The sequence below is a fragment of the Melospiza melodia genome, chromosome 1 (assembly GCF_035770615.1).
Source record: "Melospiza melodia melodia isolate bMelMel2 chromosome 1, bMelMel2.pri, whole genome shotgun sequence".
In the NCBI taxonomy this organism is placed as follows: Eukaryota; Metazoa; Chordata; class Aves; order Passeriformes; family Passerellidae; genus Melospiza; species Melospiza melodia.
This window is the reverse complement of record NC_086194.1, coordinates 69267835-69339375: the sequence shown is the minus strand read 5'-3', so window position 1 is coordinate 69339375 and position 71541 is coordinate 69267835.

Below are 71541 nucleotides of genomic sequence, written 5' to 3'. Positions count from 1 at the left end.
CTCGCCTGCCAAATTTTGATGGCAGATTGCAGGAGCCACTTGGTACTATCAAACCAGCCCAACTTGGCACTGCTGACACCATGGGTCTGGTCACCATCCTGCCTATCGTAGCTTTTCAGGAGCCAGCCGGTCACTCCCAGCCATAGGCCCCCAGACACAAAGCTCGGCCCGTTTCCCTGGCAAACAAAAGTAAGCTACCCCGCTTCTGGATGGCAGATTTCAGGATCCACTTGTTATTATCAAACCAGCCCGACTTGGTACTGGTGCCACCTCTGGTCTGGGAACCATCCTGCGTATCTTGGATTCTAAGGAGCCAGCCGGCCACTCCCAGCCACAGGCCCCCAAACAAAAACATCGGCGCTTTTCCCTGGAAAACAAAACTCGCCTGCCAACATTTTGATTGCAGATTGCAGGAGCCACTTGGTACTATCAAACCAGCCCAACTTGGCACTGGTGCCAACTTGGGTCTGGGAACCATCCGGCGTATCGTGTGTTTAAAGGAGCCAGCCGGCCACTCCAGCCACAGGCCCGCAGACACAAACAACGGCGCTTTTCCCTGGAAAACAATACTCGCCTGCCAACTTTTGATGGCAGATTGCAGGAGCCACTTGGTACTATCAAACCAGCCCAACTTGGCACTGGTGCCACCATGGGTCTGGTCACCATCCTGCCTATCGTAGCTTTTCAGGAGCCAGCCGGTCACTCCCAGCCATAGGCCCCCAGACACAAACCTCGGCCCGTTTCCCTGGCAAACAAAAGTAAGCTGCCCCGCTTCTGGATGGCAGATTGCAGGACGCACTTGGTACTATCAAACCAGCCCGACTTGGCACTGGTGCTACCTCAGGTCTGGGAACCATCCTGCGTATCGTGGATTCTAAGGAGCCAGCCGGCCACTCCCAGCCACAGGCCCCCAAACACAAACATCGGCGCTTTTCCCTGGAAAACAAAACTCGCCTGCCAACTTTTTGATGGCAGATTGCCGGAGCCACTTGGTACTATCAAACCAGCCCAACTTGGCACTGGTGCCACCATGGGTCTGGTCACCATCCTGCCTATCGTAGCTTTTCAGGAGCCAGCCGGTCACTCCCAGCCATAGACCCCAGACACAAACCTCGGCCCGTTTCCCTGGCAAAAAAAAGTAAGCTGCCCCGCTTCTGGATGGCAGATTGCAGGAGCCACTTTGCACCATCAAACTAGCCCGACTTGGCACTGGTGCCACCTCAGGTCTGGGAACCATCCTGCGTATCGTGGATTCTAAGGAGCCAGCCGCACACTCCCAGCCACAGGCCCTCAAACACAAACAGCGGCGCTTTTCCCTGGAAAACAAAACTCGCCTGCCAAATTTTGATGGCAGATTGCAGGAGCCACTTGGTACTATCAAACCAGCCCAACTTGGCACTGGTGCCACCATGGGTCTGGTCACCATCCTGCCTATCGTAGATTTTCAGGACCTAGCCGGTCACTCCCAGCCATAGGCCCCCAGACACAAACCTCGGCCCGTTTCCGTGGCAAACAAAACTAAGCGGCGCCGCTTGTGGATGGCAGATTGCAGGACGCACTTGGTACTATCAAACCAGCCCGACTTGGCACTGGTGCCACCTCTGGTCTGGGAACCATCCTGCGTATCGTGGATTCCAATTAGCAAGCTGGCCACTCCCAGCCACAGGCCCCCAAACACAAACAACGGCGCTTTTCCCTGGAAAACAAAACTCGCCTGCCAACATTTTGATGGCAGATTGCAGGAGCCACTTGGTACTATCAAATCAGCCCAACATGGCACTGGTGCCACCATGGGTCTTGGAACCATCCTGCCTATCGTAGCTGTTCAGGCGCCAGCCGGTCACTCCCAGCCATAGGCCCCCAGAGAAAAACCTCGGCCCTTTTCCCTGAAAAACAAAAGTAAGCTGCCCCGCTTCTGGATGGCAGATTGCAGGAGCCACTTTGCACCATCAAACTGGCCCGACTTGTCACTGGTGCCACCTCAGCTCTGGGAACCATCCGGCGTATCGTGGATTCCAATTAGAAGCTGGCCACTCCCAGCCACAGGCCCCCAAACACAAACAACGGCGCTTTTCCCTGGAAAACAAAACTCGCCTGCCAACATTTTGATGGCAGATTGCAGGAGCCACTTGGTACTATCAAACCAGCCCAACTTGGCACTGGTGCCACCATGGGTCTGGTCACCATCCTGCCTATCGTAGATTTTCAGGACCTAGACGGTCACTCCCAGCCATAGGCCCCCAGACACAAAGCTCTGCCCGTTTCCCTGGCAAACAAAAGTAAGCTGTCCCGCTTCTGGATGGCAGATTGCAGGATCCACTTGGTAGTATCAAACCAGCCCGACTTGGCACTGGTGCCACCTCTGGTCTGGGAACCATCCTGCGTATCGTGGATTCTAAGCAGCCAGCCGGCCACTCCCAGCCACAGGCCCCCAAACACAAACAACGGCGCTTTTCCCTGGAAAACAAAACTCGCCTGCCAACTTTTTGATGGCAGATTGCAGGAGCCACTTGGTACTATCAAACCAGCCCAACTTGGCACTGGTGCCACCATGGGTCTGGTCACCATCCTGCCTATCGTAGCTTTTCAGGAGCCAGCCGGTCACTCCCAGCCATAGGCCCCCAGACACAAACCTCGGCCCGTTTCCCTGGCAAACAAAAGTAAGCTGCCCCGCTTCTGGATGGCAGATTGCAGGAGCCACTTTGCACCATCAAACTAGCCCGACTTGGCACTGGTGCCACCTCAGGTCTGGGAACCATCCTGCGTATCGTGGATTCTAATTAGCCAGCCGGTCACTCCCTGCCATAGGCCCCCAAACACAAACAAGGGCGCTATTCGCTGGAAAACAAAACTCGCCTGCCAACATTTTGATGGCAGATTGCCGGAGCCACTTGGTACTATCAAACCAGCCCAACTTGGCACTGGTGCCACCATGGGTCTGGTCACCATCCTGCCTATCGTAGCTTTTCAGGAGCCAGCCGGTCACTCCCAGCCATAGGCCCCCAGACACAAACCTCGGCCCGTTTCCCTGGCAAACAAAAGTAAGCTGCCCCGCTTCTGGATGGCAGATTGCAGTACGCACTTGGTACTATCAAACCAGCCCGACTTGGCACTGGTGCCACCTCTGGTCTGGGAAACATCCTGCGTATCGTGGATTCTAAGGAGCCAGCCGGCCACTCCCAGCCACAGGCCCCCAAACAAAATCAACGGCGCTTTTCCCTGGAAAACAAAACTCGCCTGCCAACTTTTTGATGGCAGATTGCAGGAGCCACTTGGTACTATCAAACCAGCCCAACTTGGCACTGGTGCCACCATGGGTCTGGTCACCATCCTGCCTATCGTAGCTTTTCAGGACCTAGACGGTCACTCCCAGTCATAGGCCCCCAGACACAAAGCTCTGCCCGTTTCCCTGGCAAACAAAAGTAAGCTGTCCCGCTTCTGGATGGCAGATTGCAGGATCCACTTGGTAGTATCAAACCAGCCCGACTTGGCACTGGTGCCACCTCTGGTCTGGGAACCATCCTGCGTATCGTGGATTCTAAGCAGCCAGCCGGCCACTCCCAGCCACAGGCCCCCAAACAAAAACAACGGCGCTTTTCCCTGGAAAACAAAACTCGCCTGCCAACTTTTTGATGGCAGATTGCAGGAGCCACTTGGTACTATCAAACCAGCCCAACTTGGCACTGGTGCCACCATGGGTCTGGTCACCATCCTGCCTATCGTAGCTTTTCAGGAGCCAGCCGGTCACTCCCAGCCATAGGCCCCCAGACACAAACCTCGGCCCGTTTCCCTGGCAAACAAAAGTAAGCTGCCCCGCTTCTGGATGGCAGATTGCAGGAGCCACTTTGCACCATCAAACTAGCCCGACTTGGCACTGGTGCCACCTCAGGTCTGGGAACCATGCTGCGTATCGTGGATTCTAATTAGCCAGCCGGTCACTCCCTGCCATAGGCCCCCAAACACAAACAAGGGCGCTATTCGCTGGAAAACAAAACTCGCCTGCCAACATTTTGATGGCAGATTGCCGGAGCCACTTGGTACTATCAAACCAGCCCAACTTGGCACTGGTGCCACCATGGGTCTGGTCACCATCCTGCCTATCGTAGCTTTTCAGGAGCCAGCCGGTCACTCCCAGCCATAGGCCCCCAGACACAAAGCTCGGCCCGTTTCCCTGGCAAACAAAAGTAAGCTGCCCCGCTTCTGGATGGCAGATTGCAGTACGCACTTGGTACTATCAAACCAGCCCGACTTGGCACTGGTGCCACCTCTGGTCTGGGAACCATCCTGCGTATCGTGGATTCTAAGGAGCCAGCCGGCCACTCCCAGCCACAGGCCCCCAAACAAAAACAACGGCGCTTTTCCCTGGAAAACAAAACTCGCCTGCCAACTTTTTGATGGCAGATTGCAGGAGCCACTTGGTACTATCAAACCAGCCCAACTTGGCACTGGTGCCGCCATGGGTCTGGTCACCATCCTGCCTATCGTAGCTTTTCAGGAGCCAGCCGGTCACTCCCAGCCATAGGCCCCCAGACACAAACCTCGGCCCGTTTCCCTGGCAAACAAAAGTAAGCTGCCCCGCTTCTGGATGGCAGATTGCAGGAGCCACTTTGCACCATCAAACTAGCCCGACTTGGCACTGGTGCCACCTCTGGTCTGGGAACCATCCTGCGTATCGTGGATTCTAAGGAGCCAGCCGGCCACTCCCAGCCACAGGCCCCCAAACAAAAACAACGGCGCTTTTCCCTGGAAAACAAAACTCGCCTGCCAACTTTTTGATGGCAGATTGCAGGAGCCACTTGGTACTATCAAACCAGCCCAACTTGGCACTGGTGCCACCATGGGTCTGGTCACCATCCTGCCTATCGTAGCTTTTCAGGAGCCAGCCGGTCACTCCCAGCCATAGGCCCCCAGACACAAACCTCGGCCCGTTTCCCTGGCAAACAAAAGTAAGCTGCCCCGCTTCTGGATGGCAGATTGCAGGAGCCACTTTGCACCATCAAACTAGCCCGACTTGGCACTGGTGCCACCTCAGGTCTGGGAACCATCCTCCCGATCGTGGATTCTAAGGAGCCAGCCGGCCACTCCCAGCCACAGGCCCCCAAACACAAACAACGGCGCTTTTCCCTGGATAACAAACTCGCCTGCCAACTTTTTGATGGCAGATTGCAGGAGCCACTTGGTACTATCAAACCAGCCCAACTTGGCACTGGTGCCACCATGGGTCTGGTCACCATCCTGCCTATCGTAGCTTTTCAGGATCTAGACGGTCACTCCCAGCAATAGGCCCCGTGACACAAAGCTCAGCCAGTTTCCCTGACAAAAAAAAGTAAGCTGTCCCGCTTCTGGATGGCAGATTGCAGGATCCACTAGGTAGTATCAAACCAGCCCGACTTGGCACTGGTGCGACCTCTGGTCTGGGAACCATCCTGCGTATCGTGGATTCTAAGCATCCAGCCGGCCACTCCCAGCCACAGGCCCCCAAACAAAAACAACGGCGCTTTTCCCTGGAAAACAAAACTCGCCTGCCAACATTTTGATGGCAGATTGCAGGAACCACTTGTTACAATCAAACCAGCCCAACTTGGCACTGGTGCCACCATGGGTCTGGTCACCATCCTGCCTATCGTAGCTTTTCAGGAGCCAGCCGGTCACTCCCTGCCATAGGCCCCGAGACACAAACCTCGGCCCGTTTCCCTGGCAAACAAAAGTAAGCTGCCCCGCTTCTGGATGGCAGATTGCAGCAGCCACTTGGTAGTATCAAACCAGCCCAACTTGGCACTGGTGTCACCTCTTGTCTGGGAACCATGCTGCGTATCGTGGTTTCTAAGGAGCCAGCCGGCCACTCCCAACCATAGACCCCCAGACACAAACCTCGGCCCGTTTCCCTGGAAAACAAAAGTAAGCTACTCCGATTCTGGATGGCAGATTGCAGGAGCCACTTGGTACTATCAAATCAGCCCAACTTGGCACTGGTGCCACCATGGGTCTGGTAAACATCCTGCCTATCGTAGCTTTTCAGGAGCCAGCGGGCCACTCTCAGCCATATGCCCCCAAAAACAAACCACGGCCCTTTTCTCTGGCAAACAAAACTCAACTGCCCCTCTTCTGGATGGCAAATTTTAGGACGCACTTTGTACTACGAAAACCGCCCGACGTGGCACTGGTGCCACCTTGTGTCAGGGAACCATCCTGCATATCGAGCTTTTTAAGGAGCCAGCCGGCCACGCCCAGCCATAAACCCCCAAAAACAAACCACGGACCATTTCTCTTGGAAACAAAAATCCGCTGCCCCGCGTCTGGATGGCAGATTGCCGGAGCCACTTTGCACCATCAAACCAGCCCGACTTGGCACTGGTGCCACCTTGGGTCTGGGAACAATCCTGCATATCGTGGATTCTAAGGAGCCAGCCGGCCACTCCCAGCCACAGGCCCCCAAACACAAACAACGGCGCTTTTCCCTGGAAAACAAAATTCGCCTGCCAACTTTTTGATGGCAGATTGCAGGAGCCACTTGGTACTATCAAATCCTCCCAACTTGGCACTGGTGCCACTATGGGTCTGGGAACCATCCTGCCTATTGTAGCATTTCAGGAGCCAGCCGGTCACTCCCAGCCATAGGCTCCCAGACACAAACCTCGGACCGTTTCCCTGGCAAACAAAATTAAGCTGCCCCGATTCTGGATGGCAGATTGCAGGAGCCACTTGGTTGTGTCAAACCAGCCCGACTTGGCACTGGTGCCACCTTGGGTCTAGGAACCATCCTGCGTATCGTGGATTCTAAGAAGCCACCCGGCCACTCTGAGCCACAGGCCCCCAAACAAAAACTACGGCGCTTGTCCCTGGAAAACAAAACTCGCCTGCCAACTTTTTGATGGCAGATTGCAGGAGCCACTTGGTACTATCAAACCAGCCCAACTTGGCACTGGTGGCACCTCTTGTCTGGGAACCATCCTGCCTATCGTAGCTTTTCAGGAGCCAGCCGGTCACTCCCAGCCATAGATCCCCAGACACAAACCTCGGCCCGTTTCCCTGGCAAACAAAAGTAAGCTGCCCCGCTTTTGGATGGCAGATTGCAGGAGCCACGTTGCACCATCAAACCAGCCCCACTTGGCACTGGTGCCACCTTGGGTCTGGGAACAAGTTGGGCTGGTTTGATAGTACCAAGTGGCTCCTGCAATCTGCCATCCAGAAGCGGGACAGCTTACTTTTGTTTCCCAGGGAAACGGGCCGAGGTATTTGTCTGGGGGCCTATGGCTGGGAGTGACCGGCTGACTACTGAAAAGCTACGATAGGCAGGATGGTTACCAGACTCATGGTGCCACCAGTGCCAAGTCGGGCTGGTTTGATAATACTAAATAGCTCCTGCAATCTGCCATCCAGACGCGGGGCAGCGGATTTTTGTTTGCTGGAGAAAAGTTCCGTGGTTTTTTTTTGGGGGTATATGACTGGACGTGGCCGGCTGGCTCCTTAAAAAGCTCTATACGCAGGATTGTTCCCTGACCCAAGGTGGCATCAGTGCCAAGTCGGGCTGTTTTCGTAGTACCAAGTGCGTCCTGCAATTTGCCATCCAGAAGCGGGGCAGCCTACTTTTGTTTGCCAGGGAAACGTGCCGAGGTATTTGTCTGGGGGCCTATGGCTGGGAGTGAGCGGCTGGCTCCTGAAAAGCTACGATAGGCAGGATGGTGACCAGACCCATGGTGGCACCAGTGCCAAGTTGGGCTGGTTTGATAGTACCAAGTGGCTCCTGCAATCTGCCATCAAGAAGTTGGCAGGCGAGTTTTGTTTTCCAGGGAAAAGCGCCGTTGTTTTTATTTAGAGGCCTGTGGCTGGGAGTGGCCGCCTGTCCTCGTAGAATCTACGTTACCCAGCATGGTTCCCAGAGCCAAGGTGGCACCAGGGCCAAGTCGGGCTGGTTTGTAAGTACCAAGTGCATCCTGCAATCTGCCATCCAAAAGCGGGGCAGCTTACTTTTGTTTGCCAGGGAAACGGGCAGAGGTTTGTGTCCGGAGGCCTATGGCAGGGAGTGACCGGCTGGCTCCTGAAAAGCTACGATAGGCAGGATGTTTACCAGTCCCATGGTGGCACCAGTGCCAAGTTGGGCTGATTTGATAGTACCAAGTGGCTCCTGCAATCTGCCATCCAGAATCGGGGTAACTTACTTTTGTTTTCCAGGGAAACGGGCCGAGGTTTGTGTCTGGGGGTCTATGGCTGGGAGTGACCGGCTGGCTCCTGAAAAGCTACGATAGGCAGGATGGTTCCCAGACCAGAGGTGGCACCAGTGCCAAGTTGGGCTGGTTTGATAGTACCAAGTGGCTCCTGCAATCTGCCATCAAAAAGTTGGCAGGCGAGTTTTGTTTTCCAGGGAAAAGCGCCGTTGTTTGTGTTTGGGGGCCTGTGGCTCAGAGAGGCCGGGTGGCTGCTTAGAATCCACGTTACGCAGGATGGTTCCCAGACCTGAGTTGGCACCAGTGCCAAGTTGGGCTGGTTTGATGGTGCAAAGTGGCTCCTGCAATCTGCCATCCAGAAGCGGGGCAGCTTACTTTTGTTTGCCAGGGAAACGGGCCGAAATATTTGTCTGGGGGCCTCTGGCTGGGGGTGGCTGGCTGGCTCCTGAAAAGCTACGATAGGCAGGATGGTGACCAGACCCATGGTGGCACCAGTGCCAAGTTGGGCTGGTTTGATAATACCAAGTGGCTCCTGCAATCTGCCATCAAAAGTTTGGCAGGCGAGTTTTGTTTTCCAGGGAAAAGCACCGTTGTGTGTGTTTTGGGGCCTGTGGCTGGGAGTGGCCAGCTTGCTAATTGGAATCCACGATACGCCGGATGGTTCCCAGACCTGAGGTGGCACCAGTGCCAAGTCGGGCTGGTTTGTTAGTACCAAGTGGTTCCTGCAATCTGCCATCCAGAAGCGGGGCAGCTGAATTTTGTTTGCCAGAGAAAAAGGCTGTTGTTTGTGTTTCGGGGCCTGTGGCTGGCAGTGCCCGGCTGGCTTCTGAAAATCCATGATACGCAGCATGGTTCCCAGACCTGAGGTGGCATCAGTGCCAAGTTGGGCTGGTTTGATAGTACCAAGTGGTTCCTGCAATCTGCCATCCAGAAGCGGGGCAGCTTACTTTTGTTTGCCAGGGAAACGGGCCGAGGTTTGTGTCTGGGGGCCTAAGCCTGGAAGTGACCGGCTGGCTCGTGAAAAGCTACGATAGGCAGGATGGTGACCAGACCCATGACGGCACCAGTGCCAAGTTGGGCTGGTTTGATAGTACCAAGTGGCTCCTGCAATCTGCCATCAAAAACTTGGCAGGCGAGTTTTGTTTTCCAGGGAAAAGCGCCGTTGTTTGTGTTTGGGGGCCTGTGGCTGGGAGTGGCCGGCTGGCTCCTTAGAATCCACGATACTCAGCATGGTTCCCAGACCAGAGGTGGCACCAGTGCCAAGTTGGGCTGGTTTGATAGTACCAAGTGGCTCCTGCAATCTGCCATCAAAAAGTTGGCAGGCAAGTTTTGTTTTCCAGGGAAAAGTGCCGTTGTTTTTGTTTGGGGGCCTATGGCTGGGAGTGGCCGGCTGGCTCCTTAGAATCCACGATACGCAGGATGGTTCCCAGACCTGAGGTGGCACCAGTGCCAAGTTGGGCTGGTTTGATAGTACCAAGTGCGTCCTGCAATCTGCCATCCAGAAGCGGGGTAGCTTACTTTTGTTTACCAGGGAAACGGGCCGAGGTTTGTGTCTCGGGGCCTATGGCTGGGAGTGACCGGCTGCCTCCTGAAAAGCTACGATAGGCAGGATGGTGACCAGACCCATGGTGGCACCAGTGCCAAGTTGGGCTGGTTTGATAGTACCAAGTGGCTCCTGCAATCTGCCATCAAAAAGTTGGCAGGCGAGTTTGTTATCCAGGGAAAAGCGCCGTTGTTTGTGTTTGGGGGCCTGTGGCTGGGAGTGGCCGGCTGGCTCCTTAGAATCCATGATACGCAGGATGGTTCCCAGACCAGAGGTGGCACCAGTGCCAAGTCTGGCTGGTTTGATGGTGAAAAGTGGCTCCTGCAATCTGCCATCCAGAAGCGGGATAACTTACTTTTGTTTGCCAGGGAAACGGGCCGAGCTTTGTGTCTGGGGGCCTATGGCTGGGAGTGACCGGCTGGCTCCTGAAAAGCTACGATAGGCAGGATGGTGACCAGACCCATGGTGGCACCAGTGTCAAGTTGGGCTGGTTTGATAGTACCAAGTGGCTCCGGCAATCTGCCATCAAAATTTTGCAGCCGACTTTTGTTTTCCAGGGAAAAGCGCCGTTGTTTGTGTTTGGGGGCCTGTGGTTGGGAGTGGCCGGATGGCTAATTAGAATCCACGATACGCAGGATGGTTCCCAGACCTGAGGTGGCACCAGTGCCAAGTCGGGCTAGTTTGATGGTGCAAAGTGGCTCCTGCAATCTGCCATCCAGAAGCGGGGCAGCTTACTTTTGTTTGCCAGGGAAACGGGCCGAGGTTTGTGTCTGGGGGCCTATGGCTGGGAGTGACCGGCTGGCTCCTGAAAAGCTACGATAGGCCCGATGGTGACCAGACCCATGGTGGCACCAGTGCCAAGTTGGGCTGGTTTGATAGTACCAAGTGGCTCCTGCAATCTGCCATCAAAAAGTTGGCAGGCGAGTTTTGTTTTCCAGGGAAAAGCGCCGTTGTTTGTGTTTGGGGGCCTGTGGCTGGGAGTGGCCGGCTAGCTGCTTAGAATCCACGACACGCAGGATGGTTCCCTGACGTGAGGTGGCGCCAGTGCCAAGTCGGGCTGGTTTGATACTACCAAGTGCGTCCTGCAATCTGCCATCCAGAAGCGGGACAGCTTACTTTTTTTTTTCAGGGAAACGGGCTGAGCTTTGTGTCACGGGGCCTATGGCTGGGAGTGACCCTCTAGGTCCTGAAAAGCTACGATAGGCAGGATGGTGACCAGACCCATGGTGGCACCAGTGCCAAGTTGGGCTGGTTTGATAGTACCAAGTGGCTCCTGCAATCTTCCATCAAAAATTTGGCAGGCGACTTTTGTTTTCCAGGGAAAAGCGCCGTTGTTTGTGTTTGTGGGCTTTGGGTGGGAGTGGCCAGCTTGCTAATTGGAATCCACGATACGCAGGATGGTTCCCAGACTTGAGGTGGCACCAGTGACAAGTCGGGCCAGTTTGATGGTGCAAAGTGGCTCCTGCAATCTGCCATCCAGAAGCGGGGTAGCTTACTTTTCTTTGCCAGGGAAAAGGGCCGAGGTTTTTCTCTGGGGGCCTATGGCTGGGAGTGACCATGTGGCTCCTGAAAAGCTACGATAGGCAGGATGGTGACCAGACCCAAGGTGGCAGCAGTGCCAAGTTGGGCTGATTTGATAGTACCAAGTGGCTCCTGCAATCTGCCATCAAAATGTTGGCAGGCGAGTTTTGTTTTCCAGGGAAAAGCGCTGTTATTTGTGTTTGGGGGCCTGTGGCTGGGAGTTACCAGCTGGCTCCTTAGAATCCACGATACGCAGGATGGTTCCCAGACCAGAGGTGGCACCAGTGCCAAGTCGGGCTGGTTTTATAGTACCAAGTGGTTCGTGCAATATGCCATCCAGAAGCGGGGCAGCTTAATTTTGTTTGCCAGGGAAACGGGCCGAGCTTTGTGTCTGGGGGCCTATGGCTGGGAGTGACCTGCTAGGTACTGAAAAGCTACGATAGGCAGGATGGTGATCACATCCATGGTGGCACCAGTGCCAAGTTGGGCTGGTTTGATAGTACCAAGTGGCTCCTGCAATCCGCCATCAAAAAGTTGGCAGGCGAGTTTTGTTTTCCAGGGAAAAGCGCCGTTGTTTGTGTTTGAGGGCCTGTGGCAGGGAGTGGCCGGCTGGCTCCTTAGAATCCACGATACGCAGGATGGTTCCCAGACCCAAGGTGGCACCAGTGCCAAGTTGGGCTGGTTTGATACTCCCAAGTGCGTCCTGCAATCTGCCATCCAGAAGCGGGGTAGCTTACTTTTTTTTGCCAGGGAAACGGGCCGAGCTTTTTGTCTCGGGGTATATGGCTGGGGGTGACCGGCTGGCTCCTGAAAAGCTACGATAGGCAGGATGGTGACCAGACCCATGGTGGCACCAGTGCCAAGTTGGGCTCGTTTGATAGTACCAAGTGGCTCCTGCAATCTGCCATCAAAAATTTGGCAGGTGAGTTTTGTTTTCCAGGGAAAAGCGCCGTTGTTTGTGTTTGGGGGCCTGTGGCTGGGAGTGGCCGGCTGGCTGCTTAGAATCCACGATACGCAGGATGGTTCCCAGACCAGAGGTGACACCAGTGACAAGTCGGGCTGGTTTGATACTACCAAGTGCGTCCTGCAATCTGCCATCCAGAAGCGGGGTAGCTTACTTTTGTTTGCCAGGGAAACGGGCCGAGGTTTGTGTCTGGGGGCCTATGGCTGGGAGTGACCGGCTGGCTCCTGAAAAGCTACGATAGGCAGGATGGTGACCAGACCCATGGTGGCACCAGTGCCAAGTTGGGCTGGTTTGATAGTACCAAGTGGCTCCTGCAATCTGCCCTCAAAATTTGGCAGGCGAGTTTTGTTTTCCAGGGAAAAGCGCCGTTGTTTGTGTTTGGGTGCCTGTGGCAGGGAGTGGCCGGCTGGCTCCTTAGAATCCACGATACGCAGGATGGTTCCCAGACCTGACGTGGCACCAGTGCCAAGTCGGGCTGGTTTTATAGTACCAAGTGGTTCCTGCAATCTGCCATCCAGAAGCGGGGCAGCTTACTATTGTTTGCCAGGGAAACGGGCCGAGCTTTGTGTCTGGGCGCCTATTGCTGGGAGTGACCTGCTAGGTCCTGAAAAGCTACGATAGGCAGGATGGTGACCATATCCATGGTGGCACCAGTGCCAAGTTGGGCTGGTTTGATAGTACCAAGTGGCTCCTGCAATCCGCCATCAAAAAGTTTGCAGGCGAGTTTTGTTTTCCAGGGAAAAGCGCCGTTGTTTGTGTTTGGGTGCCTGTGGCACGGAGTGGCCGGCTGGCTGCTTAGAATCCACGATACGCAGGATGGTTCCCAGACGTGAGGTGGCACCAGTGCCAAGTTGGGCTGGTTTGATACTACCAAGTGCGTCCTGCAATCTGCCATCCAGAAGCGGGGTAGCTTACTTTTTTTTGCCAGGGAAACGGGCCGAGGTTTTTGTCTCGGGGCCTGTGGCTGGGGGTGACCGGCTGGCTCCTGAAAAGCTACGATAGGCAGGATGGTGACCAGACCCATGGTGGCACCAGTGCCAAGTTGGGCTGATTTGATAGTACCAAGTGGCTCCTGCAATCTGCCATCAAAAATTTGGCAGGTGAGTTTTGTTTTCCAGGGAAAAGCGCCCTTGTTTGTGTTTGGGGGCCTGTGGATGGGAGTGGCCGGCTGGCTAATTAGAATCAACGATACGCAGGATGGTTCCCAGACCAGAGGTGGCACCAGTGACAAGTCGGTCTGGTTTGATACTACCAAGTGCGTCCTGCAATCTGCCATCCAGAAGCGGGGCAGCTTACTTTTGTTTGCTAGGGAAACGGGCCGAGGTTTGTGTCTGGGGGCCTATGGCTGGGAGTGACCGGCAGGCTCCTGAAAATCTACGATAGGCAGGATGGTGACCAGACCCATGGTGGCACCAGTGCCAAGTTGGGCTGGTTTGATAGTACCAAGTGGCTCCTGTAATCTGCCATCAAAAAGTTGGCAGGCGAGTTTTGTTTTCCAGGGAAAAGCGCCGTTGTTTTTGTTTGGGGGCCTGTGGCTGGGAGTGGCCGGCTGGCTCCTTAGAATCCACGATACGCAGGATGGTTCCCAGACCAGACGTTGCACCAGTGCCAAGTCGGGCTAGTTTGATGGTGCAAAGTGACTCCTGCAATCTGCCATCCAGAAGCGGGGTAGCTTAATTTTGTTTGCCAGGGAAACGGGCCGAGCTTTGTGTCTGGGGGCCTATGGCTGGGAGTGACCGGCTGGCTCCTGAAAAGCTACGATAGGCAGGATGGTGACCAGACCCATGGTGGCACCAGTGCCAAGTTGGGCTGGTTTGATAGTACCAAGTGACTCCTGCAATCTGCCATCAAAAAGTTGGCAGGCGAGTTTGTTATCCAGGGAAAAGCGCCGTTGTTTTTGTTTGGGGGCCTGTGGCTGGGAGTGGCCGGCTGGCTCCTTAGAATCCACGATACGGAGGATGGTTCCCAGACCAGAGGTGGCACCAGTGCCAAGTTTTGCTGGTTTGATGGTGCAAAGTGGCTCCTGCAATCTGCCATCCACATGCGGGATAACTTAGTTTTGTTTGCCAGGGAAACGGGCCGTAGTTTGTGTCTGGGGGCCTATGGCTGGGAGTGACCGGCTGGCTCCTGAAAAGCTACGATAGGCAGGATGGTGACCAGACCCATGGTGGCACCAGTGCCAAGTTGGGCTGGTTTGATAGTACCAAGTGGCTCCTGCAATCTGCCATCAAAAAGCTTGCAGGCGAGTTTTGTTTTCCAGGGAAAAGCGCCGTTGTTTGTGTTTGGGGGCCTGTGGCTGGGAGTGGCCGCCTGGCGCCTTAGAATCTACGTTACGCAGCATGGTTCCCAGACCCAAAGTGGCACCAGTGTCAAGTTGGGCTGGTTTGATAGTACCAAGTGGCTCCTGCAATCTGCCATCCAGAAGCGGGCTAGCTTACTTTTGTTTGCCAGGGAAACGGGCAGAGCTTTCTGTCTGGGGGCCTATGGTTGGGAGTAACCGGCTGGCTCCTGAAAAGCTACGATAGGCAGGATGGTTCCCAGATCCAAGATGGCACCAGTGCCAAGTCGGGGTGGTTTGATGGTGCAAAGTGGCTCCTGCAATCTGCCATCCTGACGCGGGGCAGCGGATTTTTGTTTCCAAGAGAAATGGTCCGTGGTTTCTTTTTGGGGGTATATGGCTGGACGTGGCCTGCTGGCTCCTTAAAAAGCTACGATAGGCAGGATGGTTCCCTGACCCAAGGTGGCACCAGTGCCAAGTCGGGCGGTTTTCGTAGTACAAAGTGCGTCCTAAAATTTGCCATCCAGAAGAGGGGCAGTTGAGTTTTGTTTACCAGAGAAAAGGGCCGTGGTTTGTTTTTGGGGGCATATGGCTGATAGTGGCCGTCTGGCCCCTGAAAATCCACGATGGGCAGGATGGTTCCCAGACCTGAGGTGGCACCAGTGCCAGGTCGGGCTGGTTTGATAGTACTAAATAGCACCTGCAATCTGCCATGAAGAAGTGGGGCAGCTTACTTTTGTTTGCCAGGGAAACGGGCCGAGGTTTGTGTCTGGGGGCCTATGGCTGGGAGTGACCGCCTGGCTCCTGAAAAGCTACGATAGGCAGGATGGTGACCAGACCCATGGTGGCACCAGTGCCAAGTTGGGCTGGTTTGATAGTACCAAGTGGCTCCTGCAATCTGCCATCAAAAAGTTGACAGGCGAGTTTTGTTTTCCAGGGAAAAGCGCCGTTGTTTGTGTTTGGGGGACTGTGGGTGGGAGTGGCCGGCTCGCTCCTTAGAACACACGATACGCAGGATGGTTCCCAGACCCAAGGTGGCACCAGTGCCACGTCGGGCTGGTTTGATGGTGCCAAGTGGTTCCTGCAATCTGCCATCCTGAAGCGGGGTAGCTTAATTTTGTTTGCCAGGGAAACGGGCCGAGGTTTATGACTGGGGGCCTAGGGCTAGGAGTGACCGGCTGGCTCCTGAAAAGCTACGATAGGCAGGATGGTGACCAGACCCATGGTGGCACCAGTGCCAAGTTGGGCTGGTTTGATAGTACCAAGTGGCTCCTGCAATCTGCCATCAAAAAGTTGGCAGGCGAGTTTTGTTTTCCAGGGAAAAGCGCCGTTGTTTGTGTTTGGGGGACTGTGGCTGGGAGTGGCCGGCTGGCTCCTTAGAACACACGATACGCAGGATGGTTCCCAGACCCAAGGTGGCACTAGTGCCAAGTCGGGCTGGTTTGATAGCACCAAGTGGCTCCTGCAATCTGCCATCCAGAAGCGGGGAAGCTTACTTTTGTTTGCCAGGGAAACGGACCGAGGTTTTTTTCTGGGGCCTATGGCTGGGAGTGACCGGCTGGCTCCTTAAAAAGCTACGATAGGCAGGATGGTTCCCTGACCCAAGGTGGCACCAGTGCCAAGTCGGGCGGTTTTCGTAGTACAAAGTGCGTCCTAAAATTTGCCATCCAGAAGAGGGGCAGTTGAGTTTTGTTTACCAGAGATAAGGGCCGTGGTTTGTTTTTGGGGGCATATGGCTGATAGTGGCCGTCTGGCCCCTGAAAATCCACGATGGGCAGGATGGTTCCCAGACCTGAGGTGGCACCAGTGCCAGGTCGGGCTGGTTTGATAGTACTAAATAGCACCTGCAATCTGCCATGCAGAAGCGGGGCAGCTTACTTTTGTTTGCCAGGGAAACGGGCCGAGGTTTGTGTCTGGGGGCCTATGGCTGGGAGTGACCGCCTGGCTCCTGAAAAGCTACGATAGGCAGGATGGTGACCAGACCCATGGTGGCACCAGTGCCAAGTTGGGCTGGTTTGATAGTACCAAGTGGCTCCTGCAATCTGCCATCAAAAAGTTGGCAGGCGAGTTTTGTTTTCCAGGGAAAAGCGCCGTTGTTTGTGTTTGGGGGACTGTGGGTGGGAGTGGCCGGCTGGCTCCTTAGAACACACGATACGCAGGATGGTTCCCAGACCCAAGGTGGCACCAGTGCCACGTCGGGCTGGTTTGATGGTGCCAAGTGGTTCCTGCAATCTGCCATCCTGAAGCGGGGTAGCTTACCTTTGTGTGCCAGGGAAACGGGCCGAGGTTTATGACTGGGGGCCTAGGGCTAGGAGTGACCGGCTGGCTCCTGAAAAGCTACGATAGGCAGGATGGTGACCAGACCCATGGTGGCACCAGTGCCAAGTTGGGCTGGTTTGATAGTACCAAGTGGCTCCTGCAATCTGCCATCAAAAAGTTGGCAGGCGAGTTTTGTTTTCCAGGGAAAAGCGCCGTTGTTTGTGTTTGGGGGACTGTGGGTGGGAGTGGCCGGCTGGCTCCTTAGAACACACGATACGCAGGATGGTTCCCAGACCCAAGGTGGCACTAGTGCCAAGTCGGGCTGGTTTGATAGCACCAAGTGGCTCCTGCAATCTGCCATCCAGAAGCGGGGAAGCTTACTTTTGTTTGCCAGGGAAACGGACCGAGGTTTTTTTCTGGGGGCCTATGGCTGGGAGTGACCGGCTGGCTCCTTAGAATCCACGATACGCAGCATGGTTCCCAGACCAGAGGTGGCACCAGTGCCAAGTCGGGCTGGTTTGATGGTGCAAAGTGGCTCCTGCAATCTGCCATCCAGAAGTGCGGTAGCTTACTTTTGTGTGCCAGGGAAACAGGCCGAGGTTTGTGTCTGGGGGCCTATGGCTGGGAGTGACCGGCTGGCTCCTGAAAAGCTACGATAGGCAGGATGGTGACCAGACCCATGGTGGCACCAGTGCCAAGTTGGGCTGGTTTGATAGTACCAAGTGGCTCCTGCAATCTGCCATCAAAATGTTGGCAGGCGAGTTTTGTTTTCCAGGGAAAAGCGCCGTTGTGTGTGTTTTGGGGCCTGTGGCTGGGAGTGGCCAGCTGGCTCCTTAGAATCCACGATACGCAGGATGGTTCCCAGACCCAAGGTGGCACCAGTGCCAAGTCGGGCTGGTTTGTTAGTACCAAGTGGTTCCTGCAATCTGCCATCCAGAAGCGGGGCAGCTGAATTTTGTTTGCCAGACAAAAAGGCTGTTGTTTGTGTTTCGGGGCCTGTGGCTGGCAGTGGCCGGCTGGCTCCTGAAAATCCATGATACGCAGCTTGGTTCCCAGACCCAAGGTGGCATCAGTGCCAAGTAGGGCTGGTTTTATAGTACCCAGTGGCTCCTGCAATCTCCCATCCAGAAGCGGGGCAGCTGAGTTTTGTTTGCCTGTGAAACGGGCCGTTGTTTTTAATTGGGGTCTGTGGCCGAGAGTGTTCGGCTGGCTCCTGACAACCTACAATACGCAGGATGGTTCCCAGACCCAAGGTGGCACCAGTGCCAAGTCGGGCTGGTTTGATAGTACCAAGTGGCTCCTGCAATCTGCCATCCAGAAGCGGTGCAGTTGAGTTTTGTTTGCCAGAGAAAAGGGCCGTGGGTTGTGTTTGGGGGCATATGACTGGGAGTGGCCGGCTGTCTCATTAAAAAGATCGATACGCAGGATGGTTCCCAGACCCAAGGGGGCACCAGTGCCAAGTCGGGCTGTTTTTATAGTACCAAGTGCGTCCTGCAATTTGCCATCCAGAAGAGGGGCAGTTGAGTTTTGTTTGCCAGAGAATAGCGCCGTTGTTTGTGTTTGGGGGCTTGTGGCTCGTAGTGGCCGACTGGCGCCTTAGAATCTGTGTTACGCAGCATGGTTCCCAGACCCAAGGTGGCACCAGTGCCAAGTTGGGCTGGTTTGATAGTACCAAGTGGCTCCTGCAATCTGCCATCCAGAAGCGGGGTAGCTTACTTTTGTTTGCCAGGGAAACGGGCCGAGGTTTGTGACTGGGGACCTATGGCTGGGAGTGACCGGCTGGCTCCTGGAAAGCTACGATAGGCAGGATGGTTACCAGACCCATGGTGGCACCAGTGCCAAGTTGGGCTGGTTTGATAGTACCAAGTGGCTCCTGCAATCTGCCATCAAAAAGTTGGCAGGCGAGTTTTGTTTTCCAGGGAAAAGCGACATTGTTTGTATTTGGGGGCCTGTGGCTGGGAGTGACCGGCTGGCTCCTTTGAACCCACGATACGCAGGATGGTTCCCAGACCCAAGGTGGCACCAGTGCCAAGTTTTGCTGGTTTGATACTACCAAGTGCGTCCTGCAATCTGCCATCCAGAAGCGGGGCAGCTTAATTTTGTTTGCCAGGGAAACGGGCCGTGGGTTTTGTTTGGGGGCATATAGCTGAGAGTGGCCGGCTGGCTCCTGAAAATCCACGCTAGGCAGCATGGTTCCCAGATGCAATGTGGCACCAGTGCCAAGTCGGGCTGGTTTGATGGTGCAAAGTGGCTCCTGCAATCTGCCATCCAGAAGCGAGGCAGCTGATTTTTGTTTGCCAGAGGAAAATTCCGTGGATTGTTTTTGGGGGCATATTGCTGGGAGTGGCCGGCTGGCTCCTTAAAATGCTCGATACGCATGATGGTTCCCAGGCCCAAGGTGTCACCACTACCAAGTCGGCCTGCGGTTTTAGTATCAAGTTCATCCTGCAATTTGCCATCCAGAAGAGGGGCAGTTGAGTTTTGTTTGCCAGAGAAACGGGCCGAGGTTTCTGTTTGGGGACATATGGCTGAGAGTGGCCGGCTGGCCCCTGAATATCCACGATACAGAGCATGGTTCCCAGATCCAAGGTGGCACCAGTGCCAAGTTGGGCTGGTTTGATAGTACCAAGTGTCTCCTGCAATCTGCCATCCAGAAGCAGGGCAGCTTACTTTTGTTTGCCAGAGAAATAGGCCTAGGTTTTTGTTTGGGGGCCTGTGGCTAGGAGTGGCCGGCTGGCTCCTTAGAATCCACGATACGCAGGATGGTTCCCAGACCCAAGGTGGCACCAGTGCCAAGTCGGGCTGGTTTGATAGTACCAAGTGGCTCCTGCAAACTCCATCAAAAAGTTGGCAGGCGTGTTTTGTTTTCCAGGGAACAGCGCCGTTGATTTTGTTTGGGGGCCTGTGGCTAGGAGTGGCCGGCTGGCTCCTTAGAATCCACGATACGCAGGATGGTTCCCAGACCCAAGGTGGCACCAGTGCCAAGTCGGGCTGGTTTGATTACACCAAGTGGCTCCTGCAATCTGCCATCCAGAAGTGAGGCAGCTAAGTTTTGTTTGCGAGAAAAAAGGGCCGTGGTTTTTGTTGGGGGCCTGTGGCTGGGAGTAGCCGGCTGGCTCCTTAAAATCCACGATAGGCAGGATGGTTCCCAGACCCAAGGTGGCACCAGTGCCAAGTCGGGCTGGTTTGATAGTACCAAGTGGCTCCTGCAATCTGCCATCCAGAAGCGGGGCAGCTGAGTTTTGTTTGCCAGAGAAAAAGGCTGTGGTTTGTGTTTGGGGGCCTGTGGCTGGCAGTGGCCGGCTGGCTCCTGAAAATCCACGATACGCAGCATGGTTCCCAGACCCAAGGTGGCACCAGTGCCAAGTGGGGCTCGTTTGACAGTGTCAAGTGCCTCCTGCAATCTCCCATCCAGAAGCGGGGCAGCTGAGTTTTTTTTGCCAGGGAAACGGACCTTTGTTTTTGATTGGGCTCTGTGGCCGAGAGTGGTTGGCTGTCTCCTGACAATCCACAATACGCAGGATGGTTCCCAGACCCAAGGTGGCACCAGTGCCAAGTCGGGCTGGTTTGATAGTACCAAGTGTCTCCTGCAATCTGCCATCCAGAAGCGGGGCAGCTGAGTTTTGTTTGCCAGAGAAAAGGGCCGTGGGTTGTGTTTGGGGGCATATGGCTGGGAGTGGCCACCTGGCTCCTTAAAATGCACGATACGCCGCATGGTAACCAGACGCAAGGTGGCACCAGTGCCAAGTCAGGCTGTTTTTGTAGTACCCAGTGGCTCCTGCAATTTGCCATCCAGAAGCGGGGCAGTTGAATTTTGTTTGCTAGAGAAAAGGGCTGTGGTTTGTGTTTGGGGGCCTATGGCTGAGAGTGGCCGGCTGGCCCCTGAAAATCAACGATAGGCAGGATGGTTCCCAGATCCAAGGTGGCACCAGTGCCAAGTAAGGCTGGTTGTATGGTTCAAAGTAACTCCTGCAATCTGCCATCCAGAAGCGGGACAGCTGAGTTTTTTTTGCCAGAGAAAAGGTCCATGGTTTCTTTTTGGGGCATACGGCTGGGAATTGCCGGCTGGCTCCTTAAAATGCTCGATACGCAGGATGGTTCCCAGAGCCAAGGTGGCACCACTGCCAAGTCGGGCTCTTTTTGTAGTACCAAGTGCGTCCTGCAATTTGCCATCCAGAAGAGGGGCAGTTGAGTTTTGTTTGCCAGAGAAAAGGGCCGTTGTTTGTGTTTGGGGGCCTGTGGCTGGGAGTGTTCGGCTGGTTCCTGAATATGTACGATACGCAGGATTGTTCCCAGATCCAAGGTGGCAGCAGTGCCATGTTGTGCTGGTGTGATAGTCCCAAGTGGCTCCTGCAATCTGCCATCCAGAAGTGGGGCAGCTGATTTTTGTTTGCCAGAGAAAAGGTCCGTGGTTTGTTTTTGGGGGCATATGGCTGAGAGTGGCCGGCTGGCCCCTGAAAATCCACGATACACAGGATGGTTCCCAGATCCAAGGTGGCACCTGTGCCAAGTCGGGCTGATTTGATAGTACTAAGTAGCTCCTGCAATCTGCCATGCAGAAGCGGGGCAGCTTACTTTTGTTTGCCAGGGAAACGGGCCGAGGTTTGTGTTTGGGGGCCTATGGCTGAGAGTGACCGGCTGGCTCCTGAAAAGCTACAATAGGCAGGATGGTGACCAGACCCATGGTGGCACCAGTGCCAAGTTGGGCTGGTTTGATAGTACCAAGTGGCTCCTGCAATCTTCCATGATCACGTGGAGAAATACTTTCTGGTTTCAGCCTCATGCTCTTTCTTCTCTCCCTCAACTTCTCTATCACCTCTCATCTGGTTCACATGCGCTGTCTTCAAGGTCCACAGGCTACTTTTCACAGAATCTTCTGGCCTGATGAAGTAAGGATGATGAATAGAACAGAGCTGGGATCTATTTTCCAGTTTGGATAAAATGCATTCTGCACACAAATCCAAGGAGAACGGGCTGCCCCGATGCCCAGAAAATCTTTCACTCCTGCTAGTGTTCTACGTCAACCGCAACTTAGTCTGAAAGAAAAGCTTTTTCTCTGAGAGCATCTGAGAGGTTTGCATGAAGCACTGATATCTGACATATGCAATTTTGAATAGGAGAGGAAAAAGAAAATGGCAAGGAGTTTTTAATTTTAGTGGTTTCAATTTTAATTTCCGTGCACTTTTTCAAAACTTGTCAGCTCAAATGCCCATCAACATCTTTTAGTCATCTGTAAGTCAGTATTCATATAAAATGTGCTTCAAATCCAAAGAATTTCAAATTTGCACTCCAAGCTTCTATGCCTAGATTTATGATTTCCTACACATATTAGATGAAAGGAAGGCCTTTTTTACTGTGGGAGTGCTGGAACACTGGAACAGGTTGCCCAGAGAAGTTGTGGGTGTCCCATCCCTGAAAGTATTCAAGGTCACCCTGGACGGGGCTTGGAGCAGCAACAAAGGAGAAGCTTGATGGTAGAGAAACAAAGTTGGACTATAGAAGAAACTCGGATTGAAGTATAGGATCAAGTTTTCTCTCAGCTCTTGGGGTAAATTCAAAGTTGTACAAAATGACATTTATCTGTGCTATTCACTACTGTAACAGAAAGTTTCATGAAAACTGTACAGAAGATAGTAAATTTTAAAAGAGATAAGAATTACAGCATAAAATCCATGGGATAGGTTACAACATGAGACACTCTCTAAGAGAAAATCTCTGTGTTTCAGCACTTCATCGGGGTAAGATTTCATGAAGTGCCAAAGAAGGCGGCAAAATATCATTCGGGACATTATTTACTGGAATTCAGCCTGGCCATTAGTAGGAACTGCCTTTGAACATATCATGTAGATATACCACACACACTTTCCCTTCACTGAAAAATTACTGTTTACAACAAATAAGCAATTGACAATCAAAATTGATTGAAAGCATCTTAAACATGTCAAGTATTTCATTGTAGATGATCTGTGATCCAAATGCTTCTTCCACCTTCGAGAGGGACAGAAGAATTCTTCCATATCATGATGGTTTAAAATTGTATCAACCAATGTTTTCTGCTGAAAAGATATCATCTATTTTTTTCTATTTTTGGAAGAAAATATTCCTAGACATACAACAGGTGAGAACTAAGTAATTTTAAAGAAACAAATGAAATGAAAATATTCTGTAAATAGAATGAAATGAAAAGCTGTGTTTTAAATAGGAGCTAAATATTAAACAGAATTTTTGTACCAGGCATTTGAATTACTGCACCAGCTCTTTTGCCCATCAAGAGAGGCATTTAGCATTTCAGTCTTTTCCAAGGTGTTCATGATCTGCTATGCTGATCTCTGTGTGTGCCTAGGTGTGTGTGGAGGGGGGGGCATATGAAGGGGAGTGTGTATGTTTGCTTTACAATTGTTGTGGCAGATTCATGCCTCAGCTCCACATTTTGTTTTAAAAAGGTCACACCGAGTGGATATGAAGTTTACTATCAACAAGAGATCGATTCCCAAATCATCCATTTGACTCTCCCTTATAAATCATGTGCTTTGTTGCATATTTTATCAAATATACTTTCAAGCCAGATGGAGGAAGGAGGATGTGGGAATCCCTCCACCATCTTGCAACTTTTATGTAAGTAGGTTTTCAAGAAAATCATCATTTCTCTTTTAAATATGTCTGGAACAGGCATGATGGTAGTGTCAACCTGTTGGAGTTTTTGTTGCTGGAAGAAGTTGTACAAAAGGATTGGTTTTTACATTGACCAGTTACTGAATCAAGCGCAGGAATACATTGGAAATTTAGCTGGGGGTTCCTTTTCCCAGCAGACTACTTCTAGAACGAGCTTGTACACTGAAGCTGACTCTTTTGCTCTCTTTTTGTTTCTTTCCTATTTTCTTGGCTTCTTTGCCACTATCTAGACAATTTTGGAACTTTGTTCCCAACTAAAATGGTTTCAATAGTCTGATTGTGATCATACATTTTTACAAGGAATTTTTAAAATCTTTCCTCGAGTCCAGAAAGTCAAGGACTTAGATCTTTTTCTTCCCTTATCAATATTGCCATGAAATTGATAAATAAAGACCAACTCTTTATTTTTGTTTTTAACCCACGTAGATAATTCCCATCCATTAATCCATTTTGTGGACCAATAGCTGCCATTCTGATGGAAGCTGTCACTTCTTAACAATAGGCATTCTGTGACTATGTTGACAGCACTTTGGGTGAAGATCCTAACTGGTCTTAGATATACATAGGGAGAAATTTGCTCAGCCAGTGTCAGTCTTAAGCATGCGTATCAGAAGATCTTTCTAGAGCTGGGAATTTTCCCATGAAAGGGATTCAGTTAGGGAAGAGACACTTGTGCCAGAGTTTTACATTCTTCTTGAACACTGCTTAAGGAACTTAGATGCCATGTCCATTTGGATCTCTGTCTGCACAGAACTTTGTCATGCCAGTGCTTTGAAATGCATCTTGAAGAGAATTCACTAGCACAGAATGAAAGAGAGTGGAAGGGGTTGGTGGGGCTAACCAGGCCCAACCCCCCTGCCTAAACCAGGATACCTAGAGCCTCTTGCCCAGGATTCTATCTGGGTGTACTTTTAATGTCTTCAAAGATCCAGGCTCCACAATCTTTCTGGGCAGTCTGTGCCGTGGTTCAGTCACCCTGACAGTAAAGAAACATTTACTGATGTTCAAAGGCAATCTCCTGTATTTCAGTGTGTGCCCACTGCCTCTTGTCTTTTCCCTCAGCATCACTGAAAAGACACTGATTCCCTCCCCTTTGCACTATTGCTTCCATATGTATGTGTGATGCCATGTAGAGGTATGTCAAAAACCTCCCTGAAGCCCAGGCAGATAATATTCCCTTCATCTACCAGTCAAGTTGATTCATCAGAGGAGTTTAAAGTGATGTTCAGCATGAAATTCCCCTGAAAAATCATGCTAACTACATTATTTGGTCATCTGTCATGTGCCTGGCAAGGATTTCCAGGAAGAGCTGCTTCATCAACTTCCTGGGGATAAAAAAGAGGCTGGCTGGTTTGTACTATGGCGAGTCCTCTTAATTGCCTTTTTTGAAGATGGGTGTCATTTGCTAACATCCACTCTTTAGCCTCTCTTGTCGTCTACATCTTAGCAAAACGCTTTTCCACTATGTCTGGCTAGGAAAAACTGTGCCAGCACAGAAAACATCTCCCATCGTGTTCTAGAAGTTGCACGGATGTCTGCCAAGTGTTTGGCAGGAAGAAAAGAAAAGTTGTCCAAAACAGCTTCCAATCGAATGTTCCTGTGATTGGAAAAGTCAGGAGAGTGCAAAGGTACTGTTTTCTATCAGTTGGCAAGGTGCGCACACAATCCCAGTGTTGTACAGCTTGCTTCTTCACCTTCCCGAAGCTGCCGCTCTCGCCGGCTGCCGGAGCCCAAGAAGCGGCTTCTTCGCGCAAAGACGATTGTGCCGCTCACAGGGCTCTCCTTAGCGCGGCTTCTGCCGAAAGACGCCCGGCAGCGGCTCTTACCTCCGGAGAGCATCCTACCTTCGTCTTTAGCTCCTCTTCTCATCTACACCTCGGCAAAAAGCTTTTCCACTATGTCTGGCTAGGAAAAACTGTGCCAGCACAGAAAACATCTCCCATCGTGTTCTAGAAGTTGCACGGATGTCTGCCAAGTGTTTGGCAGGAAGAAAAGAAAAGTTGTCCAAAACAGCTTCCAATCGAATGTTCCTGTGATTGGAAAAGTCAGGAGAGTGCAAAGGTACTGTTTTCTATCAGTTGGCAAGGTGCGCACACAATCCCAGTGTTGTACAGCTTGCTTCTTCACCTTCCCGAAGCTGCCGCTCTCGCCGGCTGCCGGAGCCCAAGAAGCGGCTTCTTCGCGCAAAGACGATTGTGCCGCTCACAGTGCTCACCTTAGCGCGGCTTCTGCCGAAAGACGCCCGGCAGCGGCTCTTACCTCCGGAGAGCATCCTACCTTCGTCTTTCGCGTCTTTTGTAGTCTACATCTTAGCAAAACGCTTTTCCACTATGTCTGGCTAGGAAAAACTGTGCCAGCACAGAAAACATCTCCCATCGTGTTCTAGAAGTTGCACGGATGTCTGCCAAGTGTTTGGCAGGAAGAAAAGAAAAGTTGTCCAAAACAGCTTCCAATCGAATGTTCCTGTGATTGGAAAAGTCAGGAGAGTGCAAAGGTACTGTTTTCTATCAGTTGGCAAGGTGCGCACACAATCCCAGTGTTGTACAGCTTGCTTCTTCACCTTCCCGAAGCTGCCGCTCTCGCCGGCTGCCGGAGCCCAAGAAGCGGCTTCTTCGCGCAAAGACGATTGTGCCGCTCACAGGGCTCTCCTTAGCGCGGCTTCTGCCGAAAGACGCCCGGCAGCGGCTCTTACCTCCGGAGAGCATCCTACCTTCGTCTTTCGCGTCTTTTGTAGTCTACATCTTAGCAAAACGCTTTTCCACTATGTCTGGCTAGGAAAAACTGTGCCAGCACAGAAAACATCTCCCATCGTGTTCTAGAAGTTGCACGGATGTCTGCCAAGTGTTTGGCAGGAAGAAAAGAAAAGTTGTCCAAAACAGCTTCCAATCGAATGTTCCTGTGATTGGAAAAGTCAGGAGAGTGCAAAGGTACTGTTTTCTATCAGTTGGCAAGGTGCGCACACAATCCCAGTGTTGTACAGCTTGCTTCTTCACCTTCCCGAAGCTGCCGCTCTCGCCGGCTGCCGGAGCCCAAGAAGCGGCTTCTTCGCGCAAAGACGATTGTGCCGCTCACAGGGCTCTCCTTAGCGCGGCTTCTGCCGAAAGACGCCCGGCAGCGGCTCTTACCTCCGGAGAGCATCCTACCTTCGTCTTTCGCGTCTTTTGTAGTCTACATCTTAGCAAAACGCTTTTCCACTATGTCTGGCTAGGAAAAACTGTGCCAGCACAGAAAACATCTCCCATCGTGTTCTAGAAGTTGCACGGATGTCTGCCAAGTGTTTGGCAGGAAGAAAAGAAAAGTTGTCCAAAACAGCTTCCAATCGAATGTTCCTGTGATTGGAAAAGTCAGGAGAGTGCAAAGGTACTATTTTCTATCAGTTGGCAAGGTGCGCACACAATCCCAGTGTTGTACAGCTTGCTTCTTCACCTTCCCGAAGCTGCCGCTCTCGCCGGCTGCCGGAGCCCAAGAAGCGGCTTCTTCGCGCAAAGACGATTGTGCCGCTCACAGGGCTCTCCTTAGCGCGGCTTCTGCCGAAAGACGCCCGGCAGCGGCTCTTACCTCCGGAGAGCATCCTACCTTCGTCTTTCGCGTCTTTTGTAGTCTACATCTTAGCAAAACGCTTTTCCACTATGTCTGGCTAGGAAAAACTGTGCCAGCACAGAAAACATCTCCCATCGTGTTCTAGAAGTTGCACGGATGTCTGCCAAGTGTTTGGCAGGAAGAAAAGAAAAGTTGTCCAAAACAGCTTCCAATCGAATGTTCCTGTGATTGGAAAAGTCAGGAGAGTGCAAAGGTACTGTTTTCTATCAGTTGGCAAGGTGCGCACACAATCCCAGTGTTGTACAGCTTGCTTCTTCACCTTCCCGAAGCTGCCGCTCTCGCCGGCTGCCGGAGCCCAAGAAGCGGCTTCTTCGCGCAAAGACGATTGTGCCGCTCACAGTGCTCTCCTTAGCGCGGCTTCTGCCGAAAGACGCCCGGCAGCGGCTCTTACCTCCGGAGAGCATCCTACCTTCGTCTTTCGCGTCTTTTGTAGTCTACATCTTAGCAAAACGCTTTTCCACTATGTCTGGCTAGGAAAAACTGTGCCAGCACAGAAAACATCTCCCATCGTGTTCTAGAAGTTGCACGGATGTCTGCCAAGTGTTTGGCAGGAAGAAAAGAAAAGTTGTCCAAAACAGCTTCCAATCGAATGTTCCTGTGATTGGAAAAGTCAGGAGAGTGCAAAGGTACTGTTTTCTATCAGTTGGCAAGGTGCGCACACAATCCCAGTGTTGTACAGCTTGCTTCTTCACCTTCCCGAAGCTGCCGCTCTCGCCGGCTGCCGGAGCCCAAGAAGCGGCTTCTTCGCGCAAAGACGATTGTGCCGCTCACAGTGCTCTCCTTAGCGCGGCTTCTGCCGAAAGACGCCCGGCAGCGGCTCTTACCTCCGGAGAGCATCCTACCTTCGTCTTTCGCGTCTTTTGTAGTCTACATCTTAGCAAAACGCTTTTCCACTATGTCTGGCTAGGAAAAACTGTGCCAGCACAGAAAACATCTCCCATCGTGTTCTAGAAGTTGCACGGATGTCTGCCAAGTGTTTGGCAGGAAGAAAAGAAAAGTTGTCCAAAACAGCTTCCAATCGAATGTTCCTGTGATTGGAAAAGTCAGGAGAGTGCAAAGGTACTGTTTTCTATCAATTGGCAAGGTGCGCACACAATCCCAGTGTTGTACAGCTTGCTTCTTCACCTTCCCGAAGCTGCCGCTCTCGCCGGCTGCCGGAGCCCAAGAAGCGGCTTCTTCGCGCAAAGACGATTGTGCCGCTCACAGTGCTCTCCTTAGCGCAGCTTCTGCCGAAAGACGCCCGGCAGCGGCTCTTACCTCCTGAGAGTGGCAGCTTCGGGAAGGTGAAGAAGCAAGCTGTACAACACTGGGATTGTGTGCGCACCTTGCCAACTGATAGAAAACAGTACCTTTGCACTCTCCTGACTTTTCCAATCACAGGAACATTCGATTGGAAGCTGTTTTGGACAACTTTTCTTTTCTTCCTGCCAAACACTTGGCAGACATCCGTGCAACTTCTAGAAAACGATGGGAGATGTTTTCTGTGCTGGCACGGGTTTTCCTAGCCAGACATAGTGGAAAAGCGTTTTGCTAAGATGTAGACTACAAAAGACGCGAAAGACGAAGGTAGGATGCTCTCCAGAGGTAAGAGCCGCTGCCGGGCGTCTTTCGGCAGAAGCCGCGCTAAGGAGAGCACTGTGAGCGGCACAATCGTCTTTGCGCGAAGAAGCCGCTTCTTGGGCTCCGGCAGCCGGCGAGAGCGGCAGCTTCGGGAAGGTGAAGAAGCAAGCTGTACAACACTGGGATTGTGTGCGCACCTTGCCAACTGATAGAAAACAGTACCTTTGCACTCTCCTGACTTTTCCAATCACAGGAACATTCGATTGGAAGCTGTTTTGGACAACTTTTCTTTTCTTCCTGCCAAACACTTGGCAGACATCCGTGCAACTTCTAGAACACGATGGGAGATGTTTTCTGTGCTGGCACAGTTTTTCCTAGCCAGACATAGTGGAAAAGCGTTTTGCTAAGATGTAGACTACAAAAGACGCGAAAGACGAAGGTAGGATGCTCTCCGGAGGTAAGAGCCGCTGCCGGGCGTCTTTCGGCAGAAGCCGCGCTAAGGAGAGCACTGTGAGCGGCACAATCGTCTTTGCGCGAAGAAGCCGCTTCTTGGGCTCCGGCAGCCGGCGAGAGCGGCAGCTTCGGGAAGGTGAAGAAGCAAGCTGTACAACACTGGGATTGTGTGCGCACCTTGCCAACTGATAGAAAACAGTACCTTTGCACTCTCCTGACTTTTCCAATCACAGGAACATTCGATTGGAAGCTGTTTTGGACAACTTTGCTTTTCTTCCTGCCAAACACTTGGCAGACATCCGTGCAACTTCTAGAACACGATGGGAGATGTTTTCTGTGCTGGCACAGTTTTTCCTAGCCAGACATAGTGGAAAAGCGTTTTGCTAAGATGTAGACTACAAAAGACGCGAAAGACGAAGGTAGGATGCTCTCCGGAGGTAAGAGCCGCTGCCGGGCGTCTTTCGGCAGAAGCCGCGCTAAGGAGAGCACTGTGAGCGGCACAATCGTCTTTGCGCGAAGAAGCCGCTTCTTGGGCTCCGGCAGCCGGCGAGAGCGGCAGCTTCGGGAAGGTGAAGAAGCAAGCTGTACAACACTGGGATTGTGTGCGCACCTTGCCAACTGATAGAAAACAGTACCTTTGCACTCTCCTGACTTTTCCAATCACAGGAACATTCGATTGGAAGCTGTTTTGGACAACTTTTCTTTTCTTCCTGCCAAACACTTGGCAGACATCCGTGCAACTTCTAGAACACGATGGGAGATGTTTTCTGTGCTGGCACAGTTTTTCCTAGCCAGACATAGTGGAAAAGCGTTTTGCTAAGATGTAGACTACAAAAGACGCGAAAGACGAAGGTAGGATGCTCTCCGGAGGTAAGAGCCGCTGCCGGGCGTCTTTCGGCAGAAGCCGCGCTAAGGAGAGCACTGTGAGCGGCACAATCGTCTTTGCGCGAAGAAGCCGCTTCTTGGGCTCCGGCAGCCGGCGAGAGCGGCAGCTTCGGGAAGGTGAAGAAGCAAGCTGTACAACACTGGGATTGTGTGCGCACCTTGCCAACTGATAGAAAATAGTACCTTTGCACTCTCCTGACTTTTCCAATCACAGGAACATTCGATTGGAAGCTGTTTTGGACAACTTTTCTTTTCTTCCTGCCAAACACTTGGCAGACATCCGTGCAACTTCTAGAACACGATGGGAGATGTTTTCTGTGCTGGCACAGTTTTTCCTAGCCAGACATAGTGGAAAAGCGTTTTGCTAAGATGTAGACTACAAAAGACGCGAAAGACGAAGGTAGGATGCTCTCCGGAGGTAAGAGCCGCTGCCGGGCGTCTTTCGGCAGAAGCCGCGCTAAGGAGAGCCCTGTGAGCGGCACAATCGTCTTTGCGCGAAGAAGCCGCTTCTTGGGCTCCGGCAGCCGGCGAGAGCGGCAGCTTCGGGAAGGTGAAGAAGCAAGCTGTACAACACTGGGATTGTGTGCGCACCTTGCCAACTGATAGAAAACAGTACCTTTGCACTCTCCTGACTTTTCCAATCACAGGAACATTCGATTGGAAGCTGTTTTGGACAACTTTTCTTTTCTTCCTGCCAAACACTTGGCAGACATCCGTGCAACTTCTAGAACACGATGGGAGATGTTTTCTGTGCTGGCACAGTTTTTCCTAGCCAGACATAGTGGAAAAGCTTTTTGCCGAGGTGTAGATGAGAAGAGGAGCTAAAGACGAAGGTAGGATGCTCTCCGGAGGTAAGAGCCGCTGCCGGGCGTCTTTCGGCAGAAGCCGCGCTAAGGAGAGCCCTGTGAGCGGCACAATCGTCTTTGCGCGAAGAAGCCGCTTCTTGGGCTCCGGCAGCCGGCGAGAGCGGCAGCTTCGGGAAGGTGAAGAAGCAAGCTGTACAACACTGGGATTGTGTGCGCACCTTGCCAACTGATAGAAAACAATACCTTTGCACTCTCCTGACTTTTCCAATCACAGGAACATTCGATTGGAAGCTGTTTTGGACAACTTTTCTTTTCTTCCTGCCAAACACTTGGCAGACATCCGTGCAACTTCTAGAACACGATGGGAGATGTTTTCTGTGCTGGCACAGTTTTTCCTAGCCAGACATAGTGGAAAAGCGTTTTGCTAAGATGTAGACGACAAGAGAGGCTAAAGAGTGGATGTTAGCAAATGACACCCATCTTCAAAAAAGGCAATTAAGAGGACTCGCCATAGTACAAACCAGCCAGCCTCTTTTTTATCCCCAGGAAGTTGATGAAGCAGCTCTTCCTGGAAATCCTTGCCAGGCACATGACAGATGACCAAATAATGTAGTTAGCATGATTTTTCAGGGGAATTTCATGCTGAACATCACTTTAAACTCCTCTGATGAATCAACTTGACTGGTAGATGAAGGGAATATTATCTGCCTGGGCTTCAGGGAGGTTTTTGACATACCTCTACATGGCATCACACATACATATGGAAGCAATAGTGCAAAGGGGAGGGAATCAGTGTCTTTTCAGTGATGCTGAGGGAAAAGACAAGAGGCAGTGGGCACACACTGAAATACAGGAGATTGCCTTTGAACATCAGTAAATGTTTCTTTACTGTCAGGGTGACTGAACCACGGCACAGACTGCCCAGAAAGATTGTGGAGCCTGGATCTTTGAAGACATTAAAAGTACACCCAGATAGAATCCTGGGCAAGAGGCTCTAGGTATCCTGGTTTAGGCAGGGGGGTTGGGCCTGGTTAGCCCCACCAACCCCTTCCACTCTCTTTCATTCTGTGCTAGTGAATTCTCTTCAAGATGCATTTCAAAGCACTGGCATGACAAAGTTCTGTGCAGACAGAGATCCAAATGGCCATGGCATCTAAGTTCCTTAAGCAGTGTTCAAGAAGAATGTAAAACTCTGGCACAAGTGTCTCTTCCCTAACTGAATCCCTTTCATGGGAAAATTCCCAGCTCTAGAAAGATCTTCTGATACGCATGCTTAAGACTGACACTGGCTGAGCAAATTTCTCCCTATGTATATCTAAGACCAGTTAGGATCTTCACCCAAAGTGCTGTCAACATAGTCACAGAATGCCTATTGTTAAGAAGTGACAGCTTCCATCAGAATGGCAGCTATTGGTCCACAAAATGGATTAATGGATGGGAATTATCTACGTGGGTTAAAAACAAAAATAAAGAGTTGGTCTTTATTTATCAATTTCATGGCAATATTGATAAGGGAAGAAAAAGATCTAAGTCCTTGACTTTCTGGACTCGAGGAAAGATTTTAAAAATTCCTTGTAAAAATGTATGATCACAATCAGACTATTGAAACCATTTTAGTTGGGAACAAAGTTCCAAAATTGTCTAGATAGTGGCAAAGAAGCCAAGAAAATAGGAAAGAAACAAAAAGAGAGCAAAAGAGTCAGCTTCAGTGTACAAGCTCGTTCTAGAAGTAGTCTGCTGGGAAAAGGAACCCCCAGCTAAATTTCCAATGTATTCCTGCGCTTGATTCAGTAACTGGTCAATGTAAAAACCAATCCTTTTGTACAACTTCTTCCAGCAACAAAAACTCCAACAGGTTGACACTACCATCATGCCTGTTCCAGACATATTTAAAAGAGAAATGATGATTTTCTTGAAAACCTACTTACATAAAAGTTGCAAGATGGTGGAGGGATTCCCACATCCTCCTTCCTCCATCTGGCTTGAAAGTATATTTGATAAAATATGCAACAAAGCACATGATTTATAAGGGAGAGTCAAATGGATGATTTGGGAATCGATCTCTTGTTGATAGTAAACTTCATATCCACTCGGTGTGACCTTTTTAAAACAAAATGTGGAGCTGAGGCATGAATCTGCCACAACAATTGTAAAGCAAACATACACACTCCCCTTCATATGCCCCCCCCTCCACACACACCTAAGCACACACAGAGATCAGCATAGCAGATCATGAACACCTTGGAAAAGACTGAAATGCTAAATGCCTCTCTTGATGGGCAAAAGAGCTGGTGCAGTAATTCAAATGCCTGGTACAAAAATTCTGTTTAATATTTAGCTCCTATTTAAAACACAGCTTTTCATTTCATTCTATTTACAGAATATTTTCATTTCATTTGTTTCTTTAAAATTACTTAGTTCTCACCTGTTGTATGTCTAGGAATATTTTCTTCCAAAAATAGAAAAAAATAGATGATATCTTTTCAGCAGAAAACATTGGTTGATACAATTTTAAACCATCATGATATGGAAGAATTCTTCTGTCCCTCTCGAAGGTGGAAGAAGCATTTGGATCACAGATCATCTACAATGAAATACTTGACATGTTTAAGATGCTTTCAATCAATTTTGATTGTCAATTGCTTATTTGTTGTAAACAGTAATTTTTCAGTGAAGGGAAAGTGTGTGTGGTATATCTACATGATATGTTCAAAGGCAGTTCCTACTAATGGCCAGGCTGAATTCCAGTAAATAATGTCCCGAATGATATTTTGCCGCCTTCTTTGGCACTTCATGAAATCTTACCCCGATGAAGTGCTGAAACACAGAGATTTTCTCTTAGAGAGTGTCTCATGTTGTAACCTATCCCATGGATTTTATGCTGTAATTCTTATCTCTTTTAAAATTTACTATCTTCTGTACAGTTTTCATGAAACTTTCTGTTACAGTAGTGAATAGCACAGATAAATGTCATTTTGTACAACTTTGAATTTACCCCAAGAGCTGAGAGAAAACTTGATCCTATACTTCAATCCGAGTTTCTTCTATAGTCCAACTTTGTTTCTCTACCATCAAGCTTCTCCTTTGTTGCTGCTCCAAGCCCCGTCCAGGGTGACCTTGAATACTTTCAGGGATGGGACACCCACAACTTCTCTGGGCAACCTGTTCCAGTGTTCCAGCACTCCCACAGTAAAAAAGGCCTTCCTTTCATCTAATATGTGTAGGAAATCATAAATCTAGGCATAGAAGCTTGGAGTGCAAATTTGAAATTCTTTGGATTTGAAGCACATTTTATATGAATACTGACTTACAGATGACTAAAAGATGTTGATGGGCATTTGAGCTGACAAGTTTTGAAAAAGTGCACGGAAATTAAAATTGAAACCACTAAAATTAAAAACTCCTTGCCATTTTCTTTTTCCTCTCCTATTCAAAATTGCATATGTCAGATATCAGTGCTTCATGCAAACCTCTCAGATGCTCTCAGAGAAAAAGCTTTTCTTTCAGACTAAGTTGCGGTTGACATAGAACACTAGCAGGAGTGAAAGATTTTCTGGGCATCGGGGCAGCCCGTTCTCCTTGGATTTGTGTGCAGAATGCATTTTATCCAAACTGGAAAATAGATCCCAGCTCTGTTCTATTCATCATCCTTACTTCATCAGGCCAGAAGATTCTGTGAAAAGTAGCCTGTGGACCTTGAAGACAGCGCATGTGAACCAGATGAGAGGTGATAGAGAAGTTGAGGGAGAGAAGAAAGAGCATGAGGCTGAAACCAGAAAGTATTTCTCCACGTGATCATGGAAGATTGCAGGAGCCACTTGGTACTATCAAACCAGCCCAACTTGGAACTTGTGCCACCTTGGGTCTGGGAGCCATGTTGCATATCGTGCATTTTAAGGAGCCAGCTGGCCACACCCAGCCATATGCCCCCAAACACAAACCAAGGCCCTTTTCTCTGGCAAACAAAACTCAGCTGCCCTGCTTCTGGATGGCAGATTGCAGGAACCACTTGGTACTATCAAACCAGCCCAACTTGGCACTGGTGCCACCATGGGTCTGGTCACCATCCTGCCTATCGTAGCTTTTCAGGAGCCAGCCGGTCACTCTCAGCCATAGGCCCCCAAACACAAACCTCGGCCCGTTTCCCTGGCAAACAAAAGTAAGCTGCCCCGCTTCTGGATGGCAGATTGCAGGAGCTACTTAGTACTATCAAATCAGCCCGACTTGGCACAGGTGCCACCTTGGATCTGGGAACCATCCTGTGTATCGTGGATTTTCAGGGGCCAGCCGGCCACTCTCAGCCATATGCCCCCAAAAACAAACCACGGACCTTTTCTCTGGCAAACAAAAATCAGCTGCCCCACTTCTGGATGGCAGATTGCAGGAGCCACTTGGGACTATCACACCAGCACAACATGGCACTGCTGCCACCTTGGATCTGGGAACAATCCTGCGTATCGTACATATTCAGGAACCAGCCGAACACTCCCAGCCACAGGCCCCCAAACACAAACAACGGCCCTTTTCTCTGGCAAACAAAACTCAACTGCCCCTCTTCTGGATGGCAAATTGCAGGACGCACTTGGTACTACAAAAAGAGCCCGACTTGGCAGTGGTGCCACCTTGGCTCTGGGAACCATCCTGCGTATCGAGCATTTTAAGGAGCCAGCCGGCAATTCCCAGCCGTATGCCCCAAAAAGAAACCATGGACCTTTTCTCTGGCAAAAAAAACTCAGCTGTCCCGCTTCTGGATGGCAGATTGCAGGAGTTACTTTGAACCATACAACCAGCCTTACTTGGCACTGGTGCCACCTTGGATCTGGGCACCATCCTGCCTATCGTTGATTTTCAGGGGCCAGCCGGCCACTCTCAGCCATAGGCCCCCAAACACAAACCACAGCCCTTTTCTCTAGCAAACAAAATTCAACTGCCCCGCTTCTGGATGGCAAATTGCAGGAGCCACTGGGTACTACAAAAACAGCCTGACTTGGCACTGGTGCCACCTTGCGTCTGGTTACCATGCGGCGTATCGTGCATTTTAAGGAGCCAGCCGGCTACTCCCAGCCACAGGCCCCCAACAAACACCACGGCCCTTTTTTCTCGCAAACAAAACTCAGCTGCCCCGCTTCTGGATGGCAGATTGCAGGAGACACTTGGTACTATCAAACCAGCCCGACTTGGCACTGGTGCCACCTTGGGTCTGGGAACCATCCTGCGTATCGTGGATTCTAAGGAGCCACCCGGCCACTCTGAGCCACAGGCCCCCAAACAAAATCAACGGCGCTGTTCCCTGGAAAACAAAACACGCCTGCCAACTTTTTGATGGAGTTTGCAGGAGCCACTTGGTACTATCAAACCAGCCCGACTTGGCACTGGTGCCACCTTGGGTCTGGGAAACATCCTGCGTATCGTGGATTCTTAGGAGCCAGCCGGCCACTCCTAGCCACAGGCCCCTAAACAAAAACCTAGGCCTATTTCTCTGGCAAACAAAAGTAAGCTGCCCTGCTTCTGGATGGCAGATTGCAGGAGACACTTGGTACTATCAAACCAGCCCAACTTGGCACTGGTGCCACCTTGGGTCTGGGAACCATCCTGCGTATCGTGGATTCTAAGGAGCCAGCTGGCCACTCCCAGCCACAGGCCCCCAAACACAAACAACGGCGCTTTTCCCTGGAAAACAAAACTCGCCTGCCAACTTTTTGATGGCAGATTGCAGGAGCCACTTGGTACTATCAAATCAGCCCAACTTGGCACTGGTGCCACCATGGGTCTGGTCACCATCCTGCCTATCGTAGCTTTTCAGGAGCCAGCCGGTCACTCCCAGCCATAGGCCCCCAGACAAAAACCTCGGCCCGTTTCCCTGGCAAACAAAAGTAAGCTGCCCCGCTTCTGGATGGCAGATTGCAGTACGCACTTGGTACTATCAAACCAGCCCAACTTGGAAATGGTGCCACCTTGGGTCTGGGAACCATCCTGCGTATCGTGGATTCTAAGGAGCCAGCCGGCCACTCCCAGCCACAGGCCCCCAAATACAAACAACGGCGCTTTTCCCTGGAAAACAAAACTCGCCTGCCAAATTTTTGATGGCAGATTGCAGGAGCCACTTGGTACTATCAAATCAGCCCAACTTGGCACTGGTGCCACCATGGATCTGGTCACCATCCTGCCTATCGTAGCTTTTCAGGTGCCAGCCGGTCACTCCCAGCCATAGGAACCCAGACACAAACCTCGGCCCGTTTCCCTGGCAAACAAAAGTAAGCTGCCCCGCTTCTGGATGGCAGATTGCAGGAGCCACTTTGCACCATCAAACTGGCCCGACTTGTCACTGGTGCCACCTCAGGTCTGGGAACCCTCCTGCGTATCGTGGATTCCAATTAGCAAGACGGCCACTCCCAGCCACAGGCCCCCAAACACAAACAACGGCGCTTTTCCCTGGAAAACAAAACTCGCCTGCCAACTTTTTGATGGCAGATTGCAGGAGCCACTTGGTACTATCAAACCAGCCCTACTTGGCACTGATGACACCATGGGTCTGGTCACCTTCCTGCCTATCGTAGCTTTTCAGGAGCCAGCCGGTCACTCCCAGCCATAGGCCCCCAGACACAAAGCTCTGCCCGTTTCCCTGGCAAACAAAAGTAAGCTGCCCCGCTTCTGGATGGCAGATTTCAGGATCCACTTGTTATTATCAAACCAGCCCGACTTGGTACTGGTGCCACCTCTGGTCTGGGAACCATCCTGCGTATCTTGGATTCTAAGGAGCCAGCCGGCCACTCCCAGCCACAGGCCCCCAAAAAAAAACATCGGCGCTTTTCCCTGGAAAACAAAACTCGCCTGCCAACATTTTGATTGCAGATTGCAGGAACCACTTCGTACTATCAAACCAGCCCAACTTGGCACTGGTGCCACCTTGGGTCTGGGAACCATCCGGCGTATCGTGTGTTTAAAGGAGCCAGCCGGCCACTCCAGCCACAGGCCCGCAGACACAAACAACGGCGCTTTTCCCTGGAAAACAAAGCTTGCCTGCTGACTTTTGATGGCAGATTGCAGGAGCCACTTTGTACTTTGAAATCAGCCGAACATGGCTCTGGTGCCACCATGGGTCTGGTCACCATCCTGCCTATCGTAGCTTTTCAGGAGCCAGCCGGTCACTCCCAGCCATAGGCCCCCAGACACAAAGCTCGGCCCGTTTCCCTGGCAAACAAAAGTAAGCTACCCCGCTTCTGGATGGCAGATTGCAGGACGCACTTGGTACTATCAAACCAGCCCAACTTATCACTGGTGCCACCTCAGGTCAGGGAACCATCCTGCGTATTGTGGATTCTAAGGAGCCAGCCGGCCACTCCCAGCCACAGGCCCCCAAACACAAACAACGGCGCTTTTCCCTGGAAAACAAAACTCGCCTGCCAACTTTTGATGGCAGATTGCAGGAGCCACTTGGTACTATCAAACCAGCCCAACTTGGCACTGGTGCCACCATGGGTCTGGTCACCATCCTGCCTATCGTAGCTTTTCAGGAGCCAGCCGGTCACTCCCTGCCATAGGCCCCCAGACACAAACCTCGGCCCGTTTCCCTGGCAAACAAAAGTAAGCTGCCCCGCTTCTGGATGGCAGATTGCAGGACGCACTTGGTACTATCAAACCAGCCCGACTTGGCACTGGTGCTACCTCAGGTCTGGGAACCATCCTGCGTATCGTGGATTCTAAGGAGCCAGCCGGCCACTCCCAGCCACAGGCCCCCAAACACAAACATCGGCGCTTTTCCCTGGAAAACAAAACTCGCCTGCCAACTTTTTGATGGCAGATTGCCGGAGCCACTTGGTACTATCAAACCAGCCCAACTTGGCACTGGTGCCACCATGGGTCTGGTCACCATCCTGCCTATCGTAGCTTTTCAGGAGCCAGCCGGTCACTCCCAGCCATAGACCCCAGACACAAACCTCGGCCCGTTTCCCTGGCAAAAAAAAGTAAGCTGCCCCGCTTCTGGATGGCAGATTGCAGGAGCCACTTTGCACCATCAAACTAGCCCGACTTGGCACTGGTGCCACCTCAGGTCTGGGAACCATCCTGCGTATCGTGGATTCTAAGGAGCCAGCCGGACACTCCCAGCCACAGGCCCTCAAACACAAACAGCGGCGCTTTTCCCTGGAAAACAAAACTCGCCTGCCAAATTTTGATGGCAGATTGCCGGAGCAACTTGGTACTATCAAATCAGCCCAACTTGGCACTGGTGCCACCATGGATCTGGTCACCATCCTGCCTATCGTAGCTTTTCAGGTGCCAGCCGGTCACTCCCAGCCATAGGAACCCAGACACAAACCTCGGCCCGTTTCCCTGGCAAACAAAAGTAAGCTGCCCCGCTTCTGGATGGCAGATTGCAGGAGCCACTTTGCACCATCAAACTGGCCCGACTTGTCACTGGTGCAACCTCAGGTCTGGGAACCCTCCTGCGTATCGTGGATTCCAATTAGCAAGACGGCCACTCCCAGCCACAGGCCCCCAAACACAAACAACGGCGCTTTTCCCTGGAAAACAAAACTCGCCTGCCAACTTTTTGATGGCAGATTGCAGGAGCCACTTGGTACTATCAAACCAGCCCAACTTGGCACTGATGACACCATGGGTCTGGTCACCTTCCTGCCTATCGTAGCTTTTCAGGAGCCAGCCGGTCACTCCCAGCCATAGGCCCCCAGACACAAAGCTCTGCCCGTTTCCCTGGCAAACAAAAGTAAGCTGCCCCGCTTCTGGATGGCAGATTTCAGGATCCACTTGTTATTATCAAACCAGCCCGACTTGGTACTGGTGCCACCTCTGGTCTGGGAACCATCCTGCGTATCTTGGATTCTAAGGAGCCAGCCGGCCACTCCCAGCCACAGGCCCCCAAAAAAAAACATCGGCGCTTTTCCCTGGAAAACAAAACTCGCCTGCCAACATTTTGATTGCAGATTGCAGGAACCACTTGGTACTATCAAACCAGCCCAACTTGGCACTGGTGCCACCTTGGGTCTTGGAACCATCCGGCTTATCGTGTGTTTAAAGGAGCCAGCCGGCCACTCCAGCCACAGGCCCGCAGACACAAACAACGGCGCTTTTCCCTGGAAAACAAAGCTTGCCTGCTGACTTTTGATGGCAGATTGCAGGAGCCACTTTGTACTTTGAAATCAGCCGAACATGGCTCTGGTGCCACCATGGGTCTGGTCACCATCCTGCCTATCGTAGCTTTTCAGGAGCCAGCCGGTCACTCCCAGCCATAGGCCCCCAGACACAAAGCTCGGCCCGTTTCCCTGGCAAACAAAAGTAAGCTACCCCGCTTCTGGATGGCAGATTGCAGGACGCACTTGGTACTATCAAACCAGCCCAACTTATCACTGGTGCCACCTCAGGTCAGGGAACCATCCTGCGTATTGTGGATTCTAAGGAGCCAGCCGGCCACTCCCAGCCACAGGCCCCCAAACACAAACAACGGCGCTTTTCCCTGGAAAACAAAACTCGCCTGCCAACTTTTGATGGCAGATTGCAGGAGCCACTTGGTACTATCAAACCAGCCCAACTTGGCACTGGTGCCACCATGGGTCTGGTCACCATCCTGCCTATCGTAGCTTTTCAGGAGCCAGCCGGTCACTCCCTGCCATAGGCCCCCAGACACAAACCTCGGCCCGTTTCCCTGGCAAACAAAAGTAAGCTGCCCCGCTTCTGGATGGCAGATTGCAGGACGCACTTGGTACTATAAAACCAGCCCGACTTGGCACTGGTGCTACCTCAGGTCTGGGAACCATCCTGCGTATCGTGGATTCTAAGGAGCCAGCCGGCCACTCCCAGCCACAGGCCCCCAAACACAAACATCGGCGCTTTTCCCTGGAAAACAAAACTCGCCTGCCAACTTTTTGATGGCAGATTGCCGGAGCCACTTGGTACTATCAAACCAGCCCAACTTGGCACTGGTGCCACCATGGGTCTGGTCACCATCCTGCCTATCGTAGCTTTTCAGGAGCCAGCCGGTCACTCCCAGCCATAGACCCCAGACACAAACCTCGGCCCGTTTCCCTGGCAAAAAAAAGTAAGCTGCCCCGCTTCTGGATGGCAGATTGCAGGAGCCACTTTGCACCATCAAACTAGCCCGACTTGGCACTGGTGCCACCTCAGGTCTGGGAACCATCCTGCGTATGGTGGATTCTAAGGAGCCAGCCGGACACTCCCAGCCACAGGCCCTCAAACACAAACAGCGGCGCTTTTCCCTGGAAAACAAAACTCGCCTGCCAAATTTTGATGGCAGATTGCCGGAGCAACTTGGTACTATCAAACCAGCCCAACTTGGCACTGGTGCCACCATGGGTCTGGTCACCATCCTGCCTATCGTAGATTTTCAGGACCTAGCCGGTCACTCCCAGCCATAGGCCCCCAGACACAAACCTCGGCCCGTTTCCGAGGCAAACAAAACTAAGCGGCGCCGCTTGTGGATGGCAGATTGCAGGACGCACTTGGTACTATCAAACCAGCCCGACTTGGCACTGGTGCCACCTCTGGTCTGGGAACCATCCTGCGTATCGTGGATTCCAATTAGCAAGCTGGCCACTCCCAGCCACAGGCCCCCAAACACAAACAACGGCGCTTTTCCCTGGAAAACAAAACTCGCCTGCCAACATTTTGATGGCAGATTGCAGCAGCCACTTGGTACTATCAAATCAGCCGAACATGGCACTGGTGCCACCATGGGTCTTGGAACCATCCTGCCTATCGTAGCTGTTCAGGCGCCAGCCGGTCACTCCCAGCCATAGGCCCCCAGAGAAAAACCTCGGCCCTTTTCCCTGGAAAACAAAAGTAAGCTGCCCCGCTTCTGGATGGCAGATTGCAGGAATAACTTGGTACTATCAAACCAGCCCAACTTGGCACTGGTGCCACCTTGGGTCTGGGAACCATCCGGCGTATCGTGGATTCTAAGGAGCCAGCCGGTCACTCCCAGCCACAGGCCCCCAAACACAAACAACGGCGCTTTTCCCTGGAAAACAAAACTCGCCTGCCAACATTTTGATGGCAGATTGCAGGAGCCACTTGCTACTATCAAATCAGCCCAACTTGGCACTGGTGCCACCATGGGTCTGGTCACCATCCTGCCTATCGTAGCTTTTCAGGAGCCAGCCGGTCACTCCCAGCCATAGGCCCCCAGACACAAACCTCGGCCCGTTTCCCTGGCAAACAAAAGTAAGCTGCCCCGCTTCTGGATGGCAGATTGCAGGACGCGCTTGGTAGTATCAAACCAGCCCGACTTGTCACTGGTGCCAACTCTGGTCTGGGAACCATCCTGCGTATCGTTGATTCTAATTAGCCAGCCGGCCACTCCCAGCCACAGGCCCCCAAACACAAACAAGGGCGCTTTTCCCTGGAAAACAAAACTCGCCTGCCAAATTTTTGATGGCAGATTGCAGGAGCCACTTGGTACTATCAAACCAGCCCAACTTGGCACTGGTGCCACCATGGGTCTGGTCACCATCCTGCCTATCGTAGCTTTTCAGGAGCCAGCCGGTCACCCCCAGCCACAGGCCCCGAGACAAAAACCTCGGCCCGTTTCCCTGGCAAAAAAAAGTAAGCTACCCCGCTTCTGGATGGCAGATTGCAGGACGCACTTCGTAGTATCAAACCAGCCCAACTTGGCACTGGTGCCACCTTGGGTCTGGGAACCATCCTGCGTATCGTGTATTCTAAGCAGCCAGCCGGCCACTCCCTGCCACAGGCACTCAAACACAAACAACGGCGCTTTTCCCTGGAAAACAAAACTCGCCTGCCAACTTTTTGATGGCGGATTGCAGGAGCCACTTGATACTATCAAACCAGCCCAACTTGGCACTGGTGCCACCATGGGTCTGGTCACCATCCTGCCTATCGTAGCTTTTCAGGAGCCAGCCGGTCACCCCCAGCCACAGGCGCCGAGACAAACACCTCGGCCCGTTTCCCTGGCAAACAATAGTAAGCTACCCCGCTTCTGGATGGCAGATTGCAGGACGCACTTGGTAGTATCAAACCAGCCCGACTTGTCACTGGGGTCACCTCTGGTCTGGGAACCATCCTGCGTATCGTGGATTCTAATTAGCCAGCCGGCCACTCCCATCCACAGGCCCCCAAACACAAACAACGGCGCTTTTCCCTGGAAAACAAAACTCGCCTGCCAAATTTTTGATGGCAGATTGCAGGAGCCACTTGGTACTATCAAACCAGCCCAACTTGGCACTGGTGCCACCATGGGTCTGGTCACCATCCTGCCTATCGTAGCTTTTCAGGAGCCAGCCGGTCACCCCCAGCCTTATACCCCGAGACAAAAACCTCGGCCCGTTTCCCTGGCAAAAAAAAGTAAGCTACCCCGCTTCTGGATGGCAGATTGCAGGACGCACTTGGTAGTATCAAACCAGCCCAACTTGGCACTGGTGCCACCTTGGGTCTGGGAACCATCCTGCGTATCGTGGATTCTAAGGAGCCAGCCGGCCACTCCCTGCCACAGGCACCCAAACACAAACAACGGCGCTTTTCCCTGGAAAACAATACTCGCCTGCCAACTTTTTGATGGCGGATTGCAGGAGCCACTTGGTACTATCAAACCAGCCCAACTTGGCACTGGTGCCACCATGGATGTGGTCACCATCCTGCCTATCGTAGCTTTTCAGTACCTAGCAGGTCACTCCCAGCCATAGGCGCCCAGACACAAAGCTCGGCCCGTTTCCCTGGCAAACAAAATTAAGCTGCCCCGCTTCTGGATGGCAGATTGCATGAACCACTTGGTACTATAAAACCAGCCCGACTTGGCACTGGTGCCACCTCTGGTCTGGGAACCATCCTGCGTATCGTGGATTCTAAGGAGCCAGCCGGTCACTCCCAGCCACAGGCCCCCAAACACAAACAACAGCGCTTTTCCCTGGAAAACAAAACTCGCCTGCCAACATTTTGATGGCAGATTGCAGGAGCCACTTGGTACTATCAAACCAGCCCAACTTGGCACTGGTGCCACCATGGGTCTGGTCACCATCCTGCCTATCGTAGCTGTTCAGGCGCCACCCGGTCACTCCCAGCCATAGGCCCCCAGAGAAAAACCTCGGCCCGTTTCCCTGGCAAAGAAAAGTAAGCTACCCCGCTTCTGGAGGGCAGATTGCAGGAGCCACTTTGCACCATCAAACTGGCCCGACTTGTCACTGGTGCCACCTCAAGTCTGGGAACCATCCTGCGTATCGTGGATTCTAAGGAGCCAGCCGGTCACTCCCACCCACAGGCCCCCAGTCACAAACAACGGCGCTTTTCCCTGGAAAACAAAACTCGCCTGCCGACTATTTGATGGCAGATTGCAGGAGCCACTTGGTACTATCAAATCAGCCCAACTTGGCTCTGGTGCCACCATGGGTCTGGTCACCATCCTGCCTATCGTAGCTTTTCAGGAGCCAGCCGGTCACTCCCAGCCATAGGCCCCCAGACACAAACCTCGGCCCGTTTCCCTGGAAAACAAAAGTAAGCTGCCCCGCTTCTGGATGGCAGATGGCAGGAGCCACTTTGCACCATCCAACTAGCCCGACTTGGCACTGGTGCCACCTCAGGTCTGGGAACCATGCTGCGTATCGTGGATTCTAATTAGCCATCCGGCCACTCCCACCCACAGGCCCCTAAACACAAACAACGGCGCTTTTCCCTGGAAAACAAAACTCGCCTGCCAATTTTTGATGGCAGATTGCAGGAGCCACTTGGTACTATCAAACCAGCCCAACTTGGCACTGGTGCCACCATGGGTCTGGTCACCATCCTGCCTATCGTAGCTTTTCAGGAGCCAGCCGGTCACTCCCAGCCATAGGCGCCCAGACCCAAAGCTCGGCCCGTTTCCCTGGCAAGCAAAAGTAAGCTGCCCCGCTTCTGGATGGCAGATTGCAGGAGCCACTTGGTAGTATCAAACCAGCCCGACTTGGCACTGGCGCCGCCTCAGGTCTGGGAACCATCCTGCGTATCGTGGATTCTAAGGAACCAGCCGGCCACTCCCAGCCACAGGCCCCCAAACACAAACAACGGCGCTTTTCCCTGGAAAACAAAACTCGCCTGCCAAGTTTTTGATGGCAGATTGCAGGAGCCACTTGGTACTATCAAACCAGCCCAACTTGGCACTGGTGCCACCTTGGGTCTGGTCACCATCCTGCCTATCATAGCTTTTCAGGAGCCAGCCGGTCACTCCCAGCCATAGACCCCCAGACACAAACCTCGGCCCGTTTCCCTGGCAAACAAAAGCAAGCTGCCCCGCTTCTGGATGGCAGATTGCAGGAGCCACTTTGCACCATCAAACTAGCCCGACTTGGCACTGGTGCCACCTCAGGTCTGGGAACCATGCTGCGTATCGTGGATTCTAATTAGCCATCCGGCCACTCCCACCCACAGGCCCCCAAACAAAAACAACGGCGCTTTTCCCTGGAAAACAAAACTCGCCTGCCAAATTTTGATGGCAGACTGCCGGAGCCACTTGGTACTATCAAACCAGCCCACCTTGACACTGGTGCCACCATGGGTCTGGTCACCATCCTGCCTATCGTAGCTTTTCAGGAGCCAGCCGGTCACTCCCAGCCATAAACCCCCAGACACAAACCTCGGCCCGTTTCCCTGGCAAACAAAAGTAAGCTGCCCCGCTTCTGGATGGCAGATTGCAGGAGCCACTTTTCACCATCAAACCAGCCCGACTTGGCACTGGTGCCACCTCTGGTCTGGGAACCATCCTGCGTATCATGGATTCTAAGGAGCCAGCCGGCCACTCCCAGCCACAGGCCCCCAAACAAAAACAACGGCGCTTTTCCCTGGATAACAAACTCGCCTGCCAAGTTTTTGATGGCAGATTGCAGGAGCCACTTGGTACTATCAAACCAGCCCAACTTGGCACTGGTGCCACCATGGGTCTGGTCACCATCCTGCCTATCGTAGCTTTTCAGGAGCCAGCCGGTCACTCCCAGCCATAGGCCCCGAGACACAAACCTCGGCCCGTTTCCCTGGCAAACAAAAGTAAGCTACCCCGCTTCTGGATGGCAGATTGCAGGACGCACTTGGTACTATCAAACCAGCCCAACTTGGCACTGGTGCCACCTCAGGTCTGGGAACCATCCTGCGTATCGTGGATTCTAAGGAGCCAGCCGGCCACTCCCAGCCATAGGCCCCCAAACAAAACAACGGCACTTTTCCCTGGAAAACAAAACTTGCCTGCCAAATTTTTGATGGCAGATTGCAGGAGCCACTTGGTACTATCAAACCAGCCCAACTTGGCACTGGTTCCACCATGGGTCTGGTCACCATCCTGCCTATCGTAGCTTTTCAGGAGCCAGCCGGTCACTCCCAGCCGTAGGCCCACAGACACAAAGCTCGGCCCGTTTCCCTGACAAACAATAGTAAGCTACCCCGCTTCTGGATGGCAGATTGCAGGACGCACTTGGTACTATCAAACCAGCCCGACTTGGCACTGGTGCCACCTCTGGTCTGGGAACCATCCTGCGTATGGTAGATTCTAAGCAGCCAGCCGGCCACTCCCAGCCACAGGCCCCCAAACACAAACAACGGCGCTTTTCCCTTGAAAACAAAACTCGTCTGCCAACTTTTTGATGGCAGATTGCCGGAGCCACTTGGTACTATCAAACCAACCCAACTTGGCACTGGTGCCACCATGGGTCTCGTCACCATCCTGCCTATCGTAGCTTTTCAGGAGCCAGCCGGCCACTCCCTGCCACAGGCCCCCAAACACAAACAACGGCGCTTTTCCCTGGAAAACAAAATTCGCCTGCCAACTTTTTGATGGCAGATTGCAGGAGCCACTTGGTACAATCAAATCAGCCCAACTTGCCACTGGTGCCACCATGGGTCTGGTCACCATCCTGCCTATCGTAGCTTTTCAGGAGCCAGCCGGTCACTCCCAGCCATAGGCCCCCAGACACAAACCTCGGCCCGTTTCCCTGGCCAACAAAAGTAAGCTGCCCCGCTTCTGGATGGCAGATTGCAGGAACCACTTGGTACTATCCAACCAGCCCAACTTGGCACTGGTGCCACCTTTGGTCTGGGAACCATGCTGAGTATCGTGGATTCTAAGGAGCCAGCCGGCCACTCCCAGCCACAGGCCCCCAAACACAAACAACGGCGCTTTTCCCTGGAAAACAAAACTCGCCTGCCAACTTCTTGATGGCAGATTGCAGGAGCCACTTGGTACTATCAAACCAGCCCAACTTGGCACTGGTGCCGTCATGGGTCTGGTCACCATCCTGCCTATCGTAGCTTTTCACGAGCCAGCCGGTCACTCCCAGCCATAGGCCCCCAGACACAATCCTCGGACCGTTTCCCTGGCAAACAAAAGTAAGCTGCCCCGCTTCTGGATGGCAGATTGCAGGAACCACTTGGTACTATCAAACCAGCCCAACTTGGCACTGGTGCCACCATGGGTCTGGGAACCATCCTGTGTATCGTGGATTCTAATTAGCCATCCGTCCACTCCAGGCGATAGGGCCCCAGGCACAAACAACGGCGCTTTTCCCTGGATAACAAACTCGCCTGCCAACTTTTTGATGGCAGATTGCAGGAGCCACTTGGTACTATCAAACCAGCCCAACTTGGCACTGGTGCCACCATGGGTCTGGTCACCATCCTGCCTATCGTAGCTTTTCAGGAGCCAGCCGGTCACTCCCAGCCATATGCCCCGAGACACAAACCTCGGCCCGTTTCCCTGGCAAACAAAAGTAAGCTACCCCACTTCTGGATGGCAGATTGCAGGACGCACTTGGTACTATCAAACCAGCCCAACTTGGCACTGGTGCCACGTCAAGTCTAGGAACCATCCTGCGTATCGTGGATTCCAAGGAGCCAGCCGGCCACTCCCAGCCATAGGCCCCCAAAGAAAAACAACGGCGCTTTTCCCTGGTAAAGAAAACTTGCCTGCCAACTTTTTGATGGCAGATTGCAGGAGCCACTTGGTACTATCAAACCAGCCCAACTTGGCACTGGTGCCACCATGGGTCTGGTCACCATCCTGCCTATCGTAGCTTTTCAGGAGCCAGCCGGTCACTCCCAGCCATAGGCCCCCAGACACAAAGCTCGGCCCGTTTCCCTGGCAAACAAAAGTAAGCTGCCCCGCTTCTGGATGGCAGATTGCAGGAGCCACTTGGTACTATCAAACCAGCCCGACTTGGCACTGGTGCCACCTCTGGTCTGGGAACCATCCTGCGTATCGTGGATTCTAAGGAGCCAGCCGGCCACTCCCAGCCACAGGCCCCCAAACACAAACAACGGCGCTTTTCCCTGGAAAACAAAACTCGCCTGCCAACTTTTTGATGGCAGATTGCAGGAGCCACTTGGTACTATCAAACCAGCCCAACTTGGCACTGGTGCCGCCATGGGTCTGGTCACCATCCTGCCTATCGTAGCTTTTCACGAGCCAGCCGGTCACTCCCAGCCATAGGCCCCCAGACAAAAACCTCGGCCCGTTTCCCTGGAAAACAAAAGTAAGCTGCCCCGCTTCTGGATGGCAGATTGTAGGACGCACTTGTTACTATCAAACCCGCCCGACTTGGCACTGGTGCCACCACTGGTCTGGGAACCATCCTGCGTATCGTGGATTCTAAAGAGCCAGCCGGCCACTCCCAGCCACAGGCACCCAAACACAAACAACGGCGCTTTTCCCTGGAAAACAAAACTCGCCTGCCAACTTTTTGATGGCAGATTGCAGGAGCCACTTGGTACTATCAAACCAGCCCAACTTGGCACTGGTGCCACCATGGGTCTGGTCACCATCCTGCCTATCGTAGCTTTTCAGGAGCCAGCCGGTCACTCCCAGCCATAGGCCCCCAGACAAAAACCTCGGCCCGTTTCCCTGGCAAACAAAAGTAAGCTGCCCCGCTTCTGGATGGCAGATTGCAGGATCCACTTGGTACTATCAAACCAGCCGGACTTGGCACTGGTGCCACGACAAGTCTGGGAACCATCCTGCGTATCGTGGATTCTAAGGAGCCAGCCGGCCACTCACAGCCACAGGCCCCCAAACACAAACAACGGCGCTTTTCCCTGGAAAACAAAACTTGCCTACCAAAGTTTTGATGGCAGATTGCAGGAGCCACTTGGTACTATCAAATCAGCCCAACTTGGCACTCGTGCCACCATGGGTCTGGTCACCATCCTGCCTATCGTAACTTTTCAGGAGCCAGCCGGTCACTCCCAGCCATAGGCCCCCAGACACAAATCTCGGCCCGTTTCCCTGGCAAAGAAAATTAAGCTGCCCCGCTTCTGGATGGCAGATTGCAGGAGCCACTTGGTACTATCAAACCAGCCCGACTTGGCACTGGTGCCACCTCTGGTCTGGGAACCATCCTGCGTATCGTGGATTCTAAGGAGCCAGTCGGCCACTCCCAGCCACAGGCCCCCAAACACAAACAACGGCCCGTTTCCGTGGCAAACAAAAATAAGCTGCCCCGCTTCTGGATGGCAGATTGCAGGAGCCACTTGGTACGATCAAACCAGCCCGACTTGGCACTGGTGCCACCTCTGGTCTGGGAACCATCCTGCGTATCGTGGTTTCTAAGGAGCCAGCCGGCCACTCCCAACCACAGGCCCCCAAACACAAACAACGGCGCTTTTCCCTGGAAAACAAAACTCGCCTGCCAACTTCTTGATGGCAGATTGCAGGAGCCACTTGGTACTATCAAACCAGCCCAACTTGGCACTGGTGCCGCCATGGGTCTGGTCACCATCCTGCCTATCGTAGCTTTTCACGAGCCAGCCGGTCACTCCCAGCCATAGGCCCCCAGACAAAAACCTCGGCCCGTTTCCCTGGAAAACAAAAGTAAGCTGCCCCGCTTCTGGATGGCAGATTGTAGGACGCACTTGTTACTATCAAACCCGCCCGACTTGGCACTGGTGCCACCACTGGTCTGGGAACCATCCTGCGTATCGTGGATTCTAAAGAGCCAGCCGGCCACTCCCACCACAGGCACCCAAACACAAACAACGGCGCTTTTCCCTGGAAAACAAAACTCGCCTGCCAACTTTTTGATGGCAGATTGCAGGAGCCACTTGGTACTATCAAACCAGCCCAACTTGGCACTGGTGCCACCATGGGTCTGGTCACCATCCTGCCTATCGTAGCTTTTCAGGAGCCAGCCGGTCACTCCCAGCCATAGGCCCCCATACAAAAACCTCGGCCCGTTTCCCTGGCAAACAAAAGTAAGCTGCCCCGCTTCTGGATGGCAGATTGCAGGATCCACTTGGTACTATCAAACCAGCCGGACTTGGCACTGGTGCCACCTTTGGTCTGGGAACCATCCTGCGTATCGTGGATTCTAAGGAGCCAGCCGGCCACTCACAGCCACAGGCCCCCAAACACAAACAACGGCGCTTTTCCCTGGAAAACAAAACTCGCCTACCAACGCTTTGATGGCAGATTGCAGGAGCCACTTGGTACTATCAAATCAGCCCAACTTGGCACTGGTGCCACCATGGGTCTGGTCACCATCCTGCCTATCGTAACTTTTCAGGAGCCAGCCGGTCACTCCCAGCCATAAACCCCCAGACACAAACCTCGGCCCGTTTCCCTGGCAAACAAAAGTAAGCTGCCCCGCTTCTGGATGGCAGATTGCAGGAGCCACTTTTCACCATCAAACCAGCCCGACTTGGCACTGGTGCCACCTCTGGTCTGGGAACCATCCTGCGTATCATGGATTCTAAGGAGCCAGCCGGCCACTCCCAGCCACAGGCCCCCAAACAAAAACAACGGCGCTTTTCCCTGGATAACAAACTCGCCTGCCAAGTTTTTGATGGCAGATTGCAGGAGCCACTTGGTACTATCAAACCAGCCCAACTTGGCACTGGTGCCACCATGGGTCTGGTCACCATCCTGCCTATCGTAGCTTTTCAGGAGCCAGCCGGTCACTCCCAGCCATAGGCCCCGAGACACAAACCTCGGCCCGTTTCCCTGGCAAACAAAAGTAAGCTACCCCGCTTCTGGATGGCAGATTGCAGGACGCACTTGGTACTATCAAACCAGCCCAACTTGGCACTGGTGCCACCTCAGGTCTGGGAACCATCCTGCGTATCGTGGATTCTAAGGAGCCAGCCGGCCACTCCCAGCCATAGGCCCCCAAACAAAACAACGGCACTTTTCCCTGGAAAACAAAACTTGCCTGCCAAATTTTTGATGGCAGATTGCAGGAGCCACTTGGTACTATCAAACCAGCCCAACTTGGCACTGGTTCCACCATGGGTCTGGTCACCATCCTGCCTATCGTAGCTTTTCAGGAGCCAGCCGGTCACTCCCAGCCGTAGGCCCACAGACACAAAGCTCGGCCCGTTTCCCTGACAAACAATAGTAAGCTACCCCGCTTCTGGATGGCAGATTGCAGGACGCACTTGGTACTATCAAACCAGCCCGACTTGGCACTGGTGCCACCTCTGGTCTGGGAACCATCCTGCGTATGGTAGATTCTAAGCAGCCAGCCGGCCACTCCCAGCCACAGGCCCCCAAACACAAACAACGGCGCTTTTCCCTTGAAAACAAAACTCGTCTGCCAACTTTTTGATGGCAGATTGCCGGAGCCACTTGGTACTATCAAACCAACCCAACTTGGCACTGGTGCCACCATGGGTCTGGTCACCATCCTGCCTATCGTAGCTTTTCAGGAGCCAGCCGGCCACTCCCTGCCACAGGCCCCCAAACACAAACAACGGCGCTTTTCCCTGGAAAACAAAATTCGCCTGCCAACTTTTTGATGGAAGATTGCAGGAGCCACTTGGTACAATCAAATCAGCCCAACTTGCCACTGGTGCCACCATGGGTCTGGTCACCATCCTGCCTATCGTAGCTTTTCAGGAGCCAGCCGGTCACTCCCAGCCATAGGCCCCCAGACACAAACCTCGGCCCGTTTCCCTGGCCAACAAAAGTAAGCTGCCCCGCTTCTGGATGGCAGATTGCAGGAACCACTTGGTACTATCCAACCAGCCCAACTTGGCACTGGTGCCACCTTTGGTCTGGGAACCATGCTGAGTATCGTGGATTCTAAGGAGCCAGCCGGCCACTCCCAGCCACAGGCCCCCAAACACAAACAACGGCGCTTTTCCCTGGAAAACAAAACTCGCCTGCCAACTTCTTGATGGCAGATTGCAGGAGCCACTTGGTACTATCAAACCAGCCCAACTTGGCACTGGTGCCGTCATGGGTCTGGTCACCATCCTGCCTATCGTAGCTTTTCACGAGCCAGCCGGTCACTCCCAGCCATAGGCCCCCAGACAGAATCCTCGGACCGTTTCCCTGGCAAACAAAAGTAAGCTGCCCCGCTTCTGGATGGCAGATTGCAGGAACCACTTGGTACTATCAAACCAGCCCAACTTGGCACTGGTGCCACCATGGGTCTGGGAACCATCCTGTGTATCGTGGATTCTAATTAGCCATCCGTCCACTCCAGGCGATAGGGCCCCAGGCACAAACAACGGCGCTTTTCCCTGGATAACAAACTCGCCTGCCAACTTTTTGATGGCAGATTGCAGGAGCCACTTGGTACTATCAAACCAGCCCAACTTGGCACTGGTGCCACCATGGGTCTGGTCACCATCCTGCCTATCGTAGCTTTTCAGGAGCCAGCCGGTCACTCCCAGCCATATGCCCCGAGACACAAACCTCGGCCCGTTTCCCTGGCAAACAAAAGTAAGCTACCCCACTTCTGGATGGCAGATTGCAGGACGCACTTGGTACTATCAAACCAGCCCAACTTGGCACTGGTGCCACGTCAAGTCTAGGAACCATCCTGCGTATCGTGGATTCCAAGGAGCCAGCCGGCCACTCCCAGCCATAGGCCCCCAAAGAAAAACAACGGCGCTTTTCCCTGGTAAAGAAAACTTGCCTGCCAACTTTTTGATGGCAGATTGCAGGAGCCACTTGGTACTATCAAACCAGCCCAACTTGGCACTGGTGCCACCATGGGTCTGGTCACCATCCTGCCTATCGTAGCTTTTCAGGAGCCAGCCGGTCACTCCCAGCCATAGGCCCCCAGACACAAAGCTCGGCCCGTTTCCCTGGCAAACAAAAGTAAGCTGCCCCGCTTCTGGATGGCAGATTGCAGGAGCCACTTGGTACTATCAAACCAGCCCGACTTGGCACTGGTGCCACCTCTGGTCTGGGAACCATCCTGCGTATCGTGGATTCTAAGGAGCCAGCCGGCCACTCCCAGCCACAGGCCCCCAAACACAAACAACGGCGCTTTTCCCTGGAAAACAAAACTCGCCTGCCAACTTTTTGATGGCAGATTGCAGGAGCCACTTGGTACTATCAAACCAGCCCAACTTGGCACTGGTGCCGCCATGGGTCTGGTCACCATCCTGCCTATCGTAGCTTTTCACGAGCCAGCCGGTCACTCCCAGCCATAGGCCCCCAGACAAAAACCTCGGCCCGTTTCCCTGGAAAACAAAAGTAAGCTGCCCCGCTTCTGGATGGCAGATTGTAGGACGCACTTGTTACTATCAAACCCGCCCGACTTGGCACTGGTGCCACCACTGGTCTGGGAACCATCCTGCGTATCGTGGATTCTAAAGAGCCAGCCGGCCACTCCCAGCCACAGGCACCCAAACACAAACAACGGCGCTTTTCCCTGGAAAACAAAACTCGCCTGCCAACATTTTGATGGCAGATTGCAGGAGCCACTTGGTACTATCAAACCAGCCCAACTTGGCACTGGTGCCACCATGGGTCTGGTCACCATCCTGCCTATCGTAGCTTTTCAGGAGCCAGCCGGTCACTCCCAGCCATAGGCCCCCAGACAAAAACCTCGGCCCGTTTCCCTGGCAAACAAAAGTAAGCTGCCCCGCTTCTGGATGGCAGATTGCAGGATCCACTTGGTACTATCAAACCAGCCGGACTTGGCACTGGTGCCACGACAAGTCTGGGAACCATCCTGCGTATCGTGGATTCTAAGGAGCCAGCCGGCCACTCACAGCCACAGGCCCCCAAACACAAACAACGGCGCTTTTCCCTGGAAAACAAAACTTGCCTACCAAAGTTTTGATGGCAGATTGCAGGAGCCACTTGGTACTATCAAATCAGCCCAACTTGGCACTCGTGCCACCATGGGTCTGGTCACCATCCTGCCTATCGTAACTTTTCAGGAGCCAGCCGGTCACTCCCAGCCATAGGCCCCCAGACACAAATCTCGGCCCGTTTCCCTGGCAAAGAAAATTAAGCTGCCCCGCTTCTGGATGGCAGATTGCAGGAGCCACTTGGTACTATCAAACCAGCCCGACTTGGCACTGGTGCCACCTCTGGTCTGGGAACCATCCTGCGTATCGTGGATTCTAAGGAGCCAGTCGGCCACTCCCAGCCACAGGCCCCCAAACACAAACAACGGCCCGTTTCCGTGGCAAACAAAAATAAGCTGCCCCGCTTCTGGATGGCAGATTGCAGGAGCCACTTGGTACGATCAAACCAGCCCGACTTGGCACTGGTGCCACCTCTGGTCTGGGAACCATCCTGCGTATCGTGGTTTCTAAGGAGCCAGCCGGCCACTCCCAACCACAGGCCCCCAAACACAAACAACGGCGCTTTTCCCTGGAAAACAAAACTCGCCTGCCAACTTCTTGATGGCAGATTGCAGGAGCCACTTGGTACTATCAAACCAGCCCAACTTGGCACTGGTGCCGCCATGGGTCTGGTCACCATCCTGCCTATCGTAGCTTTTCAGGAGCCAGCCGGTCACTCCCAGCCATAGGCCCCCAGACAAAAACCTCGGCCCGTTTCCCTGGAAAACAAAAGTAAGCTGCCCCGCTTCTGGATGGCAGATTGTAGGACGCACTTTTTACTATCAAACCCGCCCGACTTGGCACTGGTGCCACCACTGGTCTGGGAACCATCCTGCGTATCGTGGATTCTAAAGAGCCAGCCGGCCACTCCCACCACAGGCACCCAAACACAAACAACGGGGCTTTTCCCTGGAAAACAAAACTCGCCTGCCAACTTTTTGATGGCAGATTGCAGGAGCCACTTGGTACTATCAAACCAGCCCAACTTGGCACTGCTGCCACCATGGGTCTGGTCACCATCCTGCCTATCGTAGCTTTTCAGGAGCCAGCCGGTCACTCCCAGCCATAGGCCCCCATACAAAAACCTCGGCCCGTTTCCCTGGCAAACAAAAGTAAGCTGCCCCGCTTCTGGATGGCAGATTGCAGGATCCACTTGGTACTATCAAACCAGCCGGACTTGGCACTGGTGCCACCTTTGGTCTGGGAACCATCCTGCGTATCGTGGATTCTAAGGAGCCAGCCGGCCACTCACAGCCACAGGCCCCCAAACACAAACAACGGCGCTTTTCCCTGGAAAACAAAACTCGCCTACCAACGCTTTGATGGCAGATTGCAGGAGCCACTTGGTACTATCAAATCAGCCCAACTTGGCACTGGTGCCACCATGGGTCTGGTCACCATCCTGCCTATCGTAACTTTTCAGGAGCCAGCCGGTCACTCCCAGCCATAGGCCCCCAGACACAAAGCTCGGCCCGTTTCCCTGGCAAAGAAAATTAAGCTGCCCCGCTTCTGGATGGCAGATTTCAGGAGCCACTTGGTACTATCAAACCAGCCCGACTTGGCACTGGTGCCACCTCTGGTCTGGGAACCATCCTGCGTATCGTGGATTCTAAGGAGCCAGTCGGCCACTCCCAGCCACAGGCCCCCAAACACAAACAACGGCCCGTTTCCGTGGCAAACAAAAGTAAGCTGCCCCGCTTCTGGATGGCAGATTGCAGGAGCCACTTGGTACTATCAAACCAGCCCGACTTGGCACTGGTGCCACCTCTGGTCTGGGAACCATCCTGCGTATCGTGGTTTCTAAGGAGCCAGCCGGCCACTCCCAACCACAGGCCCCCAAACACAAACAACGGCGCTTTTCCCTGGAAAACAAAACTCGCCTGCCAACTTTTTGATGGCAGATTGCAGGAGCCACTTGGTACTATCAAACCAGCCCAACTTGGCACTGGTGCCACCATGGGTCTGGTCACCATCCTGCCTATCGTAGCTTTTCAGGAGCCAGCCGGTCACTCCCAGCCATAGGCCCCGAGACACAAACCTCGGCCCGTTTCCCTGGCAAACAAAAGTAAGCTGCCCCGCTTCTGGATGGCAGATTGCAGGAGCCACTTGGTACTATCAAACCAGCCCGACTTGGCACTGGTGCCACCTCTGGTCTGGGAACCATCCTGCGTATCGTGGATTTTATGGAGCCAGCCGGTCAGTCCCAGCCATAGGCCCCCAAACACAAACAACGATCCGTTTCCCTGGCAAACAAAAGTAAGCTGCCCCGCTTCTGGATGGCAGATTGCAGGAACCACTTGGTAGTATCAAACCAGCCCAACTTGGCACTGGTGGCACCTCTTGTCTGGGAACCATGCTGCGTATCGTGGTTTCTAAGGAGCCAGCCGGCCACTCCCAACCATAGACCCCCAGACACAAACCTCGGCCCGTTTCCCTGGAAAACAAAAGTAAGCTACCCCGATTCTGGATGGCAGATTGCAGGAGCCACTTGGTACTATCAAATCAGCCCAACTTGGCACTGGTGCCACCATGGGTCTGGTAAACATCCTGCCTATCGTAGCTTTTCAGGAGCCAGCCGGCCACTCTCAGCCATATGCCCCCAAAAACAAACCACGGCCCTTTTCTCTGGCAAACAAAACTCAACTGCCCCTCTTCTGGATGGCAAATTTTAGGACGCACTTTGTACTACGAAAACCGCCCGACGTGGCACTGGTGCCACCCTGTGTCAGGGAACCATCCTGCATATCGAGCTTTTTAAGGAGCCAGCCGGCCACGCCCAGCCATAAACCCCCAAGAACAAACCACGGACCATTTCTCTTGGAAACAAAAATCCGCTGCCCCGCGTCTGTATGGCATATTGAACGAGCCACTTTGCACCATCAAACCAGCCCGACTTGGCACTGGTGCCACCTTGGGTCTGGGAACAATCCTGCATATCGTGGATTCTAAGGAGCCAGCCGGCCACTCCCAGCCACAGGCCCCCAAACACAAACAACGGCGCTTTTCCCTGGAAAACAAAATTCGCCTGCCAAATTTTGATGGCAGATTGCAGGAGCCACTTGGTACTATCAAATCATCCCAACTTGGCACTGGTGCCACTCTGGGTCTGGGAACCATCCTGCCTATTGTAGCATTTCAGGAGCCAGCCGGTCACTCCCAGCCATAGGCCCCCAGACACAAACCTCGGACCGTTTCCCTGGCAAACAAAATTAAGCTGCCCCGATTCTGGATGGCAGATTGCAGGAGCCACTTGGTTGTGTCAAACCAGCCCGACTTGGCACTGGTGCCACCTTGGGTCTGGGAACCATCCTGCGTATCGTGGATTCTAAGCAGCCACCCGGCCACTCTGAGCCACAGGCCCCCAAACAAAAACTACGGCGCTTTTCCCTGGAAAACAAAACTCGCCTGCCAACTTTTTGATGGCAGATTGCAGGAGCCACTTGGTACTATCAAACCAGCCCAACTTGGCACTGGTGCCACCTCTGGTCTGGGAACCATGCTGCCTATCGTAGCTTTTCAGGAGCCAGCCGGTCACTCCCAGCCATAGACCCCCAGACACAAACCTCGGCCCGTTTCCCTGGCAAACAAAAGTAAGCTGCCCCGCTTTTGGATGGCAGATTGCAGGAGCCACGTTGCACCATCAAACCAGCCCCACTTGGCACTGGTGCCACCTTGGGTCTGGGTACAAGTTGGGCTGGTTTGATAGTACCAAGTGGCTCCTGCAATCTGCCATCCAGAAGCGGGACAGCTTACTTTTGTTTCCCAGGGAAACGGGCCGAGGTATTTGTCTGGGGGCCTATGGCTGGGAGTGACCGGCTGACTACTGAAAAGCTACGATAGGCAGGATGGTTACCAGACTCATGGTGCCACCAGTGCCAAGTCGGGCTGGTTTGATAATACTAAATAGCTCCTGCAATCTGCCATCCAGACGCGGGGCAGCGGATTTTTGTTTGCTGGAGAAAAGTTCCGTGGTTTTTTTTTTTGGGGGTATATGACTGGACGTGGCCGGCTGGCTCCTTAAAAAGCTCTATACACAGGATTGTTCCCTGACCCAAGGTGGCATCAGTGCCAAGTCGGGCTGTTTTCGTAGTACCAAGTGCGTCCTGCAATTTGCCATCCAGAAGCGGGGCAGCCTACTTTTGTTTGCCAGGGAAACGTGCCGAGGTATTTGTCTGGGGGCCTATGGCTGGGAGTGAGCGGCTGGCTCCTGAAAAGCTACGATAGGCAGGATGGTGACCAGACCCATGGTGGCACCAGTGCCAAGTTGGGCTGGTTTGATAGTACCAAGTGGCTCCTGCAATCTGCCATCAAGAAGTTGGCAGGCGAGTTTTGTTTTCCAGGGAAAAGCGCCGTTGTTTTTGTTTAGAGGCCTGTGGCTGGGAGTGGCCGCCTGTCCTCGTAGAATCTACGTTACGCAGGATGGTTCCCAGAGCCAAGGTGGCACCAGGGCCAAGTCGGGCTGGTTTGTAAGTACCAAGTGCATCCTGCAATCTGCCATCCAAAAGCGGGGCAGCTTACTTTTGTTTGCCAGGGAAACGGGCCGAGGTTTGTGTCCGGGGGCCTATGGCAGGGAGTGACCGGCTGGCTCCTGAAAAGCTACGATAGGCAGGATGTTTACCAGACCCATGGTGGCACCAGTGCCAAGTTGGGCTGATTTGATAGTACCAAGTGGCTCCTGCAATCTGCCATCCAGAATCGGGGTAACTTACTTTTGTTTTCCAGGGAAACGGGCCGAGGTTTGTGTCTGGGTGTCTATGGCTGGGAGTGACCGGCTGGCTCCTGAAAAGCTACGATAGGCAGGATGGTTCCCAGACCAGAGGTGGCACCAGTGCCAAGTTGGGCTGGTTTGATAGTACCAAGTGGCTCCTGCAATCTGCCATCAAAAAGTTGGCAGGCGAGTTTTGTTTTCCAGGGAAAAGCGCCGTTGTTTGTGTTTGGGGGCCTGTGGCAGGGAGTGGCCGGCTGGCTCCTTAGAATCCACGATATGCAGGATTGTTCCCAGACCCAAGGTGGCACCAGTGCAAAGTCGGGCTGGTTTGATGGTGCAAAGTGGCTCCTGCAATCTGCCATCCAGACGCGGGGCAGCGGATTTTTGTTTCCAAGAGAAATGGTCCGTGGTTTGTTTTTGGGGGTATATGGCTGGGCGTGGCCGGCTGGCTCCTTAAAAAGCTCGATATGCAGGATGGTTCCCTGACAAAAGGTGGCACCAGTGCCACGTCGGGCGGTTTTCGTAGTACAAAGTGCGTCCTAAAATTTGCCATCCAGAAGAGGGGCAGTTGAGTTTTGTTTGCCAGAGAAAAGGGCCGTGGTTTGTTTTTGGGGCATATGGCTGAGAGTGGCCGGCTGGCCCCTGAAAATCCACGATAGGCAGGATGGTTCCCAGACCAGAGGTGTCACCAGTGCCAAGTCGGGCTGGTTTGATAGTACTAAGTAGCTCCTGCAATCTGCCATGCAGAAGCGGGGCAGCTTACTTTTGTTTGCCAGGGAAACGGGCCGAGGTTTGTGTCTGGGGGCCTATGGCTGGGAGTGACTGGCTGGCTCCTGAAAAGCTACGATAGGCAGGATGGTGACCAGACCCATGGTGGCACCAGCTCCAAGTTGGGCTGGTTTGATAGTACCAAGTGGCTCCTGCAATCTGCCATCAAAAACTTGGCAGGCGAGTTTTGTTTTCCAGGGAAAAGCGCCGTTGTTTGTGTTTGGGTGCCTGTGGCTGGGAGTGGCCAGCTGGCTCCTTAGAACCCACGATACGCAGGATGGTGACCAGACCTGAGTTGGCACCAGTGCCAAGTTGGGCTGGTTTGATGGTACCAAGTGGCTCCTGCAATCTGCCATCCAGAAGCGGGGCAGCTTACTTTTGTTTGCCAGGGAAACGGGCCGAAATATTTGTCTGGGGGCCTCTGGCTGGGGGTGGCTGGCTGGCTCCTGAAAAGCTACGATAGGCAGGATGGTGACCAGACCCATGGTGGCACCAGTGCCAAGTTGGGCTGGTTTGATAATACCAAGTGGCTCCTGCAATCTGCCATCAAAAGTTTGGCAGGCGAGTTTTGTTTTCCAGGGAAAAGCACCGTTGTGTGTGTTTTGGGGCCTGTGGCTGGGAGTGGCCAGCTGGCTCCTTAGAATCCACGATACGCAGGATGGTTCCCAGACCCAAGGTGGCATCAGTGCCAAGTCGGGCTGGTTTGTTAGTACCAAGGGGTTCCTGCAATCTGCCATCCAGAAGCGGGGCAGCTGAATTTTGTTTGCCAGAGAAAAAGGCTGTTTTTTGTGTTTCGGGGCCTGTGGCTGGCAGTGGCCGGCTGGCTCCTGAAAATCCATGATACGCAGCATGGTTCCCAGACCCAAGGTGGCATCAGTGCCAAGTAGGGCTGGTTTCATAGTACCCAGTGGCTCCTGCAATCTCCCATCCAGAAGCGGGGCAGCTGAGTTTTGTTTGCCTGTGAAACGGGCCGTTGTTTTTAATTGGGGTCTGTGGCCGAGAGTGTTCGGCTGGCTCCTGACAACCCACAATACGCAGGATGGTTCCCAGACCCAAGGTGGCACCAGTGCCAAGTTGGGCTGGTTTGATAGTACCAAGTGGCTCCTGCAATCTGCCATCCAGAAGCGGTGCAGTTGAGTTTTGTTTGCCAGAGAAAAGGGCCGTGGGTTGTGTTTGGGGGCATATGGCTGGGAGTGGCCGGCTGTCTCATTAAAATTTCGATACGCAGGATGGTTCCCAGACCCAAGAGGGCACCAGTGCCAAGTCGGGCTGTTTTTATAGTACCAAGTGCGTCCTGCAATTTGCCATCCAGAAGAGGGGCAGTTGAGTTTTGTTTGCCAGAGAATAGCGCCGTTGTTTGTGTTTGGGGGCTTGTGGCTCGTAGTGGCCGACTGGCGCCTTAGAATCTGTGTTACGCAGCATGGTTCCCAGACCCAAGGTGGCACCAGTGCCAAGTTGGGCTGGTTTGATAGTACCAAGTGGCTCCTGCAATCTGCCATCCAGAAGCGGGGTAGCTTACTTTTGTTTGCCAGGGAAACGGGCCGAGGTTTGTGACTGGGGACCTATGGCTGGGAGTGACCGGCTGGCTCCTGGAAAGCTACGATAGGCAGGATGGTTACCAGACCCATGGTGGCACCAGTGCCAAGTTGGGCTGGTTTGATAGTACCAAGTGGCTCCTGCAATCTGCCATCAAAAAGTTGGCAGGCGAGTTTTGTTTTCCAGGGAAAAGCGACATTGTTTGTATTTGGGGGCCTGTGGCTGGGAGTGACCGGCTGGCTCCTTTGAACCCACGATACGCAGGATGGTTCCCAGACCCAAGGTGGCACCAGTGCCAAGTTTTGCTGGTTTGATACTACCAAGTGCGTCCTGCAATCTGCCATCCAGAAGCGGGGCAGCTTAATTTTGTTTGCCAGGGAAACGGGCCGTGGGTTTTGTTTGGGGGCATATAGCTGAGAGTGGCCGGCTGGCTCCTGAAAATCCACGCTAGGCAGCATGGTTCCCAGATGCAATGTGGCACCAGTGCCAAGTCGGGCTGGTTTGATGGTGCAAAGTGGCTCCTGCAATCTGCCATCCAGAAGCGAGGCAGCTGATTTTTGTTTGCCAGAGGAAAATTCCGTGGATTGTTTTTGGGGGCATATTGCTGGGAGTGGCCGGCTGGCTCCTTAAAATGCTCGATACGCATGATGGTTCCCAGGCCCAAGGTGTCACCACTACCAAGTCGGCCTGCGGTTTTAGTATCAAGTTCATCCTGCAATTTGCCATCCAGAAGAGGGGCAGTTGAGTTTTGTTTGCCAAAGAAACGGGCCGAGGTTTCTGTTTGGGGACATATGGCTGAGAGTGGCCGGCTGGCCCCTGAATATCCACGATACAGAGCATGGTTCCCAGATCCAAGGTGGCACCAGTGCCAAGTCGGGCTGGTTTGATAGTACCAAGTGTCTCCTGCAATCTGCCATCCAGAAGCAGGGCAGCTTACTTTTGTTTGCCAGAGAAATAGGCCTAGGTTTTTGTTTGGGGGCCTGTGGCTAGGAGTGGCCGGCTGGCTCCTTAGAATCCACGATACGCAGGATGGTTCCCAGACCCAAGGTGGCACCAGTGCCAAGTCGGGCTGGTTTGATTACACCAAGTGCCTCCTGCAATCTCCCATCCAGAAGCGGGGCAGCTGAGTTTTGTTTGCCTGTGAAACGGGCCGTTGTTTTTAATTGGGGTCTGTGGCCGAGAGTGTTCGGCTGGCTCCTGACAACCCACAACACGCAGGATGGTTCCCAGACCCAAGGTGGCACCAGTGCCAAGTCGGGCTGGTTTGATAGTACCAAGTGGCTCCTGCAATCTGCCATCCAGAAGCGGTGCAGTTGAGTTTTGTTTGCCAGAGAAAAGGGCCGTGGGTTGTGTTTGGGGGCATATGGCTGGGAGTGGCCGGCTGTCTCATTAAAAAGATCGATACGCAGGATGGTTCCCAGACCCAAGGGGGCACCAGTGCCTAGTCGGGCTGTTTTTATAGTACCAAGTGCGTCCTGCAATTTGCCATCCAGAAGAGGGGCAGTTGAGTTTTGTTTGCCAGAGAATAGCGCCGTTGTTTGTGTTTGGGGGCTTGTGGCTCGTAGTGGCCGACTGGCGCCTTAGAATCTGTGTTACGCAGCATGGTTCCCAGACCCAAGGTGGCACCAGTGCCAAGTTGGGCTGGTTTGATAGTACCAAGTGGCTCCTGCAATCTGCCATCCAGAAGCGGGGTAGCTTACTTTTGTTTGCCAGGGAAACGGGCCGAGGTTTGTGACTGGGGACCTATGGCTGGGAGTGACCGGCTGGCTCCTGGAAAGCTACAATAGGCAGGATGGTTACCAGACCCATGGTGGCACCAGTGCCAAGTTGGGCTGATTTGATAGTACCAAGTGGCTCCTGCAATCTGCCATCAAAAAGTTGGCAGGCGAGTTTTGTTTTCCAGGGAAAAGCGACATTGTTTGTATTTGGGGGCCTGTGGCTGGGAGTGACCGGCTGGCTCCTTTGAACCCACGATACGCAGGATGGTTCCCAGACCCAAGGTGGCACCAGTGCCAAGTTTTGCTGGTTTGATACTACCAAGTGCGTCCTGCAATCTGCCATCCAGAAGCGGGGCAGCTTAATTTTGTTTGCCAGGGAAACGGGCCGTGGGTTTTGTTTGGGGGCATATAGCTGAGAGTGGCCGGCTGGCTCCTGAAAATCCACGCTAGGCAGCATGGTTCCCAGATGCAATGTGGCACCAGTGCCAAGTCGGGCTGGTTTGATGGTGCAAAGTGGCTCCTGCAATCTGCCATCCAGAAGCGAGGCAGCTGATTTTTGTTTGCCAGAGGAAAATTCCGTGGATTGTTTTTGGGGGCATATTGCTGGGAGTGGCCGGCTGGCTCCTTAAAATGCTCGATACGCATGATGGTTCCCAGGCCCAAGGTGTCACCACTACCAAGTCGGCCTGCGGTTTTAGTATCAAGTTCATCCTGCAATTTGCCATCCAGAAGAGGGGCAGTTGAGTTTTGTTTGCCAGAGAAACGGGCCGAGGTTTCTGTTTGGGGACATATGGCTGAGAGTGGCCGGCTGGCCCCTGAATATCCACGATACAGAGCATGGTTCCCAGATCCAAGGTGGCACCAGTGCCAAGTTGGGCTGGTTTGATAGTACCAAGTGTCTCCTGCAATCTGCCATCCAGAAGCAGGGCAGCTTACTTTTGTTTGCCAGAGAAATAGGCCTAGGTTTTTGTTTGGGGGCCTGTGGCTAGGAGTGGCCGGCTGGCTCCTTAGAATCCACGATACGCAGGATGGTTCCCAGACCCAAGGTGGCACCAGTGCCAAGTTGGGCTGGTTTGATAGTACCAAGTGGCTCCTGCAAACTCCATCAAAAAGTTGGCAGGCGTGTTTTGTTTTCCAGGGAACAGCGCCGTTGATTTTGTTTGGGGGCCTGTGGCTGGGAGTGGCCGGCTGGCTCCTTAGAATCCACGATACGCAGGATGGTTCCCAGACCCAAGGTGGCACCAGTGCCAAGTCGGGCTGGTTTGATTACACCAAGTGGCTCCTGCAATCTGCCATCCAGAAGTGAGGCAGCTAAGTTTTGTTTGCGAGAAAAAAGGGCCGTGGTTTTTGTTGGGGGCCTGTGGCTGGGAGTAGCCGGCTGGCTCCTTAAAATCCACGATAGGCAGGATGGTTCCCAGACCCAAGGTGGCACCAGTGCCAAGTCGGGCTGGTTTGATAGTACCAAGTGGCTCCTGCAATCTGCCATCCAGAAGCGGGGCAGCTGAGTTTTGTTTGCCAGAGAAAAAGGCTGTGGTTTGTGTTTGGGGGCCTGTGGCTGGCAGTGGCCGGCTGGCTCCTGAAAATCCACGATACGCAGCATGGTTCCCAGACCCAAGGTGGCACCAGTGCCAAGTGGGGCTCGTTTGACAGTGTCAAGTGCCTCCTGCAATCTCCCATCCAGAAGCGGGGCAGCTGAGTTTTTTTTGCCAGGGAAACGGACCTTTGTTTTTGATTGGGCTCTGTGGCCGAGAGTGGTTGGCTGTCTCCTGACAATCCACAATACGCAGGATGGTTCCCAGACCCAAGGTGGCACCAGTGCCAAGTCGGGCTGGTTTGATAGTACCAAGTGTCTCCTGCAATCTGCCATCCAGAAGCGGGGCAGCTGAGTTTTGTTTGCCAGAGAAAAGGGCCGTGGGTTGTGTTTGGGGGCATATGGCTGGGAGTGGCCACCTGGCTCCTTAAAATGCACGATACGCCGCATGGTAACCAGACGCAAGGTGGCACCAGTGCCAAGTCAGGCTGTTTTTGTAGTACCCAGTGGCTCCTGCAATTTGCCATCCAGAAGCGGGGCAGTTGAATTTTGTTTGCTAGAGAAAAGGGCTGTGGTTTGTGTTTGGGGGCCTATGGCTGAGAGTGGCCGGCTGGCCCCTGAAAATCAACGATAGGCAGGATGGTTCCCAGATCCAAGGTGGCACCAGTGCCAAGTAAGGCTGGTTGTATGGTTCAAAGTAACTCCTGCAATCTGCCATCCAGAAGCGGGACAGCTGAGTTTTTTTTGCCAGAGAAAAGGTCCATGGTTTCTTTTTGGGGCATACGGCTGGGAATTGCCGGCTGGCTCCTTAAAATGCTCGATACGCAGGATGGTTCCCAGAGCCAAGGTGGCACCACTGCCAAGTCGGGCTCTTTTTGTAGTACCAAGTGCGTCCTGCAATTTGCCATCCAGAAGAGGGGCAGTTGAGTTTTGTTTGCCAGAGAAAAGGGCCGTTGTTTGTGTTTGGGGGCCTGTGGCTGGGAGTGTTCGGCTGGTTCCTGAATATGTACGATACGCAGGATTGTTCCCAGATCCAAGGTGGCAGCAGTGCCATGTTGTGCTGGTGTGATAGTACCAAGTGGCTCCTGCAATCTGCCATCCAGAAGTGGGGCAGCTGATTTTTGTTTGCCAGAGAAAAGGTCCGTGGTTTGTTTTTGGGGGCATATGGCTGAGAGTGGCCGGCTGGCCCCTGAATATCCACGATACAGAGCATGGTTCCCAGATCCAAGGTGGCACCAGTGCCAAGTTGGGCTGGTTTGATAGTACCAAGTGTCTCCTGCAATCTGCCATCCAGAAGCAGGGCAGCTTACTTTTGTTTGCCAGAGAAATAGGCCTAGGTTTTTGTTTGGGGGCCTGTGGCTAGGAGTGGCCGGCTGGCTCCTTAGAATCCACGATACGCAGGATGGTTCCCAGACCCAAGGTGGCACCAGTGCCAAGTCGGGCTGGTTTGATAGTACCAAGTGGCTCCTGCAAACTCCATCAAAAAGTTGGCAGGCGTGTTTTGTTTTCCAGGGAACAGCGCCGTTGATTTTGTTTGGGGGCCTGTGGCTGGGAGTGGCCGGCTGGCTCCTTAGAATCCACGATACGCAGGATGGTTCCCAGACCCAAGGTGGCACCAGTGCCAAGTCGGGCTGGTTTGATTACACCAAGTGGCTCCTGCAATCTGCCATCCAGAAGTGAGGCAGCTAAGTTTTGTTTGCGAGAAAAAAGGGCCGTGGTTTTTGTTGGGGGCCTGTGGCTGGGAGTAGCCGGCTGGCTCCTTAAAATCCACGATAGGCAGGATGGTTCCCAGACCCAAGGTGGCACCAGTGCCAAGTCGGGCTGGTTTGATAGTACCAAGTGGCTCCTGCAATCTGCCATCCAGAAGCGGGGCAGCTGAGTTTTGTTTGCCAGAGAAAAAGGCTGTGGTTTGTGTTTGGGGGCCTGTGGCTGGCAGTGGCCGGCTGGCTCCTGAAAATCCACGATACGCAAGCATGGTTCCCAGACCCAAGGTGGCACCAGTGCCAAGTGGGGCTCGTTTGACAGTGTCAAGTGCCTCCTGCAATCTCCCATCCAGAAGCGGGGCAGCTGAGTTTTTTTTGCCAGGGAAACGGACCTTTGTTTTTGATTGGGCTCTGTGGCCGAGAGTGGTTGGCTGTCTCCTGACAATCCACAATACGCAGGATGGTTCCCAGACCCAAGGTGGCACCAGTGCCAAGTCGGGCTGGTTTGATAGTACCAAGTGTCTCCTGCAATCTGCCATCCAGAAGCGGGGCAGCTGAGTTTTGTTTGCCAGAGAAAAGGGCCGTGGGTTGTGTTTGGGGGCATATGGCTGGGAGTGGCCACCTGGCTCCTTAAAATGCACGATACGCCGCATGGTAACCAGGCGCAAGGTGGCACCAGTGCCAAGTCAGGCTGTTTTTGTAGTACCCAGTGGCTCCTGCAATTTGCCATCCAGAAGCGGGGCAGTTGAATTTTTTTTGCTAGAGAAAAGGGCTGTGGTTTGTGTTTGGGGGCCTATGGCTGAGAGTGGCCGGCTGGCCCCTGAAAATCAACGATAGGCAGGATGGTTCCCAGATCCAAGGTGGCACCAGTGCCAAGTAAGGCTGGTTGTATGGTTCAAAGTAACTCCTGCAATCTGCCATCCAGAAGCGGGACAGCTGAGTTTTTTTTGCCAGAGAAAAGGTCCATGGTTTCTTTTTGGGGCATACGGCTGGGAATTGCCGGCTGGCTCCTTAAAATGCTCGATACGCAGGATGGTTCCCAGAGCCAAGGTGGCACCACTGCCAAGTCGGGCTCTTTTTGTAGTACCAAGTGCGTCCTGCAATTTGCCATCCAGAAGAGGGGCAGTTGAGTTTTGTTTGCCAGAGAAAAGGGCCGTTGTTTGTGTTTGGGGGCCTGTGGCTGGGAGTGTTCGGCTGGTTCCTGAATATGTACGATACGCAGGATTGTTCCCAGATCCAAGGTGGCAGCAGTGCCATGTTGTGCTGGTGTGATAGTCCCAAGTGGCTCCTGCAATCTGCCATCCAGAAGTGGGGCAGCTGATTTTTGTTTGCCAGAGAAAAGGTCCGTGGTTTGTTTTTGGGGGCATATGGCTGAGAGTGGCCGGCTGGCCCCTGAAAATCCACGATACACAGGATGGTTCCCAGATCCAAGGTGGCACCTGTGCCAAGTCGGGCTGATTTGATAGTACTAAGTAGCTCCTGCAATCTGCCATGCAGAAGCGGGGCAGCTTACTTTTGTTTGCCAGGGAAACGGGCCGAGGTTTGTGTTTGGGGGCCTATGGCTGAGAGTGACCGGCTGGCTCCTGAAAAGCTACAATAGGCAGGATGGTGACCAGACCCATGGTGGCACCAGTGCCAAGTTGGGCTGGTTTGATAGTACCAAGTGGTTCCTGCAATCTGCCATCCAGAAGAGGGGCAGTTGAGTTTTGTTTGCCAGAGAAAAGGGCCTTGGTTTGTGTTTGGGGGCATATGGCTGGGTGTGGCCAGCTGGCTCCCTAAAATGCACGATATGCAACATGGCTCCCAGACCCAAGGTGGCACAAGTGCCAAGTTGGGCTGGTTTGATAGTACCAAGTGGCTCCTGCAATCTTCCATGATCACGTGGAGAAATACTTTCTGGTTTCAGCCTCATGCTCTTTCTTCTCTCCCTCAACTTCTCTATCACCTCTCATCTGGTTCACATGCGCTGTCTTCAAGGTCCACAGGCTACTTTTCACAGAATCTTCTGGCCTGATGAAGTAAGGATGATGAATAGAACAGAGCTGGGATCTATTTTCCAGTTTGGATAAAATGCATTCTGCACACAAATCCAAGGAGAACGGGCTGCCCCGATGCCCAGAAAATCTTTCACTCCTGCTAGTGTTCTACGTCAACCGCAACTTAGTCTGAAAGAAAAGCTTTTTCTCTGAGAGCATCTGAGAGGTTTGCATGAAGCACTGATATCTGACATATGCAATTTTGAATAGGAGAGGAAAAAGAAAATGGCAAGGAGTTTTTAATTTTAGTGGTTTCAATTTTAATTTCCGTGCACTTTTTCAAAACTTGTCAGCTCAAATGCCCATCAACATCTTTTAGTCATCTGTAAGTCAGTATTCATATAAAATGTGCTTCAAATCCAAAGAATTTCAAATTTGCACTCCAAGCTTCTATGCCTAGATTTATGATTTCCTACACATATTAGATGAAAGGAAGGCCTTTTTTACTGTGGGAGTGCTGGAACACTGGAACAGGTTGCCCAGAGAAGTTGTGGGTGTCCCATCCCTGAAAGTATTCAAGGTCACCTTGGACGGGGCTTGGAGCAGCAACAAAGGAGAAGCTTGATGGTAGAGAAACAAAGTTGGACTATAGAAGAAACTCGGATTGAAGTATAGGATCAAGTTTTCTCTCAGCTCTTGGGGTAAATTCAAAGTTGTACAAAATGACATTTATCTGTGCTATTCACTACTGTAACAGAAAGTTTCATGAAAACTGTACAGAAGATAGTAAATTTTAAAAGAGATAAGAATTACAGCATAAAATCCATGGGATAGGTTACAACATGAGACACTCTCTAAGAGAAAATCTCTGTGTTTCAGCACTTCATCGGGGTAAGATTTCATGAAGTGCCAAAGAAGGCGGCAAAATATCATTCGGGACATTATTTACTGGGATTCAGCCTGGCCATTAGTAGGAACTGCCTTTGAACATATCATGTAGATATACCACACACACTTTCCCTTCACTGAAAAATTACTGTTTACAACAAATAAGCAATTGACGATCAAAATTGATTGAAAGCATCTTAAACATGTCAAGTATTTCATTGTAGATGATCTGTGATCCAAATGCTTCTTCCACCTTCGAGAGGGACAGAAGAATTCTTCCATATCATGATGGTTTAAAATTGTATCAACCAATGTTTTCTGCTGAAAAGATATCATCTATTTTTTTCTATTTTTGGAAGAAAATATTCCTAGACATACAACAGGTGAGAACTAAGTAATTTTAAAGAAACAAATGAAATGAAAATATTCTGTAAATAGAATGAAATGAAAAGCTGTGTTTTAAATAGGAGCTAAATATTAAACAGAATTTTTGTACCAGGCATTTGAATTACTGCACCAGCTCTTTTGCCCATCAAGAGAGGCATTTAGCATTTCAGTCTTTTCCAAGGTGTTCATGATCTGCTATGCTGATCTCTGTGTGTGCCTAGGTGTGTGTGGAGGGGGGGGCATATGAAGGGGAGTGTGTATGTTTGCTTTACAATTGTTGTGGCAGATTCATGCCTCAGCTCCACATTTTGTTTTAAAAAGGTCACACCGAGTGGATATGAAGTTTACTATCAACAAGAGATCGATTCCCAAATCATCCATTTGACTCTCCCTTATAAATCATGTGCTTTGTTGCATATTTTATCAAATATACTTTCAAGCCAGATGGAGGAAGGAGGATGTGGGAATCCCTCCACCATCTTGCAACTTTTATGTAAGTAGGTTTTCAAGAAAATCATCATTTCTCTTTTAAATATGTCTGGAACAGGCATGATGGTAGTGTCAACCTGTTGGAGTTTTTGTTGCTGGAAGAAGTTGTACAAAAGGATTGGTTTTTACATTGACCAGTTACTGAATCAAGCGCAGGAATACATTGGAAATTTAGCTGGGGGTTCCTTTTCCCAGCAGACTACTTCTAGAACGAGCTTGTACACTGAAGCTGACTCTTTTGCTCTCTTTTTGTTTCTTTCCTATTTTCTTGGCTTCTTTGCCACTATCTAGACAATTTTGGAACTTTGTTCCCAACTAAAATGGTTTCAATAGTCTGATTGTGATCATACATTTTTACAAGGAATTTTTAAAATCTTTCCTCGAGTCCAGAAAGTCAAGGACTTAGATCTTTTTCTTCCCTTATCAATATTGCCATGAAATTGATAAATAAAGACCAACTCTTTATTTTTGTTTTTAACCCACGTAGATAATTCCCATCCATTAATCCATTTTGTGGACCAATAGCTGCCATTCTGATGGAAGCTGTCACTTCTTAACAATAGGCATTCTGTGACTATGTTGACAGCACTTTGGGTGAAGATCCTAACTGGTCTTAGATATACATAGGGAGAAATTTGCTCAGCCAGTGTCAGTCTTAAGCATGCGTATCAGAAGATCTTTCTAGAGCTGGGAATTTTCCCATGAAAGGGATTCAGTTAGGGAAGAGACACTTGTGCCAGAGTTTTACATTCTTCTTGAACACTGCTTAAGGAACTTAGATGTCATGTCCATTTGGATCTCTGTCTGCACAGAACTTTGTCATGCCAGTGCTTTGAAATGCATCTTGAAGAGAATTCACTAGCACAGAATGAAAGAGAGTGGAAGGGGTTGGTGGGGCTAACCAGGCCCAACCCCCCTGCCTAAACCAGGATACCTAGAGCCTCTTGCCCAGGATTCTATCTGGGTGTACTTTTAATGTCTTCAAAGATCCAGGCTCCACAATCTTTCTGGGCAGTCTGTGCCGTGGTTCAGTCACCCTGACAGTAAAGAAACATTTACTGATGTTCAAAGGCAATCTCCTGTATTTCAGTGTGTGCCCACTGCCTCTTGTCTTTTCCCTCAGCATCACTGAAAAGACACTGATTCCCTCCCCTTTGCACTATTGCTTCCATATGTATGTGTGATGCCATGTAGAGGTATGTCAAAAACCTCCCTGAAGCCCAGGCAGATAATATTCCCTTCATCTACCAGTCAAGTTGATTCATCAGAGGAGTTTAAAGTGATGTTCAGCATGAAATTCCCCTGAAAAATCATGCTAACTACATTATTTGGTCATCTGTCATGTGCCTGGCAAGGATTTCCAGGAAGAGCTGCTTCATCAACTTCCTGGGGATAAAAAAGAGGCTGGCTGGTTTGTACTATGGCGAGTCCTCTTAATTGCCTTTTTTGAAGATGGGTGTCATTTGCTAACATCCACTCTTTAGCCTCTCTTGTCGTCTACATCTTAGCAAAACGCTTTTCCACTATGTCTGGCTAGGAAAAACTGTGCCAGCACAGAAAACATCTCCCATCGTGTTCTAGAAGTTGCACGGATGTCTGCCAAGTGTTTGGCAGGAAGAAAAGAAAAGTTGTCCAAAACAGCTTCCAATCGAATGTTCCTGTGATTGGAAAAGTCAGGAGAGTGCAAAGGTACTGTTTTCTATCAGTTGGCAAGGTGCGCACACAATCCCAGTGTTGTACAGCTTGCTTCTTCACCTTCCCGAAGCTGCCGCTCTCGCCGGCTGCCGGAGCCCAAGAAGCGGCTTCTTCGCGCAAAGACGATTGTGCCGCTCACAGTGCTCTCCTTAGCGCGGCTTCTGCCGAAAGACGCCCGGCAGCGGCTCTTACCTCCGGAGAGCATCCTACCTTCGTCTTTAGCTCCTCTTCTCATCTACACCTCGGCAACAAGCTTCTCCACTATGTCTGGCTAGGAAAAACTGTGCCAGCACAGAAAACATCTCCCATCGTGTTCTAGAAGTTGCACGGATGTCTGCCAAGTGTTTGGCAGGAAGAAAAGAAAAGTTGTCCAAAACAGCTTCCAATCGAATGTTCCTGTGATTGGAA